The sequence below is a fragment of the Passer montanus genome, unplaced genomic scaffold (assembly GCF_014805655.1).
Source record: "Passer montanus isolate IOZ18808 unplaced genomic scaffold, ASM1480565v1 scaffold35, whole genome shotgun sequence".
Taxonomy (NCBI): domain Eukaryota; kingdom Metazoa; phylum Chordata; class Aves; order Passeriformes; family Passeridae; genus Passer; species Passer montanus.
The window spans coordinates 7,189,141-7,259,313 of record NW_024368263.1 but is presented as its reverse complement, the minus strand read 5'-3'; the positions used below and the strand labels follow the sequence as shown (position 1 = coordinate 7,259,313).

General features: G+C 49.9%; 2 protein-coding genes across 3 annotated transcripts; one reads left to right on the top strand and one right to left on the bottom strand.

The window, feature by feature from the left end:
• The first annotated feature begins 11,146 nt into the window (after nt 1-11,146).
• Nucleotides 11,147-26,282, top strand: LOC120505549. Its single transcript, XM_039716209.1, has 3 exons — nt 11,147-11,229; nt 24,695-24,739; nt 24,799-26,282. The coding sequence occupies exons 1-3, from the start codon at nt 11,147-11,149 to the stop codon at nt 25,883-25,885; spliced, it is 1,215 nt and encodes a 404-aa protein (XP_039572143.1). The 3' UTR covers nt 25,886-26,282.
• MAP2K6 (mitogen-activated protein kinase kinase 6) lies at nt 26,024-68,657 on the bottom strand. 2 transcript variants are annotated; one of them, XM_039715763.1, is made up of 12 exons: nt 68,507-68,657; nt 45,388-45,454; nt 44,417-44,465; nt 41,047-41,160; nt 38,263-38,382; nt 37,603-37,719; nt 37,026-37,077; nt 34,353-34,480; nt 33,447-33,524; nt 32,201-32,340; nt 29,650-29,695; nt 26,024-26,596 (listed from the first exon to the last, which is right to left on the bottom strand). In XM_039715763.1, exons 1-12 carry the CDS (start codon nt 68,511-68,513, stop codon nt 26,519-26,521), a joined length of 996 nt encoding a protein of 331 aa, XP_039571697.1. In that variant the 5' UTR covers nt 68,514-68,657; the 3' UTR covers nt 26,024-26,518. The 2 variants fall into 2 exon arrangements, with proteins under 2 accessions (XP_039571697.1, XP_039571698.1); XM_039715764.1 differs by lacking the exons at nt 45,388-45,454; nt 68,507-68,657 and having other exon boundaries at nt 26,291-26,596; nt 41,047-41,185; nt 44,417-44,464.
• Nucleotides 68,658-70,173: the final 1,516 nt, after the last annotated feature.

The following is a 70,173-nucleotide window of genomic DNA, read 5'->3' as shown; positions in this document are numbered from 1 at the left end:
CTGAGAAGACCCCAGGGTTCCATTTCTGCTCCATCACCCAGCAGATTTTGGAAGAAGCCCCACAGCCAAACTGGGAGCTCTGTGGGAACAGGGTGCCCAAGCTCTCTCCTTGCAGTAAAATCAGAAATACTGGTTTTTTTGCCCTGCACTTCCAGTCTTAGTGAGGCTTCCCCAGTTAATGCCGGGGATGTCCATGACAGGGATTATCTGGGGAGCCTGGCCATGCTGAAAAGTTCACACCAGCATTACCAGCGTTACCAAACTGCTGGAGGCTTCTCCCCACCACAGAAGCACAGTTGAATCAGGACTGTTAAAACTCCTGCTATCCCTTCTGCACCCTGCTCTGATCCTTTCCAAACCCTGCCAATCCTTTTTCCACCCAGCAGCAATGATGAGAATCACCAAGGTAAAACTCCATGGGCAGAAAACCAGCTTATGAAACCCGTTTACATTTTCTCCTGAGAAACTTCAGAACACAGGAAAGAATCGACACCCAAACAGAGAAAGAAAGAGGAAGAAGATTTATATCTCCTCTGCTGAGAGGATCAAAACCAGCCGTGATGTAATCTGTGATGGAGCCCACAATCCCCTTTTGATGTCTGCAGGAAGGAAAGAAGATGCTGAGAACTTTCTCAGCTCTCTGGACGTTATTTCCACATCCAAGGTCAGGAGGTGGTGGAAAGAAAAATAAAGTCCCACTGGGAAATGAGGAGTTGAAAGAGCCCTTTCCTCCCCTGGGGCTGCTGGGCAGGGGCAGAGCTGTGCCCAGGGCTGGTGGGATGGGTGGGTGAGTGGTGGGATGAGTGGGGACCACAACCCCATTCCCAGCTGTGCCAGTGGCTGTGCAACACCTGCACAGTTGAGGAGCCTTCAGACAGCTGTGGAAGTTCACAGAGGGATTTGGGAAAGCAAAATGTTGTGGCCACAGGTTGACCTGAGTGTCCCCTCCCACAAGGGTGCCTGATCCCACCACGCCACTCCCAGGGAACCCCTAAATTTAGACCCACCAGCTGTGAGAGGCATGAGAGGTATTTAGGGGCTATAATTTTAGACAAAGCATAATAGTGAGATATATTTAATTGTGTTCTGTGGGGGGCTGAGCCATGCCAAGTATTTTCCATGGTTATTCCTGTAGATCTTGACGTGAATGAGCAGCGGCCACGGCGATCCCTGGGCAGAGCCTGCAGCACGAGGGACAGGGGGTAAAGCTGAATTTTGCATTTCACCCCAGCTGGGCTTTGTGAGGGAAGCACCCAGGCATCCCCTGGAGCAGGGAAAAGAAAAATCCCCCCTGCAAAGGCCAGGTGTGAATCCTCAGCAAGGCTTCAGCCCCAGCTCTTCCCAAATCCCCCACCCCTGCAGATGAGCAGGGCAGGCATTGGAGTGGTCAGAGCTCCCCAGCCCAACTTCCTGAGCTGTCCCAATCCCCTCCTCTTGTCCCCCTCCCTTCTTCTTTTCATCTTCTTGCATTTCAGGAGGGAGAGGAGGAGAAGGAGGAAGGGAAGGGTAATTTTGACTGATGATGAGGAAACAATTTGGTGTAACTCGAGCCAGTTTTTTGTCAAACACTCAGCACCCAGCATCATTTTCCCCAGCCTGGGGAGGCTCATCTTACCCTACTACCTGGAGGGTGTTTAACCTCCCTCCATCCCCCCAGCAGGTCAGAGTTTTCCAGACATCGAAGGAAAGGGGAAAATTGTGTTTCGGGTTGGTTTTTTTTTTCTCATTTGTCTGTTTTCCAATACCACTTGTCCCCTCTGCCTTGGAGTACTTGTGCTGACAGGAGAAGACCAAAGTGGAGAGAGGAAAAGGCTGGAGAGCTACAGCTGCACTGGAGGGACTTGATGCAGGTTTAGGAATGGATTTAATAAAAGACAGGACAGAGGGATCAGAGATCAAGAGCTGATCCAGCCCACATGGGCCACATGGTAAGAAAACTCCCTTTTTTTGTCCCATTTTTGGCATCTGTGGCCCCTCCAGTTCAGCTCCAAGGCTCCCCTTTAGCTCAGAGGTGTTTTAGTCCCCCAGCATCTTCTCAGTGATGGTGCCCAAGGGTGGAAGCTCCCCCAGCCCCACTCTGGCCACCCCCAGGCCTCACTCCGTGTTCAGAGCTGGATGGGAACAGTCTTGGCTGATAAAATCTCATCCAGGAAGGTCTGGACCAAAAGGTGAAGCAGCTCAGAGGAAGGACAGAAGGAAGAGAAGAGTCACTGCCAGCTCCTGAGTCACAGGTCCAGGCAAGATGATTGCCTGCATTATGAATAACACCCCTTCCTTGGCTGACTAAAAAATGATTAATTTTTAAAAACGCAACTGATTTTTATTATTAATGTCCTACCTGGGTGCCTCACGCTTGCAAATAAAATGAATTTTTGTTGGTTTCACATTTATCTTCAAGTGGTTTCACATCAAGTATTACAGAGGTAAAAAGTGGCCTGCAAAGAAAACAGAAGTTTTTTAATATGTTTGCCATCAGGTGGTTTCATGGGCATGTTATTTTCAACCCATAAAATCTTATTAATTTCAGTTTTTATGTCTGATGCCTGTTTTAAGTACAAAAATTTAGAATTTGTTTGAGTTTTTTTATGATTTGGGACAAATAGAAGTACACAACATCTGGTAAAGTTGTGTGAGCATGTGGTTCCAACCTGCCTTGGAGCAGTTGCAAGTGTGTTCTGAATATTTATCAGGTATTCTAACCCAATTATTCCCTACTAGTCAATAAAAAAGGAATTATCCCAACAGCTTCCCTGTCACGCATGGGATCTCAGCAAAATTAGGAAGGAAGAGCTCATGGTTAATCACTCCAAAAGCTTCCTGGGTGTTTTACAGGGCACCTTTTCCAGGGAGAAGTGACATCCTGGAGATGCTGTGGCTGTGCCTCTGGGCCAAGGGAAAGGTGACAGGACCACACCAGTGTCACCTTCCCGCAGCGCTGGGAGGGGCACGAGCCTGCCACACTCCCAGCCCGTGTCACAGAAACCTCTGGGAAGGGACACAGCCGAGAGGATTTAGGACCTGAACGACTTCTGCAGGTCTGGGCAGACGTGCTCCTGTCTCACAGCCAACAGGCAGGAAAATTGAACCCGAACCCCTCGCGCTAATCCCGCTACGGAAAAAGGGTTTGAGAAGGGAAAGCAGAGAGGGGACGGGCTGAGTGTTTAACTGGAGCACAGGGCCAGCAGGGATGGTGCCTTTTTGGGCTACCTAAAAACAGAGGCCAGAATAAATTAAGGGAATAAAAAGCAATTCTATTTATTGAAGGGCCTTCAAGTATATTTAGGGCAGACAAAGCCCACCCAGTATGGACAAAGGGTCACAGGTTTTGACACTTTTATAAGTTTGGTCCGTTTGAATATTGGGAGTTCATCTTCCAATTACAGCTTCAGCTAATGAAGTCATTTACCCCAAGTTTTTTCCCCCAACTCACTTTTGTTTGCATCTCCTCAGGCCTGAGGCAGTGAGGTGTCCTTGACTGCCAGGCCTGGAGAGGAATTGTTGTGTCTGCCCAAAACGGGAAAGCAGCAGCTCACACTGTACACGGAGTTTAGAGTCATACACTGAAGAACTGCAGGATTACAAATAGATGAAAAATATAAAAAGCAGAATCATAAATCATCAGGGATGACCTGGACAATGGCACATTTGCCCTGCAGGGCCCAGGGGGTGACAGCAGTGCCAGGCAAGGCCGCGGTTCCGAGGAGGTGCAGGGGAAGCCCTGCAGGACAGCCCTGGGGCTGAGGGCTCCTTGTCCCCATGGGTGGCTGTGAGAGCAGCCCCTCTGTCATCACCCAGCTCCGTTCCTCGGGCTGCTCCCTTTCCTGCCCCAGCCCCATCCCGGGGCGCTGGGATCGCTGTCGGAGCCACTGCTGGCCCCGGGGCCTCTGCTCAAGGCCCCTTCCAAGCACAATAAAAGCCTCGACCACCAGCCCCAGAAGTCTCTCCTAATTAAAGGCTTTAGGGGTGGATGTTCCAAGAGCCGCCGAGCTCCGGTGGAAGCGGGACAATGTAAACACCTCGGGAAACGCCTCGGGTTCCAGATGAGCTCCCCACACAAACCCCCTACCCACCAGAGCAGAGCAGCAGGGAAGGCCGTGCATTGGCCCTTGTGCTGCTCAGACAGCAGAGAAGTGGAAAAACTCCTTCATTCCTGATTATTCCTGATCAGCAGAGGTCCAGAAATTTGGCAGCTGGGAGCTTTTTTCCCTCAGCTTTTGTGTGTGTCTATTACTGTTATTCATTCCCCTCCTGCGGCAGCAAACTCCCTGCTCTAGGATGGGTTATGACACCTAAAAAGCAAAAGCTGTTCTTGCCCTGTGGGCAGGAGGGATTGGAAATATTTGATCCACCTTTTCAGTGTTGTCCAGGGATTTTCCTCTCTGAGGGAGGCTGTGCCCTTGGGCATCAGGGGTAATCCATGACATTATTGTCCATCAGAGAGCACTGGGGCTAGTTTTACACTCATTAATTAAACCTCACGTGCTGCCTGGGGGGGTGGATACAGGCAATCCATCTCAAATTAACCTGGAAAACCTCACAGATGCCCTTCCATTCCTGCCCAGCTCCCAGATAAGCCGGGACCAGGTTGTTCATGCTGGTGCCATTCCCTCAAATCTGTCACAGACCACACAGGGGAATCAAGTGAGCAACACCAAAAAAAACCCCCTCCTGCCTATATCCATCATCTCCTGCTTCCCTTCTTGCTTTTCTTAGCATCCAGAAGAAAGAAAGGAAAAAAAAAATTTAAAGGCAACCTGAAACCACTCCACACTCCCAATGAGAAAATAAAAATGGATGTTGCAGGCTCATGTGTTCTATACGTTTCCAAATATTTCCATCTGCTCCTGAAATTTCCATTAGGAGTTGCCAAAAACTCTTACAGAATTGTTAACACGATGGTAAATTTAGATTCTTTTTATGGAGAGACGTTTCCCCACTCTCATAAAAGTCTGGTATCAATTTGTCCTGTCACTGATAAGCCAGAGAGGTATTGCTGGATTTGCCCTTTTGCTCCCTAGGATGGGATCAGGGAGGAGAGGCAGCACCCACATTTTGGGTCTGGGTCTGTCCCCTCCATCCTCCTGGTGTCAGCGCAGAAATACCTTCCAAGGAAACCACCATCCCCAGCTGCTCACCCCACGGATTGTTCTTCAGTTTGGAAGCTCCCAAAGGAAGGTTGGAGGCTGTTGAGGTATCCTGCCCATCCACAGCAAGAGCCTGATTAAAATCTTGGTGTTAAGGAGCAGGTTTCAGACCCTGACTGAAATCTTGGTGTTAAGGAGCAGGTTTCAGACCCTGACTGAAATCTTGGTGTTAAGGAGCAGGTTTCATGCTCAGAAGGAAGCAGGACAGGAGTGAGGAGTGACTGGACAAAGGGAATGGCTTCAGACCCACAGAGAGTAGGGTTAGATGGGATTTTGGGGAGGAATTCCTCTCTGTGAGGCTGATGAGGGGCTGGGATGGATTTCCCAGAGCTGTGGCTGCCCCTGCATCCCTGGCAGTGTCCAAGGCCAGGCTGGACAGGGCTGGGAGCAGCCTGGGATGGTGGAAGGTGTGGGTGGAACTGGGTGATCTTTAAGGCCTCTTCCAACCCAGATGAGTCTGTGAGGGCAGATCATCACTCAGGGGTGGTGGAAACCCTCAAAAAAACCCCCAAAAAAACTCAGGGTGAGGTGGAGAAACTAGAGAGAGGTCTCAGCATACAGAGAACACTCTCATGAATATTTCCAGTTGCCGTGACACATCCAGAGTTGGGCTGCTTCACCAAGGGTGGTTTGCTTCAAACACTGTTTTTTTCCAGTGAAACAGGGCATTGTTTCCTGTCAGAAAGGGCCTTTTTGGCCCTCTTGTGCATGCTCCACCTGGGGAATTACCAGTGGCATCACTCAGGGCTGACCAAGCTGTTGCTGGAGTTCCTGAGGAGAGCACAGCGAGTGCTCTGCAATATTATTTTAAAGCACTCACTCCCTGCCACCATTTAATAGTAATAATCCTGTTCTCACAGCAGAGCAAATTAAGGCAATTTTCCAGAGGAGAGATTAAAGATTCAGAGCCCACACAAAAAGGCAGAAAGCACCAGTCCCTCCTCTGGGCTGATGTGAAGAACCCGTGGAGCCTGAGCCTTTCCCAACCTCATTTTGTTCCTCCAGACAGATCCCTGTGGCTCAGCCAGGTGAAATCCCTGCTCTGCCCGAGCTCCTGGTGACATCAGAGCCTTTCCCTGCCCTCCTGGCAGAGCTGCCCCATTTCCAAAAGCATTTCTCCACATGGAAAGGGATTTTTCTCCCTTCCAGTATCCCCAGGCTGTGGTGCCAGGCTGTCCCCTCCATCTCCCAGGATTAAAAACGCTGCCCCAGGGCTGAGCAGCAAAACCCCAGCAGAAAATCCCCTCAGAGATGCCTTTGGCTATGAGAAAGCTCTGCTGGAGTGGGATTGCTGCGTGGACACTGTGAGGGCTCTCTAAAACACTCAGGGATGTTATAAATCATTATCCAATTAATTAATCTGAGTTTTGCTCTGCCTAATCTTCCTTGAGGAAGGAGGGAGAGCTGCCAGTCTGGATTCTTGCTCCTGGGGGAACAGCACAACAATGGGGTTAGGGAAGGGGAATTAAAATGCCTAATTTCATTTTTTTCCACTTTTAGGATGTCTTTTGCTCATCTCCCAGCTGATTTCTCCACTCAGCTCCTGGCACCACACAAATTCCAGTGCTGGGGACAGGCTGGGAGGGTGACACGGAGAAAGGAGCCCTTCCCACTGAGAGGAAACCCACCTGATCTCCTCCTTGATGTTGAGATTTTTTGGGGTTTTTTTGTCAGGGTTGGGATTAAATGTGCTAGAGGGTATTTCTTGTTCGGACTTAGATGTTTATTCGTTTTTATCTATATTACAGCTTCACAAATTATGAGTTCTACAGCACTTCACTCTAACAAACTAAAAATGGAGCCCCATCTCTCTCTTCCCCCCCAAGGTTTTTCAAGGATAAACTTTCCAATTAAGAAATTACACTTAAATTATTTTTATTTTTAACTGAATAACTAACTACTTGTGGCTTGCAATGTGGACTTTTTTATCTAATTACATAACACTAAACTGATGAAGAAGAAGGTGAAAAAGAAGGTGAAGAAGAAGGAGTAACTTCGGCCTTAAAACTTCTATCTTGCCTTATATATACATTATATATATATAATATTATATATGTATATAATAGCGTATATATATATATTATTACTCTATTCTAAAAGCTTTAAACTCTAAGTTTTCTACTATGTGGTATTGCACACTTCTATTCAAACTCCATGCTTGTAATCCCAGTTCTCTAATTTAATTTTGGAAGCCTTCTCCACAGCCTCAGGTCAATGCAGTGCTCTCTTGGGGTCAGTGCCTGGCAGCACAGAAAATTTAAAATTCTCAGTAAGCAGGGTTCCAGCACTCCTGCCCCTTTCCCTGCAGTGAGATTTCCCTGCCCATGGATTCAGTCTTCGAGAGCAACCTCCTCCTCCTCCTCCTCCCGGAGCCCGGGGCTCTCAGGCAGAGACATCAGGAATAAATGTATTGCCACCTGCAGCCTGCTCGGGAAAGAGCTGCTGGAATCAGCCCTGCAGGCTGCTCTGACAACCTGCTGCTTCCAGATCCCTCGGATTGTCAGGGATGACGGGCACCAGCGGGTTTCATCCTTGTAGGAGTTAATTAGTTTGTTTTATTTCTAATTTTGATCCGTGCCCAGAGATGCGAGCTCGGGGGAAACAGGGGAGTTTCCATCTGGTGATGTTATTTACAAGCTGGGGTGGTGTTATTCAAACCTCAGTGTAAAAAAATGGGGTTAAGATCTCCCTTGATTTTAATGTTGCTTTTTATTTTCAGACCAAAACTTCCTTGTTTTCAGTGTTAAATTCACCCAGGGATCCACAGCAGCCTCCTCAGCTCGGCAGAGATGGGAGAGAGTGTGTTTATATGTATTTTAAGTAATTTTACCTTTAAAAAATGCAATGTTATGAAATATTAACAGTTAAAGTATCAGTGACTGTGCTCTTAGCCAGATCTGCTTTGTTGGTTTTTTTAATACATGTAGGAAAAAAAAAATCTTATTTGCCTGAAGAACATGTCAGAACTTGAACAGATGGGAGTTTTTACCAAAAGGAGACTGTTTTGTTCAGACATCATTCCCTTTCCAAAACCTCAAGTAAAGTTTTATATCTTTCAGCAAATCTTGGAGTGGGATTATAAATTCAAAATAAAAATACAGAAATTTCCTATGGTGAGCTTATAAATGCCAGTTTACAACATTTTCTGGTGTCTTAATGAGAGCCATGTGACCAAAGCTATATATTCTAGGAAATAGCCAAAAGGCACATATGCTTTTACAAGCCCATTTTTAAATGTAGAGACTGATTTTCACAGTTTTAACACAAGAGGTTATTATCCTTTTTTAATTAAAAAATTACTGGGTTATTTTGGGGTTTTTTTTTCCATTTTCAACAAGCTCTGCACTGCCAGAGAGAATCAAGTCCTGTCTCCAGAGACCCAGTGCAGTGCAGGGATGGTGATATTCCCCTGGCAGATCCCAAAATCCCAAAGTCACCCATTTTCCATGCTGATATTCCTTTGGCAAATCCCAGAATCTCAGTGTCCCCCATTTTCCATGCTGATATTCCCCTGGCAGCTCCCAGAATCTCAGCCTCACCCGTTTTCCATGCTGATATTCCCCTGGCAGATCCCAAAATCATTTTCCATGCTGATTTACCCCTGGCAGCTCCCAAAAATGTCACCCATTTTCACAGCTCCCAAAATCCCAAAGTCACCCTTTTTCCATGCTGATTTACCCCTGGCAGCTCCCAAAATCCCAAAGTCACCCATTTTCCCCAGGTAGATCCCAAAAACATCACCCATTTTCCCCTCAGTGTTGTTTTGGTTGTGTGAATGTAACACCAATGATGATTTTGGACTGCAGCATCATTAAACCATATTTATTTTACTTAAACCCTGCAAAATAAGACAGTGACCCTAATGGAACATAATGGTGTCAGTGGAGGAAGACTCGGGGCTGTTCCTAAACCTATCCAGCTGTAAATTGTCAGTTTTGGTGTCACAGCAGAGCTGAGCTGTCTGCTCCCCACAGCCCCCAGCCCCATTTCTGCTGTCAGTAGGGATGTTTGTCCCTATTGAATGCCCCCTGATGGGTTGTAGCCTCCAGCCATCCTCCCTCCCCATCCCCAGCTCTGGGAAAACCAGATGAGGCCAGGCACTAAAAGGGTGGCAGGCTCCCCTGGCTGAAGGCAGAGGTTCCCTGTTGGAGTCCTGGCTGCTGAGAACTGGAGACTTTCTGTGCTGCCAGGCACTGACCCCCAGGAGAACACTGCACTGACCTGAGGCCCTGGAGAAGCTTCCAAAATTAAATTATTGAACGGGGATTGTGGGTGTGGAGTTTGGAGAGAAGTGTGTGATATCACAGGGTGGAAAACTCAGAGTTTAAGGGTTTAGAATACAGTAATAGATATAGAGCAAGATGGAGGTTTTAGGGCAGAGGCTGCTCCTTCTTGTCCTTCTTCACCTTCTTCTTCCTTCTTCTTCACTTTCTTCCTTCTTCACCTTCTTCCTCTTTCTCCATGGGTTTGGGTGGTTTTGTGTACTTGGACAGAAAAGTCCACATTGTGGACTTCAAGTGATCAGTTAGTGGGTTAAAAGTCAAAATAATTTAGGTGTCATTTCTTAATTGGATAGTTTAGCCTTAAAAGACCTTGTAACAAGAGATTGTTGGCCATTTTGTGCCTTGTTAGTGAAGAACTGCAGAACTCACTGCTGAGAGACCGTAACCAACACCCTGTAATATTTCCAGTGGAGCTTCCAGGGCACACAGGGCACACCCCAGTGGGGTCCCAGGGGGGGTTCTGTGTCTTTATGTCCTAAATGTCAGCTCCAGATTCAACTAAACCCATTAGCTGCCAGCACTGAGGTTGAGCAGGAGGAAACTCGCTGGGTCAGGCTGAGCAGAGGTGCAGGGATGTCCCTCAGCCCAGGATAGATCCTTGCTGGGCTGGCTCTGACTGGGATGGAGTTGATTTTTTAGTCCCAGTGGCCACTCTGGGGCTGTGTTTGGGGTTTGTGCTGAACACAGGGTTGATAACCTGGAGGTGTTTTTGTCACTGTTGAGCTGTGCTTGCACAGTCAAGGCTTTTTCTGCTCCTCACCCCTCCAGTGAGGGGCACAAGGAGCTGGGAAGGGACACAGCCAGGACAGCTGACCCCAAGTGACCCCAGGGACATCCCAGGCCATCCATGTCAGGCTCAGGGGATAAAGGAGGAGGAAGGGGAGGACATTTGGAGTGATGGCCTTTGTCCTCCCTGCTGTCCTGGGGATGGCTGGGCCCCTGCCTGCCATGGGAAGTGGGGAATTAATTCCTTGTTCTGCTTTGCTTGCATGTGTGACTTTTGCTCTGACTATTAATCTGTCTTTATCTCAGCCCAAGTTTTCTCAGTTTTACCCCTCTGGTTCTCTCTCTGGTTCCCTGTGGGGCCGAGCTGCTGGGGCTGGGGTTAAACCACCTCATCTGGAAGCAGCCACAGCTGGAATCTGTGCTGGCACCTGGAATCTCTGAGTGGACCACGAGATCAGCACGTGACCCCCCAGACTATCCATAGGAGCCTTCAGTGGCACCAATTTAATCGTTAAATATTTGCATGTTTCCAATTAAAACTGAGCCCAGGAGACTCTGCAAGCCTGGGATGGGCCATGGATGTGTCCTGTGCTCCCCTCCAGCACTGCCTGGTGGGCCAGGGAAGCTCTGGCTGTGCAAGAGTTAAGGGCTGGGAATTAATTAACATCTTCCATCTTCATCTGATCTCAGGTGGATACTTAATGTTTTTGTCTGCAGAGGTTTATTTTCCTCCAGATTGATTGGATGAATTGTGTTCCCGGAGATCAGAGAGTTCAGATGGCAGAGGATCCTCTTACCAGAAGATGAAAGCCAACATAATCAACTGCACAACTTCAAAACATGCAGCTTGTTCTTGTTGGCTGTGCCTAAGTTTTCCCTGCAGAGAAGCTGTCGACAATGATTTGATATCAATCCAGTAACAATCCCTGGTTTCTAATAATAATTTGCACTTCAGTAGAAATGTTCATGTGAGGCTCTGAGAGCATTTAGCAGATGGTCATTAGTGAAGCTCCCCAGTTCTCCTGCGAGGAAGAGATAACAATTATGAGCCTTGTTTTACAGATGGTGACACCGAGGTGAGGCACTGAAAGGTGAAATAACTCTTCTAATTTTCCATAATGAGCCAGTGGCAACAGATCCATGAATGAAACCCAGGCATCCTGCTGCGATCACTCCACAAACCCTATATCCTTATCTTTCACAGGAAAACGTGGTCAAAGAGATGAGCCTGGAAAGCAAAAAGCAAATGACTCAAAGGCAGGATTCATGACACATTTCTGGAAATAAGGAATTAGGTCTGGGTCAATAAATAACTGGGAAACCAGGGGGACGCAATCCGAGAGGCATGTGAAACGAGGATGGATGGAAAAGAAAGAAGATAATGGAAGGGAGGGGAAGGAAAACAGAGCAGCTCTGACTTTTTATTTCCACTCTTGGTTTCAATCAGCCTTGTAAAATTAAAGGTTAGGCTCTGAGAGAAAGGAGAAAGCTCCATCTGCTCCCGTGGGGATACATCCAATGGGTGAGGCTTCTAACTGCCTGTAGCAAAACCCTCTGATGGCTCCTCACCCTGCAGCCAGGTGCCAGCTGTGGGACATTGCTTGTGTTTGGGTACCTCAGAGGCCGAGGTTAGGCTCTGAGAGAAAGGAGAAAGCTCCATCTGCTCCCGTGGGGATACATCCAATGGGTGAGGCTTCAAACTGCCTCTAGCAAAACCCTCTGATGGCTCCTCACCCTGCAGCCAGGTGCCAGCTGTGGGGACACTGTTTGTGTTTGGGTACCTCAGAGGCCATGGGGAGGGCAGGGAAATGGGGCTGGAGCTCTGGGAACCGCGGCTGGAGCTCTGGGAACAGCAGCTGGAGCTCTGGGAGCAGCGGCTGGAGCTCTGGGAACAGCGGCTGGAGCTCTGGGAACAGCGGCTCTGCCCCGCAACAAGGTGCCAGCTGTGGGACATTGCTTGTGTTTGGGTACCTCAGAGGCCGTGGGGAGGGCAGGGAAATGGGGCTGGAGCTCTGGGAACAGCAGCTGGAGCTCTGGGAACCACGGCTGGAGCTCTGGGAACAGCAGCTCTGCCCCGCAGCGTCGCCCACCAAACCACGGCGGGGCTGGAGAGCGCTGCGGGCTCAGCCTGGCTGGAGGTGCGAGGGCTGGAGCTCCGGGGCTAATTTTAGCTTCCACCTGCACTGGCTTTGCCTTTCTCACCCAGCAGGGCTGCCCTGCCAGCGCTGAGGGACTGGCTGGTGCCCCGAGCCGCCCCGCGCACACGCCGAGGGGAACGCGGCCCGACTGTGCAGTTTATAAAACAGCCAAGTGGAAGCCAAAAGACTTGAGTCTAATCCCTCCAGTTAAGTCATCTAGATTCCTTCTCGCCACCAGCCATCTGATCTCAATCAGCAAATCTTGGCCTTCCTCTCCTGACCCAGCGAGCACGGTGCTGAGGCCTGAAGTAATCTGCATGCAAAATGCTTTAGTAATGATTCCTCCAGGAGGGGCTGCTTTGATTGTTATTTCCCAAAAGCCCTCCAATATGAAAGGGGGAGGCAAACAACAAAGGTGGCTTGGTAATGTTTGCCATCAATAATTTGTCAATGCTCTGTAATGCTCCTCCATTTATTTTCAGTGCCTGTGGTTTATAGAAGCCTATTGAAAGAGACCTATTTATATGCATGCCTTAAAAGCAATCACTGGGTATTAAATGGGATGTGCTTTTAGTCTGAAGGTGCTTCCAATTGTCTGTTAGTGGGATTCAGCAAGTAAATGAAACAGAATTAAATATCTGTGTCTTTAACATCAATAAACTGCATCATCTTTGGGTGCAGTGTATGTTTCAAAAACATTGCAACATCTTCACAGATTTATAAACTCACAGAATGGTTTGGGTTGGGGGGGACCTTAAAGATCATCCAGTCCAGGGACACCTTCCACTATCCCATGTGGCTCCAAGCCCCATCCAACCTGGCCTTGGGCACTGCCAGGGATCCAGGGGCAGCCACAGCTGCTCTGGGCACCCTGTGCCAGGGCCTCACCACCCTCACAGGGAGGAATTCCTTCCCAAAATCCCATCTAACCCTACTCTCTGTGACTCTGAAGCCATTCCCATTTGTCTAATCACTAATCATTATATTGATTTCACCATCCCCCCAAGCACTTCCAGCACCAGAGAGCTAGAACTGGAACCAGAAGTGGTAACACGTGGTAACATCAGGAAAATTTGGGAGAGCAGCAGCGATGTCTGACGGGCAAGATCTTGACTGGAAAGACTTGGAGAACCTCAGCCATGAACACACCCATGGGTGCTCGTGTTGCAGGTGTCCCTCAGGGAAACAAGGTCTTGGTGGAAGCTGCTCAAAGGCAGCTGGCTGGTGTGAGAACTGGGACGGGGATTCTGGAATGCTCATTGGCATATTTGCACTTTGAAAGCCAATCCTAGTGCCCATCCAGGAGGGCTCCCAAGGAAGAGGAGAAAAGAGAAGATGAAGGGCAGTTCTGTTCAGCCCCAAGGACCACAACTTTCCCTCTTCTCTTCCTCACACCTCAATTTTCCCTGTTCTTTTCCTCACTTCCCTGTGATGTTAGTTGGGATAACGCAGGAATGACTTCACAATTTCATACATGGAACAGGCAGGGGAGGCAGAGGAAACAGGATCTGCCATTTTCAACCCAGATAATTGCATTACAAAGCCCAGCACGGTTTTCATTATTGTGCCGTGTTCAATCAACCTCCATCCCAAAGGTGCACACGGATCTCAGGCTATTCCAGGCCTTGGCAGCTGCTTCACTGTACTTGCTCCTTTTTATTTATTTTTATTTTTTTTTCCATCTTGGGGCTTTTAAATTGATGGGAGGCTGAAGGCAAGAGCTGATGCATTGTAGATGACAACAAAAGAGGCTCCATAAAATTGCTTTTGGCATCTCGTGTGCGTTCTGTCTACATCTTATAAATTACTGCTGCATTACAGCGATAAAAATAGGTTAGTATTTGGAATTGATTACAGTGAGATAAAGCCCTAATAAAAAAAAAGCACTGATGCATAAATATTCTGAGCATACAGGGGTAATTTGATTTGATAAAATAAAAATATGGCTCTTAATTTCTTCCTTTTAAACAGAACACACACGCACGTGCAGCGCAGGGAGAGCTTCAGCAGCTGTTCAGTTCAGGACTCTCAGAAATGGGTCTGTGCCTCTTGCAACTCTTCCCTTCAGACATTTTTATGGCAATCTCTGCATCACCAGCATTCCCACTGCTGGGTTATAACATTCCTGCTGCAATCCCAAAGAGTTCAGCCCAGGCTCTGTGCTTCTTCCAGGTGAGGAACACTGATTTTCCTCACACCTCAACTTTTCTTGCTCTCTTCCTCCCTTCCATGTGACATTAGTTGTGATAATGCAGGAATTACTTCACAATTTCATACATGAAACAGGCAGGGGAGGCAGAGGAAACAGCATTTGCCATTTCATCAACACAAACAATTGCATTACAAAGCTGCATTTAAAACCTGTGCCCCTCAAAGCTTTTTATTAACTCTGGAGTTCACTGTGCAGCACATCAGCTCTGCAGCCAGTGCTCTCGCCCTCACTGGGACTGCAGGATCAGCAGAGGGAGCTGGGATATTGTTTTCTGAGTTCTAACATAAATGGAAGGATAATTTTATTTACACGAGGAGGAGGGAAGCAGCGATTCATGTTTCAGCACGACCAGCCCAACACGCTTCACTCCAGCAGAGCGGTTTGGCTCACACAATAAACCCAGGGAGAGCACTGGCCTTGCATCAGGACAAAAGCACGGCCTGAGAGCCACCGTGGAAAGGAAGGCAGGTAACAGCGATGGGGCTGGCAGGGGAATGCAGGATGCAGGAGCTGGGGAAATGCAGCAAAGCAGCACATCTGCTCTGCAGCCCAGCAGCTGTGCCCAGCCCTCGGGCTGCACTGCCAGGAGGTGCTGAGCCTCCAACCCGGCAGAGCCCAGCCCCAGAGCGATGCTGGGCACGGGGCTGGCTCCCCTTGAACCCCTGGAAAAGCTGATTTTTGGGAGGGTTGGGGGCAGGAAGCCGCTGCTGCCGTCCCTCCGGGCCGTGCCTTTGATGTGGGCTGGACGGGATGTGGCTGCGCCTGCTCCCGCCAGCCCGAGCAGGGAGAGGGAAACCAGCGGCAGCAGGGCTGACAATTATCCCTGTCGAGCAGCTTGAGCATTCCTGAGCTTTCAGTAATGTATGATAAGCTGTTGGGAGTAAGATGATCCCCAAAAACCTCCCATGGGAATGGCAAAAGCAGCCCAACACAACTGGTAGCACTTGCACTGAGGGAAACACAGGTAGGCTGAGAGAACGTTACTTTTAAATTTCATTTATTTATTTTTGTGTACATTTCCCGTAATTCGACTGACATACCATTGCTATAAAGATGCCCTGCTCTTTGAATATTTCCATCCAAGACCACTAGTTTCAAGTGTGGTTATGAAAAGTCACGGCAAACATATGACTGGAAAGAGGTGGTTGGTTTTTGACTTCCAGGCAGTTGTTTGAAGCATTTCAGAGATGCACACGATATTCAGCAGAACACACGCACGCACAGTGCTGGGTTACACACACGCACACGCACACACACATCTGGAAAACTGTTACAGTGGTTGAAGTCTCCAAAAAGGTGTACTGTCCCCTCTCAGCAGCAGTGAAAAACCTCTGAGTATCCTGAGAAATCAAATCAAAGCACAGTAAAGAGGAGTAACTTATCCCATCAGCAGGGTTTGGGGTTGTTTGGGGCTTTTTTTTCAAGCCAAATGTATTTTGCCAATCTGATTGAAGAGGGTGGGGAGAAAGAATCTGTGGCAATGAAGGTTAAAGAATACCAGTGCAGCACGGATCCTAAAAGCATCTCATTAAAACAACAACATGGAGTAAAAGCCTCTCAAACGTTACACACACGGTCCTGCTGTCACTCTGCTACCCCTGCTCATCTCCAGAGCACGAGGAACAGCACTGAGATGGGTGAAGGCAGCACAGGGAAGTGTCCCAGGTGGAGCCAGAGGCAGGGGACATGCAGCTGTGCAGGTGGGCAGCCAGGTGACCACGGAAGGGCTCTGGAGCACAGGGACACGTCTGCACCGGGCTGGGAACGGGAGCTCGGAGTGCCCATCCCACTCAGGGCAGCTCCAAACCCTGGGCAAAGCCCACAGGACACTGCCAGCCAGGCAGTGCCACCTCACACCCTCCAAGCTGCTCTGTCTGCCCAACCACCCTGCCCAAGGCTGTGCCTCGGGCGCTGCCTCGGGCTGTGGTGGTTTGGATTCTCACAAGGAAAGAAACAAGGCTGGAAACTGAAAATCACCCATGTTGCACTGTGCTGCCTTTACCCCAACACCAGCCCTGCCTCTGCTCACTGCTTGCACCCCAGGGCTCTCCCGAGGGGCTGGAGCTGCCCCGTGGCCTGGCTGACAGAGGGGTTGTGTGAGGTGACAGAGCCCTGCAGAGGAAACCAGCAAAGCCTGAGACAACACAAACAAACACCAAGCAATTAAAAGAAGGATGGGAGATGTGGTCTGATGTACTTCTGCCAAGAAATAAATATTTTACGCTGCCTTTTTCTTTTTTTTTTTCTAAAAGCACTTGCATTGTGTTTTTGTAAATCTCAAAATGGTTGAGTTACTCCCTGCACACCCCCAAGCACAACACGTGCTCACACACACACACACACACACACACACACACACACACACACCTCACACCCTCTAATGCACACAATTCCAGCTTTGTAGAGCTACTGGATTTACTTAGAGACAAGTTTCTTGTGCATTTGGACAATTTACTTTGAGACAAGTTATTTGCAAGAAGGCAAAGTTCATGCATGGCTTTGACAGCTCCACTTTCTCATAAATGGTTTTTGAAAAGCAGAAAGCAAATGAGGGCCAAAGCTCCATTTAAAGTTCACCTCGGATGCCTGAAAAGCATTTATACCCACATCCTTCTGAGGTCCCTGCTTTATGAACTTCTAATCAATTCCACATTCTGCTACCCAACGTTTCTTATACGTTGGGGAAAGAAAACAAACCAGAAAAAAAAAAAGCAGAGGAAAAAAAACCCCAGAAAAAGCAGCATGAGCTGTCTGAAAACAGCTGCACCACAGCGCCCAAGCTGCCAGGGAAGGGCTTGAGTCACCCTCCCTGGAAGGGCTCAAAATGTGTGGATGTGGCACTTGGGGACATGGGTTAGTGGTGGCCTTGGCAGTGCTGAGTTTTTGGTTGGACTCGATGATTTTTAAGGTTTTTCTACCCTAAATGACTCTGTGGTTCTCTGATTCTGTTATTCTTTATCAGAAAGGCTGGGGAGGATTTTGAAGCTCCTTTCCAAGGGGAGCAAGGGAATAAAAAGAACAAAAGCTGATGTGTTTTGAGCCCCCAGTCCTGATTCTCTCCCACACTTTAGGGATTCCCCTCAGCATCCCCTAGAGAGCAGGACCTGCAGATGAATTTCTCCATTATTTCTGCAGGACGTGTCACCTCTGGCTGTCCCCAGCCCTGCCTTGCCCATCCTGACCACCCAGGGCTCAGCAAACTCCACGGAAATCTGACAGAGAAAAGCCTGGCATGAGCCTTGGACAAACCAAGCTTGTCACCAATCAGATTCAATCAGATTTTAATTTCCAGGTGGAAAGTGGTTGTTATCTCAGAATTCAGGGTGGTTTTAATGATGTGACACAGAGCATTTTACCAGCTAAACTGAACTCTGGTGCTACTCAATCCCCTCTCAAAGGAACAAGAAACCCACCTCATGCTTCTCTCCTAAAAACATAGAAGTGAGCAGGTTTCTTCAGAAACCCCCAAGACGTTAAAAGAAAACTCAAAAAAATACAATTTTTTTAAAACAAGATTCCTTATCCCCATCCCTAATTCTAGAGCAAACCAGGACACTAAAAGAAAAATAATCTAAGTTACTAGAAATATAATTTAAAATCACAATTAGGCGTCTACTGCCATCCCAGCTGGTAGGAGATACCACAGGGACTCCACATGGCTCCAGGGCAGGCTGGGAGATACCTTCAGCACCTCTTGGATAGTACCAGAAAGGGATAAATAATAAATAAGAACATGGGAAATAATAATCAGCCTTCCACAGGGATGGAAAAGCAGAGACTTTCACAGTTAAGCAACCAAATGATGTTAGTGTTCAAAAAATCCTAAAAATAAAGTAAAATAAGGACTTGCATTATAGCAGGTTGGAAAGTCTTCTCCTTCCTAACATGTTCATGTGCCCTCTTCAACACCAGAGACCACTGGGTTCTGGGTGCTTTTCCATTTTTTCTGCTCATATTTTGGTGTTTGGGTTTTTTTTCCTTAGCCAAAATGATGTAGAAATATCCTTGTTACAGTTTCCCACCATCTCAAGAAAAAGCAGACTTCACACTTTAAGACAGAAAGTCTAGAAATCCCATGTATTGATGCTAAACATGGATCTTTGCCAATAAAACTGTAAATCCTTAAATTGAAGGACAATTTTAGAGAGTTGTTTAGAGTTTTTTCCCCTACAAGAAATCACAAATTTTACTCCAACACATTTCCAGCTTACAAGAAACTCCATTTAGCAGCTTCCCCTCATTGTATTGCTATTTAAAAATGCAGAATTCCAGCTCTTTTGGATGTTGTGACTATTTCCAGCAGCCCCTGGCACAGGGACAGCTCTCACCAAGCACAAACCACTCGATTCACCAAAATAAAAACAGCGGCCGAGCCCTGGAAATTCACTTTGCACGTGGATTTTAAAGGGAATGTTCAGAGCCAAATCCTGGGTTGGGGGGTATTGGATTTTGAGCCCCAGCCTGGAAGAAGCCCCTCAGAAGGGGCATTGATGCAGGATTTGTGATTAAATTTGGGCTAAATATGGATGGGGAGCTCTGCAGCTGTACCTGGATTTGGGAAAATTCGATCCTGGCTCAACAGCTCTGACAAAGACTGGGATTTATCTTTAAACACAACTTTTTCTGCCTTTTACCAGGCACTTAATCCACATTTCTTCACCCTGGCTGTGCAAATCAAGGACATCTGGCCCTTCCTGACTTTTCACAGTATCCATCCTGAAAAAAAACAAACCCTTAAAAATGCTGAAGGTTTTTGGGTGTTCTGGGACACCCTGAGATGGCTGAAGGTTCTCCTAGAGGGAAAAATCCCGAGATATGGCAGAACCCTACACCTCCTTCCCACAATTCCTGGGGAAACTGTGTCTGTGTGAGTTTTTGGAGGCCACGGATACTCCAGGCTGCTCTTCCAGCCTCCAGACATTGGCCCCTCTCACTGAATTTATCTCCATCCACCTCCTGGAACGGCTTGGTGTGTCAGGTCACAGCCTTTTGGAAAGATCAAGGCCTGCTCTCATTATTTCCTCAAAAAGAATCATTATCTAAGGGCGAAACCAGACTGAATTCAAGCCTGAATTATTCCTGGAAGATAAACCAAGCAGCAGCTTTCCTGATGGGTTCAGGAATACTTGGGGTGTGTTTAGTCTTGATTCAAAAATTACACCACTGCGAGTTTCCTGGATTTAGCTAAGCCCAAAAGCGAAAGTACCAGATCAAAATACCCCGAAATAAAACTCCTAGGAAGGGTTTTCAGGTCTGGCCAACACCAGAGAGCTTTGGAAATGACCGAAAGACGTCTGAGCTTTTGAGATTTCCATCTCCACTTCCAAGCTTCTCCCGCCTTATCCCCGCAGAACCTCGCGGCCGCTGGACGCTCGCCCCGTCCTTCAACCACCAGGAGGCTCCCAGGGAAGGGATTGTGGCTCATCCTGGCTGCTGGCTGGGCTGGGACCCTGCTCCCGAGCTGCCCAGCATTCCCAAAGGGCAGCAAATGCAGGGACAAACTCCTGCAGGGTGGCTGTGCAGCTGTGGAGTTTGGGAGCAGGGAACTGGAGAGGACTGGCAGCTCCTTCCTCCCCCAAAGCACTCCATGGACTGCAGGCCCCTTCCCCTTCCTGCTGGCTGCCAGTAAAATCCCATGAAAATAAAAAGATGGGAAATATTTTGACATGAAAATAAAAATCTGAAGGTGTCCACGGAGGCCCAGAGCTCTCCAGCATGCCAGGGCTGCTCTGAAGGACACATCACCACCATCCTGCAGCCCCAGCTGCTCCCTGGCTGTCCCTGGTGAGCTCCCTCCTCCTGCTGGCCTAAAAATTGGCAATTTCCAGCATTAAGCTGTCGAGACCACCTTGAAAGCCTCCCCTCTTCTCTCTCAGCTCCAGAGGCTCTCCCAGGCTTTTCCCTTTTTCAAGGCCAAGCAGCAGCATGCCTTGGTCACCTGCAGGTTTTTCCCTGTGTGTTTCTTTGGGGTTTTAGATTCTGCTCCCCTTGCTGGAGCTGGGGATGAGTGGGACCCAGTGGTGTGGGCCTGAGGGAAGATGTGGGAGGGCAAGGGCAGCCAGGCTGCTCCCAGGCTGTGTCCTGCCTCCCCTGCTCCTCCCTGGCAGAGTGGACTGACAGCAGCTGCCCATCAGAGCACTCATTTTGTCCCCATGCCATTAAATCCACCCTTAAAGTGCACTGCACTGTGAGAGCCCTTTCCTTTTATCCAGCAATGGGCCTTTGTGCCTGCAGCACTGCACCAGCAGCTCCTGGCTGTGTTTATTCATCTGCAAACACCTCAAATGGAGATGCAGCTTTTTCTGGCCCTATTTATTGCCAAAAGCCACTGTTTTTATGGAGTGGGGTTATGTGAAGGAGCAGAGTCCTTTCAGCCTTCAAAGAGCTGTCACTCCTCCAGCCACGATCCAGGAGGGAATCTCCCAGCTCTGCAGAGCACAGGGCAAATTTCACATTCTCCATCTGCTCCAGCAAAGGCTGAGCTGAAATATTAATGAGGAGATCTGCTCCCTTCTGGGTTTTACAGCCCAGGCAGAGGCCAGAGGAGCAGGCAAAGCTCTGGGATCCATCCTCTGCTGCTGCTTGAGGGCTTTCAAGGAAACAAGGAGCCTGGGGCAGGACACAGATTGTGAAATGTGGATATCTGGTGTGTCCTATGTGTTCTGTCCAGCCTTCCTCTCCCCAGGCTCAGCCCCCTGCCCTGGGCACGGCCAGAGCAGAGAGAGGAGCCTGCTCTAACACCAACAACATAACATGGCAATAAAGATTAATGAGCAAAACTTGCCATTTTATGTCTGATCCGTGGGGATTTGTGATCATTAATCTTTATTAGTGTGTAATAACTGTTTAGACACTAAGGACAGATTCTCAGCTGGACAAAGCTGGCCTTCCTCCAGCCAAGCCAATGGAGCAGTGCCAGTTTACACCCTCCACGACCCCAGCTCTACATGAGCCATCCCATCTGCAGCAATCTCAGCACTGACAGTATTTCCCCAGCAGCAGGGGCACAGAAGTGAAGGCAACTATTTGTCTTTCCCTGTATCCCAAAAAAAGAGAGCTGCATGTGTCCAGGAAGCTCAACAATAGACATGTCAATAAACACGAGGAAATTCAATGAAAAAGCAACAGCAACAAAAGGAACCCCAAGGAGCAGGGAAGTGGATGGTTTCAGAGGCAAGACTATAAGATCTGGTTTGGCAGGAGCATAGCTAAGAGGGATCTTTGGCATGTGAAAGAGTGAAAGCACCAAGACAGGCTCCCAGAGTTCCTCTAACAGGAACAAGATGGAAGGGGAAAAAAAAAAAAAGGAGCATCTTGGCTGGCTTTTATGAGAGAGGAGTTTGGGGGTTGTTTTGAATAAGAAAGATTTATGAAACATGGGAGCTGGTGGGAACCTTGTCTGAACCACACCAGACCAGCCACTGAAGCAATGCTGTGTTATCCAAGCAGGATTTCCTCTTCCAGAACGTGGAGGGAAGAAGGGAAATGTGCAGGTACACACCTGGCTGGCAGCAAGCATGGAAAAATCCCAGCTGAGGCTGTGCCCTCAGCCCCTGGCAGCCCCTTCCCACCTGGACAAGCCCCAGCAGCACCTGCTCAACAACAGCGTTGAGAATTGAGATTTTTTTAGAAATTTTTTCAGAGATTTTTTTCAAGTAGGGACCCACCAACTGCCTCCTGTGTCATACACCTGCCTCCAGAAATAAAGTTTCACCTCTTTAACAAGTCAGAGTTGCCTCTTGTCACCAGTAAACTCATCAAAAGTCAGGGAAAACCAGAGAAATACAGTACAGAGATATGTGTGTCAAGATTTGTACACCTGGAAGAACTCCAGGAAAGATGGGCATTGCACCCAGTGCAGCAGCATGAACCTGGTGTTTAAAAACAGTAACCAGAAAATGCCCTCCAACTCCTCTTTCAGATTTAAGGGTCCAAAGGGCTCTTGGGGACCCAGAAAACACCTCTCACACCAGTGACACCTCAGAGCTCCAGCCATGGCAAGGCCTGCAGCATCCTGGGGACTGCAGGGGCTGTATGGGGGGGAAGAGGAGGTTGGACATCCCACCTGGGGATCCCTGGGGATGGGCTGTGCCTCCTGATAAGCTGTGGCAGCCTGAGGGGCCCTCCCTGCCCTGCAAACCCACCCACAGCTGGGCCAGCCCACAGCCCAGTGCTGAGCTCCCAGCAGCTTTGCTCTCCCTCTGCTCCCCAGCTTTGGGGTTCTTTCAGGTTTATGGCATTTGAGACCTGCTTCTCTACAGATCCCAGTTTGGGGCGACCCCAAGCCCTGTGCTGTGTGAACACAGAAAACCTGTGTGAAGAACATCCCTCATTCTCAACACCCTGGGCTGTTCAGGGGGCCAGGCTCTCAGGAAAGGTTTCCCAGAGCCTGCCTGGCCAAACAAAGATCTGAGCAGCAAGCAAAGGCTTTTCATCTTCACATGGGTGCCAATTAAACAGCAGACAGGAGAGCCTGACTCATCCTGCAGGGCTGCAGGGCTCTGAGGAACACAGGAACCCCTGGCTCTCCTCCCTGAGCTGAAGCCACCAAGCTCAGGCTTCTCTCTAAGGAATTCCTGGGTCAGGCCAAGCTTTGTGTCCACCACGAGGGATGCAGGGACAGCACTGGGCACCTCTCACAGCACTTCCCATGCTCAGACAGCTCCACACTTACTCTGGGCTGACACAAACGACTTGAAAAGGAACAAAGTCATGGAGAAGGAGCAGGGAAGGGGAGGGATTCGCTGCGTGCCCTGTTGTAATGTCATTAAAACAGAGGGATTAGAGCAGAAAGCAGAAAAGCAAGGCCTGTGTTGAGGCAGGGAGGAATCCTTTCAGAGGGTTACTAGCTGCAGACAACACTGCCATTAATTCCCTATTGGAAAACGCTGGTGACATTAATATCTGCTATTAATACTGAGCCTTGACAGTGTCTCATAAATTCAACCTGTCAATTACAATGGCACTGAAATGAAGGTGCTCTGAGGTCAAGGAGATGCGGTGTCCAAATGAGACTTATATTGCAGGGGAAAAGCAGCAAAAACAATCTTGAACAAAAGCATCAGATCCATATGTAGGAAAACCAAAGGGTGGTTTTAAATGTCATGTTTTTCAAAGTGAGAATTGATGCTGGAACCAAGTCTATAAACTGGCTGGCTGGACTTTCAGCTGCAGCTGAGGACAATCAATCAAAACAGCTCTGTGACTCTGAGAAAGTGAGAGAGAGAAAACACACACACACACACCATGGAATATGAGAGGGCAGATCATGAGCCATGCGAGGCCTCTTAAAATTACACTGTGAAGTAAAACATCCTCGTGTTTCACCCGCCACAAAATGTAACCTGAAAGGTTCCCCTGGGCACAGGGTGAGACATGGAGCTTGTCCTTCCCCGAGGGCTGGGCAAGGGGAGCCTCCTCCCCAAAGCCTGCACGAGCTGTGAATGGCACCCTGATGATTCCTGCCAGCCCTGCTCTGCAGCCCAGGGCACGGGGATTGATAAATCCCACAAATGCTCCCCTGTCTGCCACTGCCAGCCCAGGGCAGCGCTGCAGCACCCCAGCCTGTGGTGGCAGTGACAGTGGCAGCCCAGGGCAGAGCTGCAGCACCCCAGCCTGTGGTGGCAGTGACAGTGGCAGCCCAGGCACTGGTGGTGTCTTTGTGCGCCTCTCTGAAGGGTTGGCGTGTCCCCAGCGTGTCCCCAGCACGGGAGGTGCCACCAGCCCACAGCCCTGCTCTGAACACTGCCCTGCCAGGGGATCCCTTCCCAAAATCCCCTCAGGCTGTTCCATCCTGCACCAGCAGAGCCTGGAGCTGCTAACCTGGCACAGCAGGGTGAGATGACACCTGCACAGGTTCAGTGACATTGTGCACAGGCTCAGTGACCCCTGCACAGGTTCAGTGACCCCTGCACAGGTTCAGTGACCCCTGCACAGGTTCAGTGACCCCTGCACAGGTTCAGTGACCCCTGCACAGGTTCAGTGACCCCTGCACAGGTTCAGTGACCCCTGCACAGGTTCAGTGACCCCTGCACAGGTTCAGTGACCCCTGCACAGGTTCAGTGACCCCTGCACAGGTTCAGTGACCCCTGCACAGGTTCAGTGACCCCTGCACAGGTTCAGGGACATTGTGCACCGGATCAGTGACACCTGCGCAGGCTCAGTGACACGTGCACAAGTTACGCCCTGCAGAGCAGGTTCAGGGACACCTGCACAGGCTCAGCGACACCTGCACAGGTTCAGTGACACCTGCGCAGGCTCAGTGACACGTGCACAAGTTCAGCACTGCAGAGCAGGTTCAGTGACACCTGCACAGGCTCAGTGACACCTGCACAGGTTCAGCACTGCAGAGCAGGGTGTGTTTCTGGTCAGACCTGGCTCCGAGGGGCTGTGCCCAAGCGAGGGGTGGGGACGGAAGCGCGCGGTGCAGGGGCACGAGGCACTTGTGCAGCCTCCCCAGAACGCACAGGCAGGCCCCGTGGCAGGGCTGGGGGAAGGAGCCACGGGCAAAGGCAGAGGAGCTCAGGCAGCTGGGCAGGTGTGGCTCAAAGCAGCGTTAATGTGGAGCCAGCGGCCTCGCTCCGGGCTCAGCAACACTCACCGTGCCCCCTGCTCCAGACACTGACTGACCCCAGGGCAGAGGGGATCTCCAGCTCCTCTCCCACCTCACCATCCTCCTTCTCCTGCCCTGGCTTGCAGCCTGTGCCCAGGGACCCAGCCAGCAGCAAGGAGCTCCTGGGCAGGGGGGGCTGTGGTGTCCCTGTGTGGTTTCCCAGGCTGCAGCTCCCACCTGCAGCATCCCAGCTGGGGCTGGACACAGCCCAACCCACATGCCAGCACGGGCTCCTGGCAGCGCTGGCACTCCCAGACCCTGTGGGCAAGCACGGAGGGACTGCTGCCAAAGCAGTGCCAGGAGCCCTGGAAACCAGCACTAAACCATGCCATTTGTCACAGGTGTCACACCGTGCGTCCTGTGATCCTGGCTCACCCCGAGGAGCAGAGAGCAGCTCCTGTGGAGGCCCAAAGCAGCTCATCCCCAGCCCAAGGGAGCCTCGGGCACTGCAACGCTGCTGGGCAGGCGGGCACCGACCAGGGCAGCCTCCTCCTCCTCCTCTGTGTGCAGCTCCTCTGGCAGCCTCCTTCCTTCCCTCCGGGCCTTTTGTCCCAGACATTGTCCCAGACACTGTCCCAGCGACTCCCAGAGCTCCCAGCCTGCCTCTCCAGCAGGGCAGGGGGTGGGACAGGGCTGGGAAGCTCCGGACTCGGAGCGTGGTGTCCGGAGAAGAGGTGACCACAGGGGACACCAGGGCCTTCCTCCCTGACACAGCTCGAGCAGCTGAACTGCAAGTCTTGCTTATCAATTCCTTTTGTGATGCACATTAAATATATTCCACATCAGGGACACTTCTCCTCTCTCCTCTCCTTGGACACCTTTTCCCCAGCAAAGCCTTACAAGTGCTGCTTGCTGTGGCCTCATTTTGTCATCATCATCATCATCATCATCATCACCACGCACTCATCCTCATATAAAACAGAAATCTATTCCATCAAGCACTTAACATAAATATTAAAATAATGGAAGGGACAAAATATAAATCTACATACAACTTCATGACTACCATAGCACCTATTACCATGACAAAGCAAATTCTGGTTCAAGGGGAAGGGAAGGGGGATGAGGAGCAAGTTAGGAAGAGGAACCTCAACTGTCATTAAATATGTAAATCACTCTTTCAAAAAAATTTTTTTTGTTGTTGTTTTGTTTTTTGTTTTAAGGTTACCAACCTTATTAAAATTCATTCCACTAACCAGCTCGTTCTATGTCACTATGGATACCAAAGAACCCTTTAAAAAAACTCGGGCGAGGCGGGGGTTTCTCAGAATAAAACCAAACCAAACCAAAACAAAACAAAACACGGCGACTTTCTGTTGGTGCTTCCATGACAAGTCCTGCCACGTGCCCCTCCCCTGCACCCACCAGTCCACAGAAGGGCAATTCTTTTCCAAGTCCAGTTCTCAGTCTCCCAGGATGAGCTTGACAAAAGAGGCGACGTCTGTCTCTTTGGATTCGTGCAGGGTGAAGAAAGGATGTTGCTGGGAAAGCAAAGAGAGAAAAAAACACCAAAGTTTATTATTCACCACGCTGAGTAGAAAAGCTTTTCAGACAATCCTCTAGACAGTGAAGAAGGTTTTCTCCTTAGCATCATAATATTGGGTTTTTACAGATGAATCAAGTGGGGGAGCTGCTCCATGAACCCCTCTGGATTCCCCCCAAGCCCTGCCCTGGCTGGGAGGGCTGATGGGCAGCTCTGGAGGCAAGGAGAAGGCTTAGAAAACCCTCTCCATGTGCCCCAAAACACTCCCAGACCATGGTCACCCATCCAGCAGGGCTGGCTGCAGTGGTTTTCCCTCAGCCCTGTCTGTGTATTTACCCTCTGGTGACTCCTGAGCCTCATTTCCTCCCTGAGCTGCCCCTCCTTGCAGCAGGAGAGGCTCCTTCACCCCAGCCACCACACAGGAAAGCCATCCCGACTGGAAAACCATCCCCACTTGTGTGTTTAACTGCTTCATCCTGACCAACATGGGGACACAGCCTGCCAGAAAACCCTGCTGACATTTCAGCACCAATGGAAAAATACGGGTGAGGAGGAAAAACACAACCAAATCCCCCCCAAGCAACAAAACCCCTCTCCACCAGGAGCAGCAATTCAGTTTGGTTGGTTCAGACACACACCAAGCTGAGACCCCACCTGAAAGCCCCCAAAACCCTGCTTGACTCCCACTGTCCTGGCAGATAATTGGAATTATTTCTATGGAGAGTGTCAGAGAGACCCAAAAGGCAGCCAGGGCCCTGCAGGGCTCACAGTGATCTCTGCTCTGTACACGGGTTTCATTTCCAACCCTCTCATTTCAAGTCAGATTTTTAAAGGTAATTTGGGGTTTCCAGGGTTTTTCCAAGCTGCCCCTCAGCTCAGTTCCTGAGCATTGCCTGTTTATTGGCAGTGGCCAAGTGAAGGGAGAAGAAGAGCAAAGAAAAGAGATTTTTCAAGGTGGGCTTGAGTGGAAAGTCCCCCAGGGAATAAGATGAGGCAGCTCAGAGTGGCTGGGAAGCGATCCAAAGACACACCAGTAAGGAAGAGGAAGCACAATTATGTGGGAAACAGGGCTGGAATGGGCTGAGGCAAAGATCCAGACAAAACTTAAGGTCTCCCTAGGTCAGACAGTCACAGGAATTGAAGTGTCCTGAACAACTCCGAGGTGACCCCAATGTCTTGTTATTATCCCAGCATGTCCCTGCTTTCACACCCCACTGAAGTGACACCCAGAGCACAGCTACAGTGACACCCAAAAACGTGGCAGGGCTGGCAGCGATGCCCTCAGCCCTGTGCCCCAGGGAAGCCAAGGCCTGAGCCTGGCCCAGAGCCCTGTGCCAGGCAGGCTGTGCAGACCACCACTCCTGCAGTAGTTTCACGCTCCACTTCACCTGGGGCAGGGGGTTTTTTAATGAGATTAAGCACCCCTATCAGCTTTCCTGATGCTCAAGATAGCACAGAGTCACATTTTCCATGAGAAACCTCAATTCCACAGGAAAGCAAGGGAGCAGTCTTGGTCTAAATGACAAGTCCAATCCAGCACCACAACTTAATGCTGTAAGAGAGAGGAAAAAACCCCAACAGAACAGCAATCCTCAACCACAGGACCTCACAACATCCATGTCAGCCATAAAATACCACAGCATTGAGGTACTCTGCAGGGGTGATCCAAGAACCTAATTCAATAGAAATGCACTCCCTTGCCAATGGGTATTAATGCTGCAGCAGACAGAGCTGCTTCAGTGAACCTTTCTTGATAAAAGGCCATTTGGCAAAGTTCAGAAGTTTGCTTAAAATATACAGATGGATTTATTCAATAATATAGCCCCCAAAAAATAAAGTTTTTTTTTAAAAAAAGCCATAAATCTCAGGCCTCTCTTTGTTTGAAACCAGTCTGGGGGCAAGCTGTGTGTCAATCAGATTTATTTATAGTTTAATTGCATTACAGGGCCCAGCACCAAATGCCATGGGAATTATTCACTGCTTACAACTCAGGGTCATGGATTTCCAGCATGACTTGCAGGTAAAAATCACCTTAAACCTGCACCTTCTCACCTCTGAGCAGGAGGTGTGAGGTAGTGGTGGGTCTGACCCTCTGGGGGCAGAATGTATATCCCAAAAATTGTGGGGTAGGGAATATGAGTGCCTAAAGAAATCCCTCAGCAGTTTCCACCCTTAATCCAGGTGATCTTGACACCCCTGGACAGGGGTGGGAATGCAGGGTCAGGATCCTCAGAAATACAAATTTAGGCACCTTCCTGCCTTTAGAAAGCTGTGAATTGTGTGAGAGCAAAAAAGGATTAAAGTCTGCAGGAGTGAAGCACCAACTTCCTGAGCTCTCCTGCTTTCTGCCAGCTTTTAGGAGCACCAGGATCAATACCAGAAAGTCAGGGGAGAGAGAGGGGCCATGAAGCTGTGGAGCCCAAGCAGAAAAATTTGTTCTTGCCAGCTGCAGCCCAGAGCTCTGGCTGGGCACAGAGCAGTGCCCTGCATTTCCCCTGTCACCAACCTTTCTTGGCACTTTCCTCCTTGGTTACTCCTGAGTTATCCCTCCCAGTAAACAGTCTCTAGGCAGCAGATGAAATTCAATAACCGGAATTATTAGTCACAGACTCGTCCCTGTCCCCAGCATCCAGCAATTACTCTGCCCAAAAATCCTCCTCTCCAAAGCCCTGTTGGCCACTGGGCTCCTGCAGCTCTTGTGGAGCACCTGGGGCACACCGAGGTGTTTGAGGTGATCACACAAACCCCAGAGGAGGATTTGAGCCTCACTGATGCTTCACAGCCTCATTCTTGTCCATAACCTGCTTTAACATGTATTTTCTCTCTTGATTTCCAAAAAAGGTGGAAAAGCACCTGGCTGGGATTTCAAAGAGAATCTCTGATTTGCAGCCCCCCTCCCGGGATTCTGAAGTGTCACAATTCTCCCATCTGGTATGAAAAAAGTGATGCAAAGCATACCAAAACACCATCTCTACTGGAGTCTCTGCCTCACAGCACCTCACTGTGACCCTTTCCAGCTCTGAACACACTGCTTGGTGCAGCCACACTCACCATAAGCTCTGGGTATGTTGGCCGTTCTTTGGAATTCTTCTTCAAGCTTTAATTGGGGGAAAAAAAAGGAAAAAAATTAGAATTTACATTCTGTCTGCAATTTAAGTAAGACCATAAAATTACACCATGACAAAAGTAAGGTTTAAAGACTGCAGAGTAAGTCCAGCTACTCCTCCAAGCTGAGGAAACAATTTAGGTCTTGAGGACAGCGACAGCCAGCAGTGCTGGGTACAAGAGCTCAAGGTCCACCAAGAGACCTGGAGCCACCAAACCACCACTTCAAACACTGCCTCTTGCTGGGGACCAGGTACAACTGGGAGTTTGGGTGCTCTCCAACAGGCCAGTGACTCAGGGAAGGGATTCTGCCTGGGAGCAGTGACTGAGTGGCTGCAGAGCACGTGTCCAACTGTTTGTTTATCACCGTGCTGTTATCAGCGGGGACGGTTCCATGGGACATCCTTTTTTTCTCCTCTCCTACAACAGATGGCCCTGGAGGGTTGTAGCTGGAAGTTATTTTGGTTTCCCTCCAGCAGAAAATAGCTTTTTAAAAGACAGGACGTAATCTCTACTCACTTCCTGGCAGTGTATTTAGGGGAAAGAAACTTGGAGCAACTTGAAAAGATCTTCACACACGTACGCGGCGGTGGCGGGGAAAAGGTGTCACACTGAGCAAAACAAAAGTGAGAACCTCTGCTGGGATTTGCTGGGGCCCAGAGGAAGCAGAGGACACACACTGAATAGATATTTCCTGCTTGCTGTGTGTAGAGGGCTCGTGTTTAGTGTCATGTTGTGAATGAACAGAGGAACCTGGGGCCCATACGTGCCAATAGCGCCGGCCCGAAGGTACGGGATGTGTCACATCCTCCCAGCTCAGGAGCAGCCCCAGCCAAGATGACAAGGTGAATTTGAAGGTTAGCTGTGTCCAGATTTGGTGCAATTCTCTTAATTTAGACCCTCTACAAAACCAATTCATCCCCAGGTTACTATACCAGGAAATGTGGTGATAAGTTACTGAAATCGATGCAAATTTTCAGGAATGAAGAGTTATATTGGGATCTGATCCTGACTCAGATATCCCAGGGACCTTCCTGCAGTGCCTACAGCTGATCAGACTTCAGGCAGCAGATGGATAAACACAGTCCTAAGCCAAGCTTGACACAGAGTGGCTGTGACCTGCTTCAGTGTCAGAAGGAATTCCCAGACCCCAATAACACAAAACTGGTGCAAAGTTCATCATTCCAAGTCCTTTCCACAAAACTGCTGCAAAGTTCACCATTCCAAGTCCGTGCCACTCTGCTGGCAGTCAGGGATCTCCAGTGACCCTGGAGGATTTGCAAAGACAGGAATCACCATGTGCTCCCCAGAGTGGCTGTGGATGGAACTCCTAAAGCAGCCACAGCCTGAGCTGCAAGACACGGGGCTTGGAAAAACAAATCCCCCAGAGAGGAGCAGCCTGCCTGGCACAAGCAGGGAAACAGCAGAGCCAGCAGCACTGTGTGCAGGAACAGCAGCTGCTCCAAAGCCTCAGCGTGGGCTTGGCAAGAACGGGGGGCATCTTGGGAGAGGGTTTTTCCAAGGCAGCTCCCACCCCTCGCAGAGCCAGGGCACAGTGGGCACGGCAGGTATTCCCCAGCGTGGGTCAGGAGCTGAGCAGCTGGACCACAGGGACATGAAAACATGTTTGAGCAAGACTCTGAAGAATCTAAACGTGGGTACTGAGAGTCCCCAGGCAGGAGCAGCTGACAGTCCCCTTCCAGGGGCACAGCAGAGCCCCAGGCTGGTGCTGGCAGCTCAGAGCAGTCTCACATTTCTGTTTGTCCATCTGCCAGCCTCTGTGGCCACCACGCAGAGCCAGCAGCCACCTGCCAGCCTGGCAGGCACGTGGGTGGCACTGCAGTGAACACCCAGCCCTGCAGGGAAGCTGGAGGGAGCCTGTGAGGGCAGGGGCTGCCTGAGCTCTCTGTGCAGCCTGCAGGCAGCAGCAGGGCTGCTCCAGCCCCTTCCTACAGCACAGCCTAATGCTCCTGCTGCTCCCAGGGCTGGGGAAAGCACAGCAGCAGCCCCAGGGCCCTGCGAGAGGGACAGAGACCGGCCAGAGGGGGACACCAGGGGGAAAACCTGCCCTCAGAGCCCTGTCCCCCTGCAGGCACACAGTTTGTAGGAATTTTCTGAAGTTGTATGGTGACACTCTGTGTTTTGTGGCTGTCTCCAGTGTGACAAGTGCTGTGACATCCCCCAGCCAGGATGCAGCCATTCCATACCCTCAGGGCCATGAGCTGCCTGGCTGCACCTGCTCACAGCACCCCTGTGCTGCTGGCGTGGGGGCAATCAGGGCCAGGAGCTCCTACACCCTGTGTGTCCCCTCCAAGAGCCCGGCCTGCCCCTCAGACAGACCCCCCAGCTGCCACCAGCACTGCTGAGTGTCACCTGCACAGCGCCCAGCGAGGAATGTTCTGCCCAAAACCGGGGCTGAGAGCTGCCTGTGAAGACATGGTGAAGGTGATCCTGCTGGGGAAGAGAGGGAAAAGAGGGAAAAGAGGGGAAACGTTACCATTGCGAGGTAAAGTCGACGAACTCTGCTGAGAACCTCTCTGCTGGGAGCTGTGGCGAGGGCTCCTCCACCACCTGCTTGAGCTGCTGGAAGGGCGTGCCCCAGGAGTCGTAGGGGAAGCGCAGGATGGCCAGCTCGATCTGCAACACACAGCCCAAGCCTCAGCACAGGGGCACACCCCACAGCCACCCCACGGGGTTTGGGATGGCCCCGTGCACGCCCAGGGGTGGCTTTGTAGGCTCCACACAAATGGGGTTGGTCAGCCTGGAGATGGGAATGTTCCAAGGAGATCTTAGAGCTCCTTGCAGTGCCTGAAGGGGGATTCCAGAAAGGTGGGAGAGGGGCTTTTTACATGGGCAAGCAGTGATGGAACAAGGGGGATTGGTTTTGAATCAAAGAGGAGAGAGATCATTAGATATTAGGAGAGAATTCTTCCCTGTGAGGGTGGTGAGGCACAAGGTGCCCAGAGAAGCTGTGGCTGCCCCTGGATCCCTGGAAGTGCCTAAGGGAAGGCTGGACAGGACTTGGAGCAGTCTGGGGTAGTAGAAGGTGCTGCTGCCCATAGGAGGGGGTGGAATGAATGGTCTTTAAGGCCCCTTCCAACCCAAACCATTCTGGGATTCTAGGATTTCCTCACCCCACCTGGCCACAGCATATTGCTTATCCTCCCCCAGCAAAGAGGAGAGGCTGGAGGAGCCCCAGCCAGCTCCACAGGCAACCCCTGTCACCCCCGGGCCAGAACCCCCTGGGAAAGGCTGGCAGCCCAAACCAGCTCACCTTACACAGGGTAACTGGACTTTGGGAGCAGATGGATTCCCCTAAAACACCGCCTGGGAGCCGCCCCCATCGCTGCCCTCCCGAGGGGGCCTCCGTGGATGGCTGAGCGCTGGGAAGGCTTTCTGTGCTGGGAATGCAACCTGCTCCCTCATGCCTTAGCCCATGCTGCCATCTCCCGGCAGCTGCAGCCTCCACATCCCGCAGCAGCCAGGAGCCGACAAAGCAGCTCCCTCCTGCTTCCCTTCCACCCTGGGCCACCTTCCCGAGCCCTTCCCCTTCCCACCCCGTGCCACCTGTATCGCTGTGGGGAGGAGAATGAACCCATGAGCCACACCGAGCCCTCGTGGTGGCCCTGGCAGCCCCAGGTGACAGCCCTGGGAGCATCCCCAGGTGACAGCCCTGGCAGCCCCAGGTGGCCCTACCATGGTGATCCCCAGGTGACAGCCCTGGCAGCCCCAGGTGTCCCTACCATGGTGATCCCCAGGCTCCAGATGTCGGATTTGACGCTGTATCCCTTCTGGTTCAGCTCCGGGTTAATTCTCTCAGGCTGCCAACAGAGACAAAGGAGGGTGAGGAGCAGGGATGCCCCCAGTGCCCTGCCCACGCCCAGGGTGGGTCTCTCAGGGTGGCAGTGAAGCTCCCTTTGCCCACACAGCCATGTCACCCTCCTGGTCATGCTGGTTCCCCATCCTCACCAGGAAGGGCAGGCAGTGAAATGTGTCACCAGAAAGTGGCACCTGCACCAGGGGCTGGTGGTGGAGCTGACCTGGCACAGCTGGCACAAAGAGGGTGACAAGCCTCAGCTCTCCAGGACTGTTTTCACCCTGCTCAAGTGCCTCACGAAGGGTGAATCCTGCACAGCAGCTCCCAGGAGCAGCCCCAGGCACATAGTCCCTGAGTGTTTTTCCTCCCCATGCTAAGCACTACTGTCCCCACGGGGCAAATGGCAACCAGGCAATGGGGAGCAGTTCCAGAACCTTCCCCAAGGTCACAGGCAGGCAAGCAGGCAGCAGGAAGGCGTGCCCAGATGTGACCTGAGCCATGAGATCAGATCTGTCTCCCCTCCCAAGGGGATTGCATCCCTTCACTTCAGGGCTACCCAAAGGAATCCCCACGGGGCAAATGGCAAACAGGCAAGGGGGAGCAATTCCAGACTCCCAAAGGTCACAGGCAGGTGAGAGGGCAGCAGGATGGTGAGCCCAGGTGTGACCTGAGCCATCAGATCAGATCAGATCTGCCTCCCCTCCCAAGGGGATTGCATCCCTTCACTTCAGGGCTACCCAAAAGAATCCCCAGGATAGGTGCTGGAGGCTGATCCTTCCCCCCAGGCTCGTGTTCCTCTGGCTGCTCCCCACACTTCAGCTTCTCAACTTACAGCCATGTAGGGTTTGCATCCTGCATCCATGGTTTTAGCAACAGAGTCAACGAGGTAACCGCTAATCCCAAAATCGCACATTTTCACCTGCCCCTGCGTATTGATCAACACGTTAGAGGGCTTTACATCTGCAAAAGGAACACAGAGCACAGTCACTGTCACGCGGGGGTGCTGGGACAAGGCACAAGCAGCCACAGAGGGCTCAGCAGCAGAGGGCACAAGGAGCTCAGCAGAGCCCAGTGCTCCGGGCGTGCCAAAAACCCGCTGTGGGGTGTGCAGGTGACAGCCTCGTGGGCCTGAAGTGTGCAGGTGACAGCCTCAAGGGCCTGCCATGTGTTCAGGTGACAGCCTCACGTGTGCAGGTGACAGCCTCGTGGGCCTGAAGTGTGCAGGTGACAGCCTTAGGGGCCTGTCATGGGCAGGTAACAGCCTCAGGGGCCTGTTGTGTTCAAGTGACAGCCTCAGGGGCCTGAAGTGTGCAGGTGACAGCCTCACGTGTGCAGGTGACAGCCTCAGGGGTTTGTCGTGGGCAGGTGACAACCTCAGGGGCCTGAAGTGTGCAGGTGACAGCCTCGTGGGCCTGCCATGGGCAGGTGACAGCCTCAGGGGCCTGAAGTGTGTCCTGCCAGTGTCCCTTCACTCACACACCCCCTCCCTGATCCAGGGCAGCAGGAGGTAACTCTGCGTGTCACCATCACATGCCACTGCTCAGGGAATGGCCACGGACACCAGGGAGCTCACAGGGAGCAGCTCCACAGGGCTGGGGGTGATTCTGTGGGGTGATTCTATAGGATGCTTCTCTGGGATGGTTCTGTGGGGTGATCCTGTGGGATGATCCTATGGGGCCTCTGCAAGGGGCTGGAGCTCTGGCAAGGCCCCGTGGGTCTGCAGCCATGCCAGCAAAAGGAAAAACCCATGGGGGCAGGATGCAGGGCAGGAAAGGGTGAAAGGGCTGCAGGGGAAGGAGAGAGCAGTAAACTGAGACAAGGATCAAAGGTTCAGGAACCTTTGGCCTCTGATTTTAAGGATACAAAGCCCGACTGCAGCGTGAGCAGCAGCAGGAGAGTGGGAGCTGCACACCCATGGAAATCAGGCCAGAGTCTCATCTCTCTGTTGCTGCCAGATTTATCTCTTCCCATCGAGGCTCTACAAATCCCTGGTCTGTTCATCAGGCTCGTGAGGGCAGCTACAATCCCCAGCAGAAAGGGGAATTAAGGCACCCAGAGATGCCAGGAGGTGATACCAGGGGAGCATGGAGGTGTTCTCCTGCAGAGCAGGGAACTGCTCTGAGGCTAATCCCAAATGGAATTCCAGTACAGGTGACCCTGCTTTCTCTGGGCTGCTCCAAAGGGAGCAATCCTTTCCCTGCTGCCACCCAGAAATAACACTTCCTGAAGATCCTGTGTCTCCACATGGTAAGGAATTAAATGGAAGAGCTGAAACACCCTTTAAAGGATGCCAGAAGCTGTGTTTGAGCCCTGCTTATTAGAACTGTGGGTTTACAGCTCGTTAACATCTGCTCCCTAATCAGCATTCTGCAATCAGGTAACCAAAATCCTCACCCATCTGTCACTACACTGAAATAAGACAATTTTCAGTGGAAATCAAACCAGTACACACAGAAGCCCAGCAGCCAAGAAGGGCTTTCCACCTCCTGTAAGTGAGACAGGAGGCAGAAACCAAGCCCCAGGCACAGGAAGAACACAGCCAGTGCCACTGCCTGCTCCAGCTGAACTCTGCTGCTTCCCAGGCACTCACACACTCCAGGGAGGGCTCCTTCCTCCTCAGGACAAATTGAAAATGACCCTTTAAAAATAAAGGTGTCAAGCAGCAACTGCAGATTTGTTTCTGAGTGTGTTCATGGCAGCTTTGAGACCCTCCAGAGGCAAAAACATCACAAGAGTTTAAGGAGGGAATTTATGATTTCATTTGAGGCTGGTTTAGGTGTCAGACTGCTCTGCTGCACTGGTGCTCAGGGAAGCTCATGGAAGGGGTGAGGATGGCTGGAGCAGTGCAGAAGATGAGGCTGGCAGGGAGATCCCTTGTGGAGTGCTATATATAAAACTCATACACTTTATATGTATAAAACTTTATATATATTGCTATACTCTAAAACTTAAACTCTAAGTTTTCCACCCTGTGGTATTACACATTTCTATCCAAACTCCACACCCACAATCCCAGTTCCATCATTCCATTTTGGAAGCTTCTCCAGGGCCTCAGGTCAGTGCAGTGTTCTCCTGGGGGTCAGTGCCTGGCAGCACAGAAAGTCTCAAACTCTCAGCAGCCACCAGGGTTCCAACATCCCCTCCCACTGCACATCAGCACAGAGCCATGGAGCTGGGGAACAAACCTGGGCACAGCCTGCTCTGAGGCTTTCAGGGGGAAAGGGCTGAATTTCCCCCAGGTCAGGAAGCACACCATGGGTTTAGGGTTCAGGTTACGGGTTTGGGGAAAGCCCTTCCTCTGCCAGCTCCTCCTCCTCCCCTTCAGGGAAATGTGGGAGCAGCAGACAGATTTTAAGGAGCAAACAGCAGCTATCTCCTCTGCCTGGGTTTTGCTGCAAGTCATGAGATGCTGGGAAGCATTTCTCTGTCAAAGGCTGACTTAATCTGGGGTATTTTGGGAGCCCTTGGCAGGCTGAGAGCAGGGCAGTGTGTGCCTGGCACTCACCTCGGTGGATCACGGAGAGCTTACTGTGGAGATGTTCTAGTGCTTTTACAATCTGAAACGACAAACCCAGAGTCAATCACAGCTGGCAGCACCACGAGGAGGAGGAAATGACCTGGCTTCACCCCCAGACCCACCAGGAGGGCAGGAAAACCACATCCCCCATGAGTCCTGCACCCTGCCAACAGCCTGAGGTGTTGGTGGGTACCCAGGGATCTTCCTGGGGGCTCCAGCACCCTGATGAGAAGGGAAAGGAGCTGCAGGAGCCTCCCCACACCTCACCCTGGGCCATCTCTCCATCATGTGTATGCATGGGCACATTTATGGCTTATAAACCCTAAAGGAGCTGCAGGAGGCTCCCCACACCTCACCCTGGGCCAGCTCTCCATCATGTGTGTGGATGGGCACATTCATGGCTTATAAACAACACCACTTCAGACCAGGCATGGGAATGGCCACATGGGCTGGCACATGGACCACATTCTTCCTGGTGCCCACACAGCAGGGAGCTCGGGTCAGGTAGGACCTGGCTTAGAAGAAAAACCCCTTTCCCTGCCCTCCTCACCCTGCTGCTACTCACAGAGACTGCGATTTTCCCCAGGATGTCCTCAGGAATCGTCAGGCCTTTGTCAATGACATGTTTGTAGAATTTGTCCAGTGAGGTATCCATCAGCTCCATGCAAATCCACACATCTCCCTGGAGAGTAAAGCAAGGAGATACCCAGATATTTGAACAAAACATCTCTTCTTCCAGCCTCCTTTTCCTTTGTCCCTTTCCTTTCCTTCCCTTTCCTCCCCTTTCCCTTTCCCTTTTTTTTTTGTTTTTTAAAACTCATTCAAAGCTCTCCTGAGCTCTCCTTTCCCTGCTCTGGAATTCAGTGCTGTGCACATTCCCTACCATTTAGGGCATCCTCTTCCCAAAGCAGAGCCACGGTGATTTAGGAGCCCAGAAAGTTATCAGGAACTGAGGCTCCCAATGCCCAGCCAGGAAAAGTTCAGCTCTGCAGAGCTGTGCTTAAAGCTCTTCCATAAATCCTCCTTTTCAGAGCTTTCCACGTGGATGAAACCAAGCCAGTGCAATTTTAACGCTATGGGACCAGGCTGTGACCAGGCTGTCCCACAGCCACAGTAAGTGACACATCCTTAGGCCAGGACTAAAACCTCCATGTCCAGGTGGAGATTAAACCCCTGGCAGCTGCAGGAAGTGCAGGAGTGGGAATCCAGCCCCAGGAAGCCTCACCTCTCGGAAGAGTGCCCCATAAAAGGTGACAGTGAAGGGACAATCCACTGTCCTCATGGAGATATCCAGGTCCATCAGCAGCCTCTTCTGCTCCTGGCTGTTCACCGTGGCTCGGATCCGCTGCAAGACAGAGCAGGTCAGGGCTGGCTGCCCCAGGGCCCTGGCACCACACCTGGACCTGCCCAGCACCCTGTGCCACCCCTCTGTCACCACCTTTGTCATGGGTACAGCCCCAGCCCAGCACCCATGGGGTATTTACAAGGGTATTTATGGCTTTGACCTGTCACATTCATATTTTCTGAAAAATCTCTTCGTCCAGGATTTTTCTCCTGGGAAGCTGAGAAGCCTCAGAGAAAAGGAAAACAATTCTTCTCTCATTTGCTTCTCCTGTGTTGTGCTCCTTTGGAATGTGGTTGGAGATTGTTCACCCACAGGTGATTGTTCCATTGGGTTCTGCTGTGAGTTGTTTTCACTCTTTGGCCAGTCAGGGCAACGCTGTGTCAGACTCTGGAGAGAGTCACCAGTTTTCATTATTATCTTTTCAGCATTCTGTAAGTATCCTTTCTGTATTCTTTAGTATAGTTTAGTATTCTTTAATATAATACAGTATCATAAAATAATAAATTAGCCTTCTAAGAACATAAAGTCAGATTCATCATTCCTTCCTGCCACAGGGCACCCTGCAAATACAGTATTGACCCAATCCTTCAGTATTTCATCTTATGGATGAAAGTGTGAGCTTTCTTAGCCAATCATGTTATGACACACAAACCTACAGTACTGCACTCTAAACTCATTGTTCACTTTTGTAACTACTTTTATTTTTTCTGTATCTTAAACCCTAAAACTCTGAACTTTCTTCTTTTGAACACAAACCTACAGTACTGCACTCTAAACTCATTGTTCACTTTTGTAACTACTTTTATTTTTTCTGTATCTTAAACCCTAAAACTCTAAACTTTCTTCTTCTGAACTTAATGCGTCTCTGCTTCAAACTATAAATCCACATTTTCACTTCTAGCACTTAAGTTTGGAAGCCTTTTCCAAGGTCTCAGATGAAATCCTGTGTTTAATGCTAAGTTTTGGTGTGGGAGCACCCAGGGATTTTCTCAGCACTGGTGGTTTTGCTCTTGCCTGCAAACACCACTCTTTGTGCAAGAGCCAAAAGAAAGAAGTGGCTTGGGAGAGGAGAAAGGAGCAGGAAATCAGATTCTGAGCTGGGATTTTTGGAGTGCAGTTCTGTTCCATCAGCAGGTTTTGGGCACAAGAGAGGGCTCCAGAGCCCATGGGCTCCCCATGGCTTTGGAAAAGGAACATTTCCCAGTGAACCAGGAAGAGATGTCCTTGGTGTGAAATACCTGGAGACCCTTGGCTGCCAAACCCCTCACCAGGGCAGACACAGGTCACACACACCTTCCAGGCTCCCAAAGCCACCCGAGCTCACTTATGGGCCAGAATCAAACTGCTCAGCAGCACAGAGAGCCTGAGAGCTCCTGCCTCACCCTGCTGAGATCCTCCATCCCCTCAGAGAGGCCTTTGGCAGTTTGGTGAACACCAAAGCAAACAAAAAGACCAAATGTAGAGCACAGAGGTCCTGGGGCCTGGCCCAGCCAGCACCCACAGCAAAATCTACCCACAAGTGAGGAGCAAAGAGTTTGCTCAGAGCTTCCAGATCTTTTTCTCTTCATCTGAAAGGAAACTAAAATTCAGCCAAGCAAAAACTGGTCCTTCCCAAACTACAGTTTTTCCCATGACCATTTCCTTAATCTCCAAATTTATGAGTCTAAGCTGTTGTTACGAAAACTTTTCATGATAGTATCTACAAGCCTGCCATGACTCAAGATCCCACTGTGGCAGGCAAAACGTGAAAATCCCAACAAAAACTTCCTGTTCAAGGAGACTGAGAAAGTCCCAGATGAAGAAGAGTCTCTTGTGCAATTGGATTTATTCCTCTTTATAATTATAAAGGGAATCTGAGGGGCTACAGCAGAAAAAATATGTAAATGTAAATGTATATTTTAAAAATGATGGTGTATTGAATCCTAGGCAAACAGGAATATTGTGGATAGCAGGCAAAATGTGAAAATCCCAACAAAAACATTCTGTTGCAAGGAGACTGAGAAAGTCCCAGATGAAGAAGAGTCTCTTGTGCAATTGGATTTATTCTTCTTTATAATTATGAAGTGAATCTGAGGGACTACAGCAGAAAATAATATATAAATGTATATGTATGTATATTTAACATGTGTAATTTATGTTATATGTAATTTATATGTATGTGTATATTTTAAAAATTACGGTGATTTTGCTCTTCCCTGCAAACACCACTCTTTGTGCAAGAGCCAAAAGAAAGAAGTGGCTTGGGAAAGGAGAAAGGAGCAGGAAAGCAAATTCCAGGCTGATGGAAAGCTGGGATTGTTGGAATGCAGCTCTGTTCCATCAGCAGGTTTTGGGCACAAGAGAGGGCTCCAGAGCCTGTGGGTTCCCCATGGCTTTGGAAAAGGGGCATTTCCCAGTGTCCCAGTCTCCTACACCATTAAAAACGATGCTGTATTGAATTCTGGGCAATCAGGAGTATTTTGGATAAAGGTGAACAATGTAATTGATGCACCACAACACCGGAGCACCCCACTCTTAAAACACCCCCCTTTTCTTGGTCCAACACCCCAAACCGCCCTGTGTGGCAAGAGGACAAGGAAAGCAGCAAATGTCAGCAGGGAACAAGGGGGATCCAAGTGTGCCCAGCACCCCAGAAAGGCCAGAAGCCCCCGAGGCTCACTGTACCTTCACTGCCATGATCTGCCCGCTGGGCACGTGCCGCATCTTCTCCACCACCCCGTACGCACCTCGTCCCAGCTCGGAGATGGGCTCCAGGTCATCGGCCTTCACCTCAAAGTTCTGTGGGGCAAAAGGCAGCAGTGCCCTGGGGGTTTGTGCTGTGCTGTGCTGTGCTATATATATATATACCTATATATATAAATATATATATATATATATACACATATAATGCAGGGAGGATCAGCCCGCACCACAGGTGGGGGCTGTGAGCTCTGAGGGGATGTGGCCTGTGTCACAAAATGGCAGCCCCAGCAGGGGAAGGGTGGCAGGGACCAGCCTGGGGCCATGTGGTGCCTCTGTGCTGAGGAGCATCCCGAGCAGGACAGGCCCTGCAGGACACTTTGTCATGGGATGGTCTGTGCCAGCCTCAGCCTGGCACCATGGAGTCATGGAGTCATGGAATCATGGACCACAGAGTGCTCTGAGCTGGGATCCTGACAGCCACCCTCACCCCAGTGTCATGGAATCATGGAATTATGGATCACAGAGTGCTCTGAGCTGGGGTCCTGACAGCCACCCTCACCCCAGTGTCATGGAATCATGGAATTATGGATCACAGAGTGCTCTGAGCTGGGATCATGGGATGGTTTGTGTGGGAGGATCTCATTTGAAGACAATCTCATTTCACTGTCCCCAGTCCATCCCTGCTGTCCCCAGCACAGCCCTGATGGTACATCCTCCCCCTGCTGTGCATCCCCTCCCCAGCTGGGATAAACTCCCAGCCTTGGCAGTTTATATAGATATAAATTATATCTATTATATAAACAATAAATAGTAAATAGTAAATAATATTCAATATAGTTATATAATTTATATAATATATTAATACATCTATATATCATTTTATATTTATTTCTTTTATATTTCTATTTTAAAATAATATAATATTTAATAGATAAATTCTATTATATATATTACATATCTATTATGTATATAACAGATTAAATAATATGCAGTATAGTTATATAATTTCTATAATATCTAATTTTATATTTATATTTATTTATTTAATACTTGTATATTTAAAATAATATAATACTTAATAGATAGGCTGCTCCCAGCCCTGTCCAGCCTGGCCTTGGGCACTGCCAGGGACCCAGGGGCAGCCACAGCTGCTCTGGGCACCCTGTGCCAGGGCCTGCCCACCCTTTCAGGAAAGAATTTCCTCCTAATATCAATCTAACCCTACTCTTTTCCTTTTGAATCTATTTCCTCCTGTCCTGTCACTCCAGGCTCTTCTCTTGTCCCTCCCAGCCACCCTCAGCTGGCAGCACTTTCAGCTCTCCATCCTGTGAGGGCTGGGATGGAAAACACCACAGCGGGCAATCACCTTCACTCTTATTCCATTTTATTTTATTTCCATCCTCTTCTGCCCCCAAACAATCATGGAAACATCTCCAGGTATTTAAAATCTTATTTCTCCAGACCTGCAGATGGGCCAAATACCAGCTGAACTTTCAAATCAGGAAGGATTTCTTTTGTCCATCATCATTTTCTCCTACCTTTACACAAGGGATCATTTGTATGGCCCCTGCATCCCTGCCCTTCTCCTTTCTGCCACAATATTGTGCAGCCACTCTGATAATAATGATGATAATAATAATTATTATTTTTGGATGTTTCAAGCCTGCCTCTGCCACTATCCCCAGCCACTCTGCTTGCTGCAAGCACAACCACATCACTCAATTCCCAGCAGTGGGTGAGGAAGAACTGATTCCCAGGGAAAAATCACACATGGCTTCTTGCTGGCACAGCAGAAAAAACCCTGCAGCCTGCACTGAGGCAGCTGGGGATGCCACAGAGAGCAGGGAGACACTGGGAATGTGCACAAGGAGCCCTGAGTACCATTCTGGAGTCCCAGCAGAGATTTGGGCAGCTCTGAGAGCCTGACCTGTCCACCAGGAGCCTCTCCAAAAACAGAGTGTTCTCAAACCAGCAGCAGAGCTTAAAGAGACAGGAGGGAAAGCGGCTTTCCCTTGGGATTGGGGCAGTGTGGGAATGCTGGTGCCCACCCTAAAGGACCTGGCTGGATAAACAGGTCACAGATCCATGGGAAATGCAAACCAAGGCGTGCCAGCCCCTGGGAGACAGCCACAGAGCTGTGCCTGGAGAGCAGCCTGGGCTCTGGGGCTGTCACTGGGGTTTGGGGCTCCCTCTGGGGCTGTCACTGGGGTTTGGGGCTCCCCTCTGGGGGCTGTCACTGGGGTTTGAGGTTCCCTCTGGGGCTGTCACTGGGGCTCCCTCTGGGGCTGTCACTGGGGTTTGGGGCTCCCCATGGGGCTGTCACTGGGGTTCCCTCTGCACCATCCAGCCTGGCCTCACTGCTCCTGCCTGGAGCCTTTTGGGGGCCCTGGAGCCTTCCCTCATCCCTGGGACAGCAGGGGACAGGGGATTTTCTTGGAGCAGCACTTTGCTCTGCCTCCCCACTGCACAATGTTTCCACCTCCCAGCCCCTGCAGCAAATACAAAATCCAAAATGAAAGGAAAGCCTCCAAAATCAGGCATTTTAAACCACAACCTGATTAGCATTTCACTGCATAAATTACCTCACTGACACCAAGGCCTATCTTCTGCACTTCATACATTTATTGTCCAGCTTTAAAGTGCCTTTGGAATTCTGCTCTACCTTTTCCTCCTATCAAAACAGCTGTCCTGGGGTTTGATTTTTTTTCCCTGATTTTTTTTTTTTCAATCCGGGTGGATTGGTTTCCATGCTGCCAGAATGATTTGCTTCCAGGGCAGGAATATCCACCCTGAGTTCAGCTCCTGAGGAGATGACCTTCAACATTAACAAAGAGAAATATTTTGGGTGAAGGCTTTAAATCACTAAAGGAACTGCAGAGGAGAGTAAAACAACCCTGTCAGCAACCCCCTTCCTTGATAATGGTAATTTCCAGGGGATTAGCTGCACCTTAGTGCAGCAAGGAAGGAATTTCCACGGTGGAAAATATGAAGGGAGCCCACGTGCCATGGGAGGCAGAGGGTGAGTGCTGGGGGCACACTCAGCAGGGCAGTGCCAGCCAGCAGCTCCCACCCACACAGCCCTGCCTGCAGGAGCACAAACACCTCCTGACACTTTGATTTTTCTACCTGCACATGGCTCACGAGCCCCCAGAGCTCAGGAGCTCCCAGGGTGCATCTTCTCAGCTTTTATTCCTCCAGTAACTGTTTTTTTCTTTCAGGTAAAATGGCCTGTTAATGTTAATTGTAACAGCTGGTATTTAATTCTCTGCCTTTGCACGGGGGTTGAAGTGAAGCAATCCCACAAGCAGCCAGGCCAGGGTGGTCTGTGCTCCCAGAGGTCTCTCAGTCTTACCTCCTCACCAATAGAGATGCAGGCTTTGGAGTCCAGATCTCTGGGTGGCCTGCCCAAAAAAAAAAGGGGGAAAATATTTGAAATATTCCCTACAAAGGTCAATTTTCCAACCCCCAAGCCATGCCCTCACACCTTCCCTGCAGCCCTGAGCAGCCTCCTGGCTCTGCAGGATCAACAGATCCACAAAGTCACCCCAAAAAAAGGAAAAAAAGTGACTGGAATTGGCATTTCTCACATTTCTCATTTCATCCAGCCTGCTCCTGCAGGATCCCAGAGGGATTCACTGTGCAATCAGGGCAGGTGGCAAGCACCAGATCTCTGCCAGCCTGCAGGAAAAGTGGATTAAATGGGCAGGAAAATCCAAACCTGCTGTAAATCATCACCTCAGTCACACAGCACAGGCTGACAGGCTAAAAACACTCAATCCACAGAAGCAAAGAAAGCCAAGCAGGCTGGAAGTGCCCAAAGGGCCTTAAAAACAGAGGGATTCCTTCTGCAAGGCTGAGCAGGGAAGGGGATGAGGTAGGTGAGGAAGGGGATGAGGTTCATGCCTTGACCAAATGCCTGCTGTTCAAACTGGTGGCCACAGTGCCACACCAGTGGAAACTGGGGCCCATTCTGTTTTTTATCTCTTTTTTAATATTTTCCTTCTGCTCTTTATCTTTTTATCTTTTACTGCATCATCCAGCAGCACAGGAGACTTAATGATAAGCATCTCAGACAGGGCTGAGACCTCCTGGAAAATGCAAGGGTTGTGAAATTATCACAGAATCCAGAATGATTTGGGTTGAAGGGACTTTAAATACCATCTAATTCCACTCCCTGCCTTGGGTAGGGACAACTTCCACTATCCCAGGGCGCTCCAAGCTCCATCCAGCCTGGCTTGGGCACTGCCAGGTGCCAGCCAAGGCTGGAAGGCAGATGGGCTTCATGGTTTGCTTTTCTTTCTGCCCCAGTGCTTGCAGACTTACGTGGAGCTTGTCTGTGGTTGCTCAAATGCTTCTTTAGGAATTTTCAGCCCAGGGTTTCTCTTCTTGCCTGTGAAACAAGAGAGAGGCAGAGTTAAAGAAAGGCACTTTTTGGTTGCTGTTGCTGTTGTTGTTGTTTGGTATGATTTGTTTGGGGTTAATTTGCAAAACACAGCTTGTCTCTATTTGTTGAGCTCATTTAACAGAAATGCCCAGCCAGGCTGGTGGGGCAGACTCAGGGCACAGAGTTCAAACATAAAGTGCCTTTGTTCAGCAGGGTTTCATTAAAACCTGCGAGCTCTGCCTGCCAACTGGGTCCAGAAAACAGGCAGGAGCTCTGGCCAAGGCAGGCCAGGAGAACATGCAAAGGGAAAGGTATTTCTCCTCCTACCCACACAGGATCCCTTCAAACACTTCTCAGATTTAAAACCATTCCAGATACAGAACTTCAAACCCTGGCAGGATGAAATATCTTCTGAAAATTGCATCTGAAAGCGCAGACTGTGATTCTGTTCAACTGCACGTTTCATCTCCTGGTCACTCAAGTTATGCAAACCCAGCAAAAATAAAGCAGAATTCAAGTTTGGAGGCTTCAAAGCCATTCGTTTCTATTCACACTGACCAGCCAAGCTTTTCTGAGCTGGATGCAGCTCAAGATCTGAGGCAGCTCAGCTGCAGCTCTCCTGGAAAGGGGCTCCAAAGCAGCAGCCACGAGAGCCAGGCAGAGCAGAGAAACACAAGAAGCTTTTTATGACTGCACACATCCAGCCCCATTCCAGCATGGGAGAGAACAACCTGAAAACATCACTCCTGGCACCAAACCCCAAGGGAAACATCTGCCTGCTTGGCTGGTAAGAAAATCCCTGTCCATCCCCCCAAAGAGGCACAATCTGAGATATTCAGCATTTTTAGTCTAATTTCTATTAATTACTCTTTTTTTTTTATGCAGGAGTTTTACTCTCTGTTCCCAGCCCTCTCAAACTTCACCTATCCATGTCTGAATTTGTTTTTCCTTTTGACACATCAATAGATGCCTGTGCATCCCAGTGCCAGAGGGGTGCTGGATCAAAGGGCAGGCACCCAGGATGGAAAATGACCTGTATGAATCAATTAATCAATTCAGATTAGCTTTTTTTTTAGTGTTTTGGTTTTTGGGTTATTTTGTTGCTGTTGTTGTTGTTGGGGGTTTTTTGTTTTGTTTTTGTTTGGGGTTTTTTTAAAGATTTTTTTTGTTGTTGTTTGGGTTTGGGGTTTTGGTGGTTTGGTTTGGTTTGGTTTTGTTTTTCCTTTTTAGTGATTTTTGGGTGGTTTTTTTAAGTATTTTTTTGTCTTCATCTGCTCCAAAAGATGGGATCATGCTCTCTCCTTTTGATAAGGTCATTCCAGGATGGGGCAGGCTGCAAGAACCCAGCTGACACCTCGTGGGAACAGCATTTATTGGAAACCCCTGTGCACACTCACTGCTGGGATTAGAAATCAACAGAGCTGTGAATGCACACAGGGGAAAAAAAACGGGAAAAAAAGGAGGAAAAAAAGCCAATTCTCTGCTCCAGGAGCTCCCAAACTCACACAGGAAAAGCAAAATAAAAGCAGCACGGTCATGGAGAGCACAAAGCACAGCTCTGAGTTTTCCCAAAAAGTAAAAGCTGGTGTGTAAGGAAGCAAAAACGATTCTAACAACCAGTGGAGGAATTCCTACAGCGAGCAGAGCTGCTCTTTGACCCTTTTCCTTCCAGATTTCTGGTGGTATCCAGGAGGCAGAAGTGAGGAGCAAGCCCTGCTGTGCTGGATGCTCCAAATTCCCTCTCCTGCCCAAGCTGTGCCAGGTGCACCTCAGATCTGTGGGATGTTAAATGGGAGAGCTGTTCTGGATGCTGGCACGTTAGCCAAAAACAGGAATCAAAAATACAGGTCTGGCAGTGCAGGCAAACAAATTCCCTTCCCAAATTCCTCTGGCATTTCCCAAGCTGCCATCCCAGCCACCTCTCTGCACCCTCACAGAAACGACACAGGCACAGGAAAAGCATCTTCAAACTGATTTTGCACGTGGAAAAGAAGACACAAGAACTCACTAAATTGCCTAGGGAGGAACTAACTGCTTCTTTTAGGGCTGAACTGTCCCTGTGAACACTCAGCAGCTCCTCCTGGCAAACCCCAAGGATTCACTCTGCTGCAGTCACACTGGCAGGACCAAAATCCAACAAGAAACAGGCATAGATTTGCTCTGTAATTCCCTTTTTTTCCATTTTATCCTCCAAGCTCTGCTTGCACCACCCCGTGTGCTGTCCCTGAGGCTCAGGAACCTGCTGGGGGAGGGAGAAAATGAACCAACTGGAAATGAAGCTGATTTGAACTGGACCCAGAACAGGTTGTGCAGCGTTGAATCTTATCTTGGTTCACGAGTGGTGTCAGCAGAACCAGGGAGCAAAACAGCAAACCCAAATAAACACTAAAAGCCTTCCCTCCTAGGGAAATAAAATCTGCATTTTGGGCAGTTTATTTTCCTTGTCTCCTCTTCACAGAACACAATATTTTGAAGCTTTGCCATTTTTTTGAAGCACAATCTGTCCATGCCTTGGAGCTGCCAAGGCACAGGCAGAGTTTAACATTCTTTGGGGTTTTCTTTTCAAGAAAGCAGAAAGCAACAACAGTAACTTGAATAAGACATGGATTTGATGATGGCACCAGGAGGAGGGATGGGAAATGGGAATTGCCATGGCCAGGACTAGCACCTGCAGCAGAGGTGTGTGGATGGAGGGGGGATATGCTGACTTTATGATTATTTCATAATCCTGGGCTGAAATCAGGCGATTTCATGGCTTTTAAATGGATCAGGGCAAATTTCTGAGCTCCTTTTGTTCCAACATGCAAAGCACTCATCTCTCCAAGCCTCTGGGGCCAAGGTCTGTGAGTGGTTTGCAGGAAGCAGCAGCAATCCTGAGCATGGCACTGCTTTGAAACCAAAATAAGCAGCAGAACCACCCCAGCAGGCTGCAGGAACCAGGATGCCCCTTCACTCCAGAATTAACAGTCCAGCTCACACCACTGACTTTCCGCTCAAACAAACACACTATAAATGTTTGGGTTTTTTGGTTTTTTTTTAAGGAAAACAATATTTGGAAGTCTCAAGATCAGTTCTGTTCAATAGGAACTGCCAAGCAAGTGTCTCTCTGTCAGAATAAAATCCCCCAGTTTGCCAGAGCAGACATCAGCTTGGGGAGTATTAAAATCATCTGCACAGGAGCTCCAAACGTGGGGGCAGCTTAATAACACACAAAATTGGATGGTACCTGTTCCCTGCTCCAGAAAACCAGTATTTTCCAGAGTGTTTTTATGAATCATTACTACTTTTAGCTTTGTTTCCTGGACCAAAGCACCGTGTGTGTTTATCTGCCGGTCTGTGTCGCTTGTGGCCCCTGTCAGCCCCACCTGACACAAACTCAGCTTTTGGAGATTGCAAATCTGGAAAAAGCAGGTGATTCAACAAAGGAGTCCCCAGCTCAGGGACTGAGAGACAAAAGCCACCCATGGCAGGCACCAGGTACCCACACAGGCTCCAGGTGCTTCAGACACTGAAATAACAGCACAGGGCTCCAACCCAGCAGTGCAGAGGGGTGTGCTGCAATCCCTGGGGATTTGCAATAAGGAAAGCCCCAGTGAAGCACCACACTCAGCTCCTTCTGCAGAAGGGTGTGCTGGTGGCTCAGCAGATGGGATCGTGCATCTGCTCCCCAGCACCCAAAAAAATGAATTTTCTGTGTAAACAACCCCTGGAGCCTTGCTGGCCCCTGAGCCTTCGAGCTAAAGCTCATTTGAGAGCTCTCCCTGCAATTTGGCACATGGAGACATCCACAAGCACATGACTCAAAAGCCAAGTTTTAAGAATAATTGAGGCAGAAAAAACCAAGCCTGGTTTTGAGTGATGCTGAGTGACATCTCCAGAATCCAGTTTTGATAAACAAAACTTCTAGGGTATCTGTGACATTAAGCAGAAGCTTAAATCTACTTTTTTTTTTTTTTACCAAAAAAGCTCACCAAACCGCACAGTAAATACTGAGGTATTGGTGAAGCTTAAACCTACCTTATTTTAGCAAAAAAAAAATCCAAAACCAAAAAACCCTCATATTAATTACTGAACCTGGTGCTGAAGAAGGTGCCACCTTTACAAAGCAAGTTTCCTACAAGTTCTTTCCTGCAAGTTCCATCTCAGGATGAGTAATTGAGGCAGAAAAAACCAAGCCTGGTTTTGAGTGATGCTGAGTGACATCTCCAGAATCCAGTTTTGATAAACAAAACTTCTAGGGTATCTGTGACATTAAGCAGAAGCTTAAATTTACTTTTTTTTTTTTTTACCAAAAAAGCTCACCAAACCGCACAGTAAATACTGAGGTATTGGTGAAGCTTAAACCTACCTTATTTTAGCAAAAAAAAATCCAAAACCAAAAAACCCTCATATTAATTACTGAACCTGGTGCTGAAGAAGGTGCCACCTTTACAAAGCAAGTTTCCTACAAGTTCTTTCCTGCAAGTTCCATCTCAGGATGAGAGGAAACAGCCTCAAGTTGTGCCTGGAGAGGTTCAGATTAGAAATGAGGAGGAATTTCTTCACCCAAAGGGTGGCCAGGCACTGGGGAGGGCCCAGGGCAGTAGTGGCATCACCATCCCTGAACAGATGTGGCACGTGGGGACATGGTTTAGTGGTGGCCTTGGAAGTGCTGGGTTAATGCTTGGATTCAATGAGCTTGGAGAGCTTTCCCACCCTTAAATCAGAATTCCCTGATTTTGGGGTTCCCACCCTCAGTGATTCCCTGATTTTGGGTTTCCCACCCTCAGTGATTCCCTGGTTTTGGGGTTCCCACCCACAGTGATTCCCTGATTTTGGGGTTCTGATGCCAGCACTTGGCTGCAGCACCCCTGGGAGCTCCCGTGCCCCAGCACCGACCCCGCTGCTCCTGCAGGGCCCAAAGAAGCAAACCAAGGCTGAGAGCAGAACTGCAACAGCAAAAAGAAACCCTGACCCAATGAAAACACATCAAACACTTCCCTGTGAAGGTCTTAAAGCCAATTCCTGAGGGAGGGAGGAAAGCACAATTCCAAGGGGCTCCTCAACCTCTTCCCACTGGGGATGCTGTTAACCCCCTCAATTAAACAGCAATATTGAAAAAGGAAACTTCAACATTTCACAGTGAAAAGAACAGAGAATAAGAAAGAAAAGGAAGACAGAGGAATTTGCTGCCCACATGGGCTGTAACAGAAAATAAACTTTGATTTCTGAAGGAAAATCCCGGTCTCCAGTCTTTTCACTGCAGTCAAAAACTTTTTATGATATAATCCAAAATAAATGGTTCCTTGCCACAAAAAGCTCCTATTTCCTTCAAAGGATATTAACTAGTTCTGTTTTCACCACAATTTGTTATTAAAAATGTGTTCAATAGCCATGTAGCAACATTTCCTTTCAAACAACACTCTTAGGTTTATAACTTGCTGGTAAAATTTCACAGGCAGGAAATGCCTCTTTCTCCCATTTTTAAGGAGATAAAAGTGGCTCATTTACAATTCCTGTCTCTCCCAAGGATTTTTTGGTCTGATTTCTTGGAAGTTTTTGAAAGATAAATGATCTGGTTTTCCCCTATCAGCTGTACTCTTTATGTGAGCAAACTCCCATCCCAAAAACGAGGGCAACGTGGGGATTTTTGATGGGTTTCCATAGAAGAAAAGTGAGTTTTGGCAGCTCATGGGCAGCTCCCAAGGCCCCAGAGCCAAAGTCTGGCCTGATCCTGAAGTGCCACTTTGCAGAGGGACAGGAGCCGTGGCCACGGCTCAGGTGCAAAACTCCCAACCCAGACGGTTTTGGCAAAACCAAGGAATTAAAAATATTTCTTTTGTGTCTTAGCCACCCTGGAGATGCTGAGCAGGAGAGAGCTCCTCATGCAAAGCCTTGGTGTGCAAGTGCAAAGGGCTTCTTTTATCCACAGCTCTGCCCCAGCCCACATTTCAGCAACCATGGTGGGTTTGATGCTGCCAAAAAGAACTTTAAGCCTTGCAGGACACCTGGAAATATGCAAATCTCTGAGAAATTCCTGGACACAAACTCTGAGGTATCTCAAAGCAGCACCCAGGACAGAGCAGGGTCACCTGGAGCAACTGCTACTGTAGGTGTAGCAACCTTGTATTTAAAAATATTTTGACAAAATGAGCAAAGAAGTGAAAAAACTATTTTTAACAAGTATTACAAATAATCTCACGGGTTCATTATTTATATTTGTGAATTCTTATGGCTGTTACACAGACCATCCTGGCACAGTCTGAGGGCTGGGCATGGATTTGTCCATCTCCTTCACTCCTGTCACCACTCCCCAGTGCTGAAGGTTTGAAGTCTTTAATCCTGCCCAGGTCTCTCCCCAAGGAATTAAATTCTTCTCCCCCATGTGGGGACATCCCAGCCCAGTGTGAGAGGAGCATTCCTGGTGTCCCCAGTCAAACACTGCCCACTCCAGACTAAACAAGGGCCATGAGCACAGCCTGGGGCTCCCTGCCCAGCCGAAAAATTAAAATACACAGAGATAACAAAGTCTATCCTCAATGAGTGGGCCTGAGGAGAAGCCCTGCTGCTGGAGCTGTACCAGGACTCCTTCTGGCTCCACTCCAGCTGAAATGGAAATCCAGCCCTCAAAGAGAACACAAAAAGGGGGTACATTCCTCAAGCAGCCACTTGTGGTGGGTTTTGTGGCCACATCCCCACGTGTCCCCCCCATGTGGCATCTCCACAGTGGCTCCTGCACCACCTTCCTCCCACGGGCTCCAAATGGGTGAAACCCTTTGGAATTTGCCCTCTGGGCAGCCCAAGGGTGGAACCAGGCAATGGATTTTGGATTTAAATGCCGGTGGGATGGAGCTGCAGGTGACAGGGAGGCGGGTGCTGGTGACAGTGCTTTGGTGACCAAGGTGGGGAGGGACAAGGGAAATTCTCTCATCCCTTCTGCCCCTGTGGTTGGGTTGTGTGCCTTGGCAACATTTTGGTAAAGGTGCCTAAATCCCCTTTGTGCCAGGGACAGGCTGGGTGAGTGGCTGAGCTGTGCCCACCACCCAGTTTGTAAAAGCAGAGTTTTAGCCAAGCCCTAATTTCTAGAGAAAACCAAAAGCCAGGTGTTTATATAAGCACCAATGATACAGAAAAAAGAGTCTAAAAATCTGCTTTAGGACCCCTCATTAGGCCACAAAAAGAATTTAATATGCAAGAGATGTTTAAAAGCTGTAGAAGTTTCAACCAAAAGCCAAGGGATGGGATGAGGTGGATTTCTCCTTTATTTTTCTCCTTGAAACCTGAGGATGCTGCTCTCTCCTCAGCCCTGCCAGAAAATGGCCAAGTGCCACTGGCTGCTCTTCCATCACTGCAGCTGGATGTGCTGGAAGCCAATGGAGATGCTCCAGGGATGATGGTGCAGGACAGGGACATTTCCTACACCTCCTTTATCTGTGTCTTGCCTCATGGCTGTTTGCAACAACTCCTTGGAAACAGCAAACTTGAGATGTGTTTCCTTAACAACATTTCTGGGCTGCCTGGGGAATGGAGCTGAGCCTGCCACGGTCCTGGGCAGAGAGGGCTCCCAGCTCCAGGCTTTCCTCCTCTGCTCTGGATGCCATGGAGCTGCTGGCACAGCTGGCACATCCAGCTCTGAGCACACCACGGTGTCCACACTGCAACTCACACCTCAATGTCTGAATTAAAGCATTATTTATTTTCCTTTCTGTCTTTAGGAGTCATGTTTTGGGTCAGGGAGCAGGAAAGGCAAGAGCATTTACATGGCTGTGGTGAATTTTTCCAACATGTACCAGGAGAGCACAGCAGGAAACCCTGAAACACTGGCACACCACAGGAGCAGAGGATGCTGCACTGGCATCCCATTTAAACTCCCAAGGCTCCTGAAGGGAAGAGCACAGCCTGGCACAGCCTGGGCACAGCCTGGCGTGGCCTGGGCACAGCTGCCCCACTGACCATGCACCAGCTGATCCCCAACTCCCCACAACACTGCCAGCACCCACAGGGAATGTGGGGATGCAAGGCACTGTCCTGTCCCAAGGGTGGCCATGCCCAGCCCCTGTCTGTGCCCCAGTACCCAGATGTGTCCCAGCATCCAGATGTGCACCAGCACCCATCCCTGTCCCTAACACCCATCCCTGTCCCAGCACCCATCCCTGTCCCAGCACCCATCCCTGTCCCAGCACCCATCCCTGTCTGTCCCAGCACCCATCCCAGTCCCAGCACCCATCCCAGTCCCAGCACCCATCCCTGTCCCAGCACCCATCCCTGTCTGTCCCAGCACCCATCCCAGTCCCAGCACCCATCCCAGTCCCAGCACCCATCCCTGTCCCAGCACCCATCCCAGTCCCAGCTCAGCTCTTGCCCCAGGGTTTCTCCGTCGCAGGGCTGAACTCGCTGCTCTGACTCAGCCCTGCGAGCTGTAATAAGCCCGGGGCAGGAGAGGCTCCAAACCAAAATAGCAGGGCAGTGCAGGGAGGTGAGTGCACCCGCTGAACCGGGGCAGGCTCGAGCAATGCCAGGGTTATTTGTGTCCCAGGCCCGGGTCAGCCCTGCTGAGGCACCCACACCGCCCAGACAAAGATCTGCAGCTTTGCTGCCAGGTAAAATCACAAGGTCAGGGCTTTGTGCCTGCCTCAGCCCAGCCTCCAGCAGGAGAAGCTCTGACAGCAGCAGAAGAAAACGCTGGAACAAGGCAGAGCAGGGAGCTCTGCAATACGGACTCCAGCAGACTTAATCTGTGGCTCCTGCGGTGCAGACATGGACAGAAATGTCACCAAACTCTGCAAATATCAGGACATATTTGCCACCTTTCAGCAAGCTCTGTGTTTCAGTAATTCAATTTTGAAGGTAATTTCCTGATTCGGGCTAATCTCTCTTACTCTGCCCATTTTCCTCTTAACACACCCTGCAAAAGGGCTGCAGGCTGCTGGGTTACTCGTGACAATACTGAAACCAGAGGATGCAATTTCTTCTTGTTTATCTGCACATTTTGGTTACGAGAGGCTGTCCGTCCCCCTGATAAGAGTGCATTTCCAAACCTCAGAGGAGTTGAGACCTGCGGAGTGCAAAGCGGAAGAGCCACTTTAGACAGAGATCAGAGGTGGGATCCTGTGCTAGATCAGAGGTGGGATGCTGTGCCAAGACATGCCCTGGAGGGGGCTGCAGGGACCCTGGCGAGGGGACAGGCAGCTGATCCAGCTTTGGGGCAATTCTGGATCCCCCCACCAAACAGACCCGAGCCTCCCACAGCTCCTGCAGGGAGCTCTGGGATAATCACAGGCTGGAGCAACCATCTAGCAGGTTTTGTAGGACACCAGCACCCAGGGCCAGTGTGCAAATGAAGGCTGATTGTTTGATGGAGATGATCCTGCAGGTATGGGTGTTCAGGATCCTCTGTGTCCTGGGCAAGTCACTGACACCTCACTGAGCTGTTCCATGGGCTCCCACACTGGCCTGGACATCCCAGCTCCATGGATTCCACTTCCCAGCTGGGCTCTGCCCCATTTCCTCTACCCACTGCAGTGCTGGCCTGCAGGAAAACCAAGAGGAGAGGAAACGGGGCCCTCAGTGCCCATTTCCACTCTCAGAGACCAGCAGAGAGCAGCCACATGCTCTCTCCTGATGCTAACCTGGAGGTGACAACAAACAGCTTTGCCAGACAGTGTCCCTTCCCACTTAATGTCCCTTCCCAGACCATGTCCCTTCCCAGCCCAGTCACTTCCAGTCCATGCAGGGCACAGTGTGGGGCCACCCACCCTGCTCCTGCTGGCAGCACCACGCTGGCACCTGCAGCTGTGCCAAGGCCAGAGGGAGCCCTGCCCTGACACCCTGCCCTGGCAGGCAGCCTGGGCATCAGCCAGCTTCCCTCCAGACAGCAGCTGCAGTGCAGAGCAGCCCCAAATCCACGGTCCCTTAGGTGCTGATGGGAGATAGGAATATGAAAATCCCTGTTACAACACTTTGGCTGAACCCACTTGGCGTGTGCATCCAGCTCCAATGGCCTGGGGAAAGGGCACAGCTCCCCCCAAACCCCTGTGCACACAGTGGCATCATCACCCTGCAGCAGCAGCACCTGATCCCAAGGAATTCCACCCACCTGGGCAAGGCTGCCCCCAGCAGCAGCCCTGGGCATCCCACACACCCTGCTCCAGCTGGTGCAAGGGGAAGTTCAGCTCTCTCCTGATTCACCCAGCTGCTCTGTAAGGCTCTGTGAGGAGCAGGCAGTGCCTCGGATCCACGGGATGGGGATGGGAGGGGGTGGTGGTGCAAGGGATGCAGCACCAGGATGAGCACATGCAAAATTCAGCCCTGATAACCCCAGGCATGGCCATGGGTGACATGGGGAATCACAAACATCCCCATGGGAAAGGATCTCACCAACTCCCAGAGCTGCACAAGCCTTGTCTGTGTGTCCCCTCTGCCTGATGTGTGCAGTGAGGAATTCGGGCAAAACCACCTCTGCTGCTGTGGGCTCTGAGTCACACCCACCAGAGCAAGGGACTTCCATGGATGAGGATTTCAGCCCACAAAATGCAAAATTCCATGCTTTGTCCATGCACCCTCCCATCTCCACCAGCCTGACAGGCATCAGGACCAAAGCCTCTCACTCCCTCTCACCTTCCTGTGCTTGTTTTTCCACCCAGCAACTTGACTTCACAGGTGGCCCAAGCCTCCCTTCTACTCCTCCCATCACACCATCTCAAACGCCCTCAAATCCTAAAAATCACTCACAGCTGCACCACAGGGAAGCTGCAAGAAACAGAGGCAAGGTTCAGGGAAATCCTGTGGGGTCCAAGAGATGCCCTCCTAAAGGACCTGGTTTTCTGCTCCTTGGGGTCACTGGAGCTGGCTGCATCCCTGGTGGCTTCCAGCAGTGGGATGGCACATCCTCTGCTGCTCTGGGAAAGATGTGAGAGGGATGGAGAGCCCACGGGGCAACAGAGGCCACTGGAGCCTCATGGCTTCTCCCCTTCCCCCGTATCCAGGAGAAATCCCTGGAGCTCTGGGCAGTGAGCTCCCCAGTCAGCAGCACACCATAAATCATAAATCACACGCCCATTCTCCCTCTGCCAAGGCCCACTGGTTTCCCTGCCTCCCCATCCCAGAGCCTGCTTTCTTCACTGCTTGTCTCAAACCAGGCAACCCACAGGAGCTGCAGGCCAGGGAAGCTGTTAGAAAAGAGCCTCCAGCCCTGGCCGGGCTTTTTTTACAAGGAACTTTTCATTTTGCTGCCACTTTGTTTTCAGCCCTCGCCTGTCTTCTTGCAGTGGGAGTTTGCTGGAATCAAAACTGGAGAAAAGCTCTTGGAATTCACCCTGGGAACAAAAGGGCTTTTGTGCAGGAGGATTTGGAGGACGAGGCTGCTTTCGCTGCCCTACCTCCGTGTCTGTTCCCTGTGCCAAAGAGCACCTGGCCCTGGGCACAGGGGACACCTCCCACACCCCCAGCAGTGCCAAAGCAGCACAGAGGGCCAAGAGCTTCCCAAATATTCCTGCATTGTGGCTCACCCAAGCCTTTGTGCCTCTGGCAGCAGGCAGGGAGGGCTCTGCTCCCAGAGCAGCAGCAGCAGCACCCTAAAAAGTCTCCCAGGGGACCCTGCCATGCCAGTGGGTGCTCCCCACCAGCCCCATGGATGAGGGGATGAAGCTCCCAGACCAGGATGTGAGCTCAGAAGATGCTGAGGGTTCACCCACGAGCTGGGCATCATTCCCAGTACTGCACTTGCTTTTTTATATTTTCCCTTACCCACCAAGATTTCACCTCTGAACAGCACCATGAGTGACCACAGGACTCTGACCAACTTCCACACGAATCCTGAGCAGACAGCAGCAATTGTCCTGTATTTAACACAAAAGCAGGTGCTCCATCTGCCTCAGCCACAAGGGCAGCAGGATTTGCCTTAAATCCATGAGGCCCAGCCCAGCTACAAACACTTCAGCACTTCCCAAACCCACTGCTCCCAACAGTGAAGCATCCACCTCATTCAATTATAAATATCCTGAGCTGGAAGAGACCCATATTATCAAGTTCAACTCCATGTGGAGCATCAAACCCCAATTTTCCCAGGATGACAAGATGCACTCACATCAGACACCCACAGACACATTTTTGCCCAAGCTCTCTCTCCAGTTCCAATGTTGATTTTCAGGTTTTTAACAAGCTTGGTTCAGCTGGGATTTTCTCCCAGCAGATCTTGCAAAGGGGTTTTGAAACAGCCCAGTGGGAGCTCTGCAGCAGAGAACACACAAGAGACAGCAACTCTTGTCCTCCCAATAAAGTGACATCCCAGCACAGACTGGGTTTGTTCAGCATATTGTAAATTTGGACATTTCAACTGCTCTGCCAGCAGATATCTCCTGTTGATGCTCTGCATGTAAAACTTGGGTCTTAAAATTTTCTGCTCATGAGTAAAGATACCTTGGGATAAAATGGGAGAAAACTGCCCATTGATTTGGTCATTCTGTGAGTTATTAAATATCAATAACTTCTAGAGCCAAATGGGAATACCGATGGAAAGAGAGGAATGTGCCACAAGCTATTTCTTTATTGAGCATCTTCACCTTCTGCAGAAGGCCCTGATGAACAGGAGGGCTGTGATAATCCATGTGCAGGTCAGAAATTAAGTGGCAACTTTGCCCAGAGGAATACCACAACACCAGCAGCTCTGGCATGGTAGGAAAGGATCTGCTTCCTTGCATTCTGTCATTGGGAATTCTGGCAAAGCTTCAGCAAATATTGTGATTAATTTCCAACATGTGAAGGTCAAGGCTTTGATTATCCTGCCTTTGTGCCACACCATCACACAGCCCTCCTGCTGTTCTTTAAGGATGCAAGAGCTTACTTGCTTATTTTTATATCTCACTTATTAAAGAACCATATTTAATAACTGAGACATAAAAATAAGCAAGTAAGCTCCTGCTTACCCTGGGGAGCCTGGGCAGTGCCCAGCACCCTCTGGGGGAAGAAGCTGTTCCTAAAATCCATCCCAATGCCCTGACACAGCCCCAGCCTGTCCTGTGCCTGTCCCAGAGAGCAGAGGCTGGAGCTGCACCCAGGGAAGAAGCTGCAATTGCTGAGATCTCCCCCTCAGCCTCCTCCAGGCTGAGGAAGGCACATTTGCTTGTCTGGCATATAAAGAACACAAGCCATTTATAAAGAACAAAAGCCTTTCCCCGGGTTTTATCATGCAATTTTATCTCAATTTGGAAAACACACTGAAGAAATCCATGACAGCACAGCACTGTGACAGACTTGTGACAGCAACTCTTGTCCTCCCAATAAAGTGACACAAGTGGGCAGGTTTTTTTTCTCTCCACATATGTCCACATGGATCAAAGCCCACCAGGTCACATCTCTAAAGCAGAAGCTGAACATACAAACCTCCCTTTAGGAGCTTTTCTGCCACAGCCTCCACAGAACTCCCCATGTGAGGTTTGAGGTTGCAGTTTCACTGACACACTCCCAAAAGGACACTGCTTTCCATCAGCAGATAGGCAGAATTGGGAAAAAAGGAAAGCAGAAACAGGGAATAAAAAGGAACCAAGAGAAGCAGGATAATATAAATCATCAACACAGATCCATTATGTCCATCCCACTTAGCAACCAGGACAAAATACATCCCAACCTTGTAAATTCTTTTATGGGTGTGCTCAACCCCAACCAAGCACATTCAGTCCCACTGAGTCCTGCAAAAGGACTCAGATGTTCTGAGTTTGCCATATGCACTTTCAGGATGAAGACATGAAAAAAAAAATCCTATTTAGCCTCTCCATTAAGGGAAAAGAAAAAAATTCTTTGGCCCCTACTGTTCTAAACAGGGCCCTGCTCTGCATCAGCTCTGAGTGAACCTCAGGATGGCTCCTGCCTTTCTGCTGTGGCAATGTCATTTAAAAAAACCTTTTTAAAAACCTTTTGAAAGCAAACTGCTGGAAAAGCAACCCCCCTGGCAGGAGATGCTCGCACAGGATGGACCCTAAATGAGATTATCCGAGGTAAAGCAAGGCTGGAAGCGCTGGCATTGTTCTGGCTCTGTGCAGGAAGAGCCAGAGGAGAAATTCTCTCCTACTGCAGGAAGCTGTTCCAGCCCCTTATCAGACAGAAAGCTCCTGATTTCTTGCGGGGGAAGTACCAAATGTTTTTGAGGGGAAGGAAAAAAAAAAAAAGGAAAAAAAAAAAAAAGGCATGCCTGGCTCTAAAGGAAGCTGCCTGATGACATGAATGGAGCTGAAGTCACGCTGGGAGGAAGCCTGAGGTGCTGCCCAGCTCAGGTGGCTCTGAGCAAGGGGACACTGCCAGGCCACCTTCCCTTGCTGTCACCACACAGGGACCCCCAGGGGTGCAAGCCCTGGGCTCCTTCTCTCTGCCAAGCAATGTGAATTCAGCCTTGTCTCACTCCACAGAATGAACCAGGCTGGAAAAGACCTTTGAGCTCATCAAGCCCAACCCATGACCCAACACCTCCTCATCAACTAAACCACGGCACTGAGTGCCACGTCCAGGGAAAGTGACCCCACCACCTCCCAGGGCAGGTGACTCCAGTGCCCAATCACTCTTTCAGTGAAGAATTTTTTTCATTTTTTGCCTCCAGAAATCAACTTGTTTCTCATCACGTCTGAAAGCAGCATCTGTGTCACCCTCCCCAGCTGCCAGGGGCTATTTTGGGCTCTCCCTCCAGTTCTGATGCTGCTGTCGGGGGCTGCTTTGGGATGTGGGATGTCCTTCCCTGCAAAGCACAATCTGCTCTTTTGGTCCATTTATAAAACTGATTGCTTGGCAGGCATCCAAAGTTTTCTGTAGATATGTTCCAAAGTTTTATTAGCAATGAGCAAATTGCTGGTGTCCTTGGGAAAGGTAAGGAAGTCAGAGCCTGTGTTATTTGCCTTTGTTTTTCCTAGAGGGTCTCTCCCCAAGGATAATTCCATGTCAGAGAGCAGAGCTCTCTGGCTGCACAATGACCTGTAGATATGATGGTTGTTTTAACATATTCCATAGATACCTAAAAAACTTAGATTTTAACTCTGTTCACTATTTTATGCCTTATTTCAGCCAAGAACTCCTTGTCTCAGCCTGGTTTCTCCTGGAAGGTTGTTAAGGGATTGTGGTTTTCATCTCTTAGGAGTTAAAAAGCAGAAAAACACTTTGGAACAGGTCAAAACCCAACAGTATTAGAGCACTGCCTTTCTTCTCCTTTAATAGGCTACTCTGACAGCCTTCTGCTTGTTAAATGAGAGAAAAATCTGTGGGCAAGCAGTGAAGGTCAATCTTGTGGTTTTTGAAAGCATTTAATTAACACAGTTAAGTACCAAGGTCTGCTTGGGAGGAACTTCTGCATTAACCAGCAGCATCTTTCTCTCCAGAGAGGCAAACCTACAAGAGGGGACTGACTGCAGGATTCATCCTCATCTCCCCATCCCAAACCTCAGTGGTGCTCACATTCAGCTGCAGCAGCTTCCCTGTCCTGTTGCTGCTGCCAAAACTGTAAGGAAATCATGGTCAGACTTGTGTCTGCACCTCTGGCCAGACCCTGACCTCCTTCTGCAGGGCTTGGGGTGACCCCCTGCACCCTCTGTGCCTTGGACTTCTGCTCCAGGCCTTTTTGTCAAGTGCTTAAACAAATCTACTTAAGATGTAGCTTAGCCCAAAAGGGTTTTGGCATTTTGATGACAGCATGTAAAGTCCCTGTCTCTTCCCTGAGCTGCTCTCAGCTCCTACAGGCGCTCCTCTCCTAGGATAAAACTATCCCATGTTTGTTCTTTAACCCTGTGCAATCACATGCACAAACCCCACAGTCACAGGCTGTCAGCTCCTTTCTAAAAGGTCACAGCATCAGCTGGCTGAGAGAAGAAATCAATCCCAGCCCTCACAAAGCTTGGATTTTATTTCTTCATACTTTTGCAGCACTGGAGACCCTAATTGCAGGCGATTAAAGCAGCCCTAGGAAAAAGGGGCTGTGCTGAAACCCAAGCTGGGAAGTGTGGCTCCAACTCCAGGGCTGGAGAGGTGCCCTGCCAGAAGGAGCCGTGCCCAGGGCTGTGCCTGGCGCTGCACAAACCAACCCTGCAGGCAGAGCTGCTGCCAAAAGGACCTTCTGAGCTCGTGTGCCCTGCTTTGGCAGGGATTGTGGCAGGGATTGTTCCCCTCCTACGTGCAGGGACCTGAGGCAGTGACTGCAGGAGGCTGCTGCACACCACAGATGTGAGAGCACACAGAACGGAGCAAATCCAGGGAAAAAAATCACCCAGTCATGGAATGGGTTGGGTTGGAAGAGGCTTTAAAGATCATCTCACACCTTCCACTGTCCCAGGTTGCTCCAAGCCCTGTCCAATGTGGCCTTGGACACTTCCAGGGGTGTTGTGGACGCTTCCAGGCAGCCACAGCCTCTATGGGCCTCACCACCCTCACAGGAAGTAATTTTTTCTTAATATCTAATCCAAACCTACTTTAAAAAGTCAGTGCTGGGTTTGTCTTTAAAATATTCTTTCTCCCTTCCCTTTTGGCTCTCTGGGAAGGTTTGTCTTTGCTGGATTGGGCCTTCCATCACTTTAGAGCTCTCAGAACAACAAAAGACTTTTGAGTCATTTTCTATATCTGACCTTGAACTACCGCAGAAGCAATAAAACATTCATAAGAGGAATGATACCACGGAGAGAAGCTGTAATTTTTATAACTTGTTGCTTGAGTGTGGAAGAAGCCCTGTGAGAAGCCAGGGACCAGCCCCCAGTGCAGGACGAGCACAGGCACAAAAACCACCAGGCCTGGGGCTTGCACACAGCAGCCACACGAAGCTCTGGGGCCATTTGGCACTGATAAGCATTTTTCACTGAGCGCAATTACATATTTTTGTTTAGAAAAAAAGATTCTCCTTCAAAAGCAGCTCCCAAGTCCGTGCTGATTCAGCCTTCATTAAAGGCCTCTTCTTGCAGACACAGTCAAGTGTTGACTCCTGCACTGATTTTCTATTGCTGCCTTATCTTTGGCATCTCATCTGCAACTTCTGCTGGGTTTTTTTCTTTCTTCCCCCCTCCACTGTTTTCATCTGAATGCAGTAAAAGTGGCTTCAGTTCTTCTCACGATTTTTGATCTGCCTGGGTGCAGGCTAAGAAAACGCAGCCTTGATGATAAAATTGCAGGCTAAGTAGGCTAACAAAACAGCACCAGCAAGAAACTGGATCAGCTCAGCTCTGTGAAGTTTTCCTGCTAGAGTAGGGGAAAAAAAATGCTTTTTCTCTTACAAATCTGAAACCCTACCCCAGCTGCAGAGGTTGTTTGCATTGGGCTTCACAGCACTCAGATTTTGCAGCCCAAAAAGCCACAGGCACTGCTCCAACAGCAACTGGGGGGATGCAGCCAGAGCAGCTCCTACCCCTGAGCCTCCCCTGATGCCATCTCTGCCCCTGCCCCTCCAAATCCAGGCTCCTGCGTGAGGCTGGGATGCAGATCCAGAGGGATTTGCCCCAGCAATGCACCAGAGGCTTCTTGGAGCTCCCACAGAGGATGTGCAGCACTCTCTGCACCATGTCCAAAGGAAAGATGACTCAGAAATGCTTCAGCACTGTCCTGGTGGGATGAACCCTCTGTGTTTGGAATCCCCAGTTGAAAAGGATGGGGAGATTGGAAGGATGGGTTTAATTCTGGCTCTGAGGCAAGAGAAAGCCCTACAAGCAACAGACTCAGTCTTCCCCTCCCCAAACTGCTTTTCACTGAGCCAAGGCCACCGAGCAGGAGTCAGTTTTCCATTCACACTGGTCAAGTGCAGAATATTGTGGATTTGGAAAAGAAAAAAAAAACAAAAAAAACCCAACTTTTTGCACAATGAGCAGCTATGGAAATTGCACCCAATGGCCTTCACCACTTGGCCACCACAGCCCATAATATCTGAGGTGGCACAGCTCCAGCCTCCTGCATCTGCTTCCCTGCTAACACTGCTCGAGCTGATAATGCTAATCCCTTCAACTATTCCCAGACAGGCCCTAAGGAAGGGAGCTAAGGAGCTCCACAGGTAATGAAACAGATTTTTATTTTCTTTAATTATAGCTCTGTCCACATCTCAAACCAAAAGAACACTCCTGCAATTTCCCTGGCCACTGGAGGCTGACTCAACATTTCATCTAATGATGCTGCCAACTTGTAAATGCACCCCAAAATGGACCCCAAAACATGAGTGACAGCAGGAAGGGACTCCTGGTGAGTTCTTCTTGGCCAGAATTGCTTGTGCCACCGCTGCCATCCCAGCTGTGACCTGCCCTGTGCTTTCACCCCCTGGGAAGGGCAGAGCTTTGCCTCTGGAGCTGGAGCAGCATCAGGAATGCAAGTTCATGGGGTGAATCCCTTGGGGCAGGGCTGGGAACCATCACAATGAGCAGGCCAAGGAGCTCTGGGCCTCCAAGTGCATTTGCAGAGGGCTGGAGAAGCATCCCCACTCCTGTGCTAACAAAACTCCCACACTATTCTTCTTTTTCCAGCTTTTTTCAGGTGTGTTGGTTTTCAATCCTTTTTGGAGAGGCTTCTAGAGGTGCTGTCACAGCTCTTTTCAGAAAGAGAAAAAGCTCAAGTGACAGCAAACACAGGTACTGTTTGGGGAGAAAAGGCAATTTTTTAATAATCTTGTGTATTTTCAACCAGGGGGTCCAGAATCTCAAACCTGCTGTAACCACGTTCCACATGAAGTGTCTCATCTCTCCAAACTGCTCCTGTGGTTTTCATGGAGCATCTTTTGCTTCACCTTAGCAGCTCATGGATGTGTCAGGGGAGGGAATTCAGCCCTAAGGAAGCTCCCAGGTCTTGGAGACTTAAACACCAAAATAAAAAGGAGCCAAAATAAAAAGCAGCACTGAGGAGCCTGGCAGGAGCACTCAACTCTCTGCTCCCTTCTTCCTGCAACTTGGCACTTTTATTGCTAGAATTGCTCCTAGTTGGAGCTTTTAAATATTAAATATGTCCTGGGTAGCAGCAGGAGCTGCTGGCCTGAGCAGTGGTGTTGGGACAGGCTGGGACCTGCTGGGACATGGGGACAGGACAAACACTTCCTTGGGGCAGAGCAGGGGCTCACCCAGGTGTCTCAGCTCTCACTTCATCTCCAGCCAAACACTTTCTGTCCCAACCACATTTTCCTCTTCCCAAGCTGGGTAATTCCTCCAGCCTGGCATTGCATGAGGTTTGCAAACCTCTTTATGAACATTTGCCCCCTATTAACCCAAAGCAGGCACACCTCCAGCACTGCAGCACAGCACCTAAACTAATTCAACAGGGTGCCCTTAAAAAAAAAATTAATTAGGAATAAATCAACAACTCCAGCTGAAATTTGCTGCTAGTCCAGGCTTTGCTAGGCTTGCACCTGGCTGACCGTGGCACGGCTTTGCTGGCTGTGCCCTGGCCAAGTGCCTGTGTCATGGGAGTGTGTGAGTGGGGAGAAGCTGAGGTGCTGCTGATGAGGCAAAATTCACATTGCACAACCCACAGGAGCTGCTTGCAGGTTAATCCTACACCAGCAACAACCTGCCACCTACCTAGGGCTGCAAAAAAACCCAACAACAAGGAATATTTCAGCTTTACAGCTGCTCCACTGAGACTTCTGGCTGGGGAAAACATGAGTGTTTCACATAAAACTGTGGTATTTGGACTAGGTGCAGGGCCTTTGGTCAAAGTCCATAGGGTGCATGCTCAGCCAGCATCACGTGGGATGTGCTGCTCATAATCTCAGCTTCCCTTTGCAGCTGGAGCACTGAAAACTGTATTTGAAACAGGAGTCTGAGGCTTAGGTGTGAGATCAACAGGCAGCAATACTTAGTTTAAACATCATTTCAGTGTATTTATGAATCAGTTCTCTCATGGGCACTGCTCCCCCTTCCCTTTTCTTATTTCAGTGGTGAAATTTGCATATTTGCAGGTGCTTTCTCCCATGTGGGCTTTGCCAGGGAATAATTCCCCCCGTTGCAAGGAATTTGGGAGACTCCTGAATATATCTGCTGTCACTAGAGTCCAAATTTACAGCTTCAAACTGTGCTTGGCTTGAAATTAATATGGACTTCCTCTTCCCCCCCACCCCCCTTCCAAAATAATATCCTATTAGTCATGACAGCCAAACGGGCTGGATTTGGGCAAGGATTCAACTTCTGAGTTGCCATTAACATCAAGGCCCTCCTGGCCAGAGCAGCCCCATCTCTGAAGGTGAGGAACAGGCTGCAGGAACCTGCTGTGCTCAGGGAAAGCTGATTTGCCATGGGTTGCTACATCCAACAAACAATACCAGTCTGCAGCTTGAAAGAGGGAATGAACAAGCACAGGGTGAAATGCAGGGGTGTCTTTGACTTCAGGGGAGTTCTGTATTGGGATGGACCCTCAGGGAGCCCAGCAGGGACAGGTAAGGGGGCTCAGAACCACGAGCACAGTGCTGGAGGCGTCTGCTCATTCCTGCTGTAGAAAGGGCCAGAAGAAAAGTGTTGTTTCTGAATTCCAGGGGAGTTTTACCCTTTACAGACTGTGCAGGAAGCAAATCCCCCCCCATTTTTTTGCACGGCACAGGTAGGGTCTCCCTGAACCAGGTGGGATTCCTTGCAGGGAGTAAGAACAACTCTGCTGCTCACACGTTCCCCTGCCACGCTGCATCAAAAACATTAATCTCTGGCAAATTCTCAGAACAACTCTGGAAAGGATTCAAAGCAGGGAGAGGGCTCAGCAGCTGGCTGGGGCTCTGGGCTGTACTTCCCAGAGCTGCTGAGGAACCTCCTGTGCAATACATGAAAGCTGATCCCAAAACTCAGATTATCCCAAGGAACGACACCTCTGCTGCAAAGCCCAGAGCTGAAACCCCTTCCTGAGCAAAAGCTGGGCCTGAACAGCTGAGCTGGGAAAAGTTATCTGTGCCAGGAATGCAGGCACTGGTGCCGCAGAGAGCGAGGAGGACGGCAAAGGGAGTCAAGAATGATGCCATTCATTGAGATCATGTTTTGTGGGTTGGCTACTTCCATCCTCCCTTTTCCTGGTACTGGGCAGGACGCACAAGGCCCTGCTGGGGGACACTCAGCACCCCTGCAGGGCCACCAGCACAGCTCCCTGCCTGTCACCACCTCTGCACGCTCAGCCTGTGCCACCCCCAGGCTTTTTGGGGACCCCCTGTCCCCCCAAGGACCCTCCTGGCAGTGGCAGAGGGCTCTGGGTATCCCCGGGTTCAATCCTGCATTATCAAACTTCCTTGGCTCTTTGCATCGGAAACTTTTACAATTCCCTGCTCGGCTGGAAAAGATGACTGCAGCAAACCCAAATTAGGAATAAATTATACAACAACTTTACATTTTTCTTTTACAAAGGAAAACTGTGTGGCAAGAGCTGTGCAGGCACCTCCTTCCCATGCAAGGATTAATGTGGAAGGCTTAGTTTGAATAAATAAATAAATAAATAAACACAACACAAGCTCCAAACCCACTCTGGGACCTGCTCCTGCCAGGCCACACGCTGCCTCTCACCCCCAAAATCCCAAATATGCAGGATGCAGGGAGAGCCAAGCTGCAACATCCAATCCAAGCACTTCCAAAAGCTCCAAAAGCTGCATCTGTGTCACGGGCGTGGATTTTCACAATGAATGGCCGCAGCTACTCCTCCTTAAAGCTCTCCCCGTTGCATTCCCGCAGCATTTTTGCAATATTAAATTCTCCACCTCCTCCCAGCCTGCCCCTCCCGCCCTTGCAAGGGCACAAGGCAGAGGCACTCTGGAATAAGCAGCGAGTTAAAAAGCAAAGAGCCAGCGCTCTTTGCCACCACCACGCTGGCAGAAATAAATCACTGCTGTCCCCTTCCCAAACCCCCTCCCGCTGCTCCTCAGGGCTCAACTCCTGCCCTTTTGCAGCTCCTCAGCGCTCAGCTTTGCCCTTCTGCAACTCCTAAACGCTCAACTTCTGCAGCTCCAAAATGCTCAATTCCTGCAGCCCCAAAATGCTCAATTCCTGCAGCTCTCAAATGCCCAATTCCTGCACTTCTGCAACTCCAAAATGCTCAATTCCTGCAGCCCCAAAATGCTCAATTCCTGCAGCTCCAAAATGCATAATTCCTGCCCTTTTTGCAACTCCTAAGTTCTCAACTTCTACAACTCCAAAATGCTCCATTCTGCAGCAACACAATGCCCAATTCCTGCCCTTTTGCAACTCCTAAATGCTCAGCTTCTGCAGCTCCAAAACACTCAACTCCTGCAGCTCCAAATGCATAATTCCTGCCCTTTTGCAACTCCTAAATTCTCAATTCCTGCAGCTCCAAAATGCACAATTCCTGTCCTTTTGCAACTCCAAAATGCATAATTCCTGCAGCTCCAAAATGCATAATTGCTGCCCTTTTGCAACTCCTAAATTCTCAACTTCTGCAACTCCAAAATGCTCTAGTCCTGCAGCTCTCAAATGCCCAACTTCAGCCCTTTTGCAACTCCTAAACTGTCAGATTCTGCAGCTCCAAAATGCACAATTCCTGCCCTTCTGCAGCTCCTAAATGCTTCCGTCCTGCAGCTCTTAAATGCTCTAGTCCTGCCCTTCTGCAGCTCCAAAATGCACAATTCCTGCAACTCCAAAATGCATAACTCCTGCCCTTTTGCAACTCCTAAGCTGCAACTTCTCCAGCTCCAAAATGCACAATTCCTGCCCTTTTGCACCTTCTAAGTTCTCAACTTCTGCCCTTCTGCAGCTCCTAAACGCTCCATTCCTGCAGCTCCAAAATGCTCCTGTTCTTGCAGTTCCAAACACTTCATTCCTGCTTTTCTGCAGCTCCCAAACACACAATTCCTGCACTTCCCAAATGCTCCATTCCTGCAGCTCCAAAATGCTCCTGTTCTTGCAGTTCCAAACATTTCATTCCTGCCTTTCTGCAGCTCCCAAATACAATTCCTGCACTTCCCAAATGCTCCATTCCTGCCTTTCTGCACACTCGGAGCGTGCTGGTGTGACAAACCCCACTGCTGCCTCCGACCAAAAGTTACCAAATATTAAAAGGGGTGGGGGGAGAAATGGGTGGAAAATGATCTCAGCGCTGGCACGAGAACAATACTTTCCCATGGAAACATAGGTATATATTTAATTCCCGGTAACTCCACTCCAGTTTCACCTTTCATCTCCCTCGCGGACTTGTTTGAAAGTTTGCTTTAACCCCGCGCCGAGCCCCGGCTGCAGCTGCTGCTCCAACACCCCCCGCTCGTTCCGGGCCGTGCCAAAGGCAGGCGAGGGGCTCGCTCATCCCGGGACGGGCTGCACCGCCAGCGAGCAGGAAGCGCGGCGGGAGCGGCACCGGGGCTGCACCGGGAGCTGCACCGGGGCTGCACCGGGAGCTGCACCGGAGCTCAACCGGGAGCTGCACCGGGAGCTGCACCGGGGGCGGCAGCGGGAGCGGCGACCCCCCCAGGCAAGGCGGGCGTGCAAACGCGCGGGCACCCCGCACCCGTGCATGCGCATGCAGCGTGCACCCGCGCCCGTGCACGCGCGCTTGCACGCGCGGCTGCGTGCCCGGTTGCGCGTGCACCCGCAAGTTGCACAAGCGAATCGGCCTCCGGCGCGCACGGGGGGGGGAACCGCACTGCGCGCGCGCGGCGCCGCCGCGGCGCCGCATGGGAGCTGTAGTCCCGCGGCCTCACACGGCCCGCTGAGGCGCCGGCAGGGGGCGCGGAGAGCGCGGCCCGGTCCGCCCGCTTCAAATCGCTTAAAAATCGCTTCAAACCGCTTCAAATCGCTTCAGACTGCTTAAAACTGCTTGAAACCGCTTCAAACCGCTTCAAATCGCTTCAGACTGCTTAAAACTGCTCGAAAGCGCTTCAAAACGCTTCAAACCGCTTCAAATCGCTTCAGACTGCTTAAAACTGCTTGAAACCGCTTCAAAACGCTTCAAACCGCTTAAAACTGCTTGAAACCGCTTCAAAACGCTTCAAACCGCTTAAAACTGCTTGAAACCGCTTCAAAACGCTTCAAACCGCTTAAAACTGCTTGAAACCGCTTCAAGCCACATGAAACCGCTTAAAACCGCTTCAAGTCACTTCAAACCGCTTAAAACTGCTTCAAATCACCTCAAACTGCTCTAAAATCACCTCAAATGGCTTCAAATAACTTCAAAACTCTTCAAATCATTTAAAATTGCTTTAGGCCACTTCAAACCGTTTCAAACTGCTTAAAATCTCTTCAAATCCCTTCAAACCGCTTCAGACCATTTCAGATTGCTTCAAATCACTTCAAACTACTGCAAGTTGCTTCAAATTCCTTCAGGCTGTTTCAAACCGCTTCAAACTTCTAAATGCTTCAAGTTGCATCCATTACTGCAGCCATCCCTGCACCCCTGTGCCCCTGCCTGCATCCCTGCATCTATCACTGCATTTATCACTGCAGCCATCCCTGCACCCCTGCCTGCATTCCTGCCATCAGCAAGTTCTGCATCCTTGTTTTTCAATTTCTCCCCATGCAGGCAGATCAGATGGAGTGAGCTCACCCCATAATTAATAATTAATGAACAGCAGAGATCTGCTGGAGGGAGGGTTGGGTGTGAAGAGACAAAGGAACCAGCCCCATGAACAGCAGAGAACTGCCCCAGCTCTGACAGACAGCAAATAGAACACATATTGCCTTGCAATCCAGGACACCGAGTCACACGAGGTGGTCTGAGGTGGTCATGGAAATGTCTCATGGGAAGACCCAACAGACCTGATCCAGTGACATTTCCCTGAGAAGGGGACACTGCCCACATGGGAAACTCAGGGGAGTGGTAGAAGGGTACACCCTTTCCCACATAGG

Bases quoted from the DNA above. Each gene is read 5' to 3' on its own strand.
- LOC120505549 (XM_039716209.1), top strand. From the start codon at position 11,147: ATGGTCATTAGTGAAGCTCCCCAGTTCTCCTGCGAGGAAGAGATAACA. The intron at 11,230-24,694 runs GTGAGGCACTGA...TACGCCCTGCAG, and splicing joins TTACAGATGGTGACACCGAG to AGCAGGTTCAGGGACACCTG. The intron at 24,740-24,798 runs GTTCAGTGACAC...ACTGCAGAGCAG, and splicing joins GCTCAGCGACACCTGCACAG to GTTCAGTGACACCTGCACAG.
- MAP2K6 (XM_039715763.1), bottom strand. The intron at 37,720-38,262 runs GTGAGGCTTCCT...TTTACTCTCCAG, and splicing joins ATGGGGCACTCTTCCGAGAG to GGAGATGTGTGGATTTGCAT. The intron at 26,597-29,649 runs GTGAGTGTGGCT...TTGCTTTCCCAG, and splicing joins CAACATACCCAGAGCTTATG to CAACATCCTTTCTTCACCCT.